This window comes from Zea mays, chromosome 4 (assembly GCF_902167145.1).
Source record: "Zea mays cultivar B73 chromosome 4, Zm-B73-REFERENCE-NAM-5.0, whole genome shotgun sequence".
Classification (NCBI taxonomy): Eukaryota; Viridiplantae; Streptophyta; class Magnoliopsida; order Poales; family Poaceae; genus Zea; species Zea mays.
This window is the reverse complement of record NC_050099.1, coordinates 244,260,733-244,323,783: the sequence shown is the minus strand read 5'-3', so window position 1 is coordinate 244,323,783 and position 63,051 is coordinate 244,260,733. Positions and strand designations below refer to the sequence as shown.

General features: G+C 48.0%; 2 protein-coding genes and 2 pseudogenes across 3 annotated transcripts; 2 read left to right on the top strand and 2 right to left on the bottom strand.

Annotated features, from left to right (window-relative positions):
* The first annotated feature begins 2,794 nt into the window (after nt 1-2,794).
* Nucleotides 2,795-7,537, top strand: LOC100272582 (cytochrome P450 97B2, chloroplastic). Its single transcript, XM_008681697.4, has 14 exons — nt 2,795-3,203; nt 3,472-3,670; nt 3,819-3,926; nt 4,165-4,249; nt 4,719-4,954; nt 5,138-5,311; nt 5,396-5,443; nt 5,571-5,630; nt 5,733-5,819; nt 5,897-5,985; nt 6,252-6,343; nt 6,650-6,711; nt 6,856-7,005; nt 7,111-7,537. The coding sequence occupies exons 1-14, from the start codon at nt 3,091-3,093 to the stop codon at nt 7,324-7,326; spliced, it is 1,719 nt and encodes a 572-aa protein (XP_008679919.1). The 5' UTR covers nt 2,795-3,090; the 3' UTR covers nt 7,327-7,537.
* A 13,135-nt stretch (nt 7,538-20,672) lies between these two features.
* LOC103656020 (haloacid dehalogenase-like hydrolase domain-containing protein 3) lies at nt 20,673-38,458 on the bottom strand (annotated as a pseudogene).
* A 4,082-nt stretch (nt 38,459-42,540) lies between these two features.
* Nucleotides 42,541-43,191, top strand: LOC100274639 (LOC111138522-like pseudogene; annotated as a pseudogene). Its single transcript, NR_155549.1, has one exon. The product of NR_155549.1 is annotated as a protein-like pseudogene (transcript).
* Nucleotides 43,192-44,739: 1,548 nt separating this feature from the next.
* LOC100284477 (uncharacterized) lies at nt 44,740-48,354 on the bottom strand. Its single transcript, NM_001157372.2, has 8 exons — nt 47,977-48,354; nt 46,886-46,944; nt 46,719-46,793; nt 46,528-46,641; nt 46,280-46,350; nt 45,860-46,160; nt 45,288-45,577; nt 44,740-45,157 (listed from the first exon to the last, which is right to left on the bottom strand). Exons 1-8 carry the CDS (start codon nt 48,059-48,061, stop codon nt 45,103-45,105), a joined length of 1,050 nt encoding a protein of 349 aa, NP_001150844.2. The 5' UTR covers nt 48,062-48,354; the 3' UTR covers nt 44,740-45,102.
* Between the last annotated feature and the right edge of the window lie 14,697 nt (nt 48,355-63,051).

Below are 63,051 nucleotides of genomic sequence, written 5' to 3'. Positions count from 1 at the left end.
GTTGGAAACTAACATACAGTTTGGACCCTAAATAAATTAATTGGTACCTAAATCAAAATATATGCCCCAATTATAAGGCTTATGGTTGGAGTTGCTCAAACAGGCTTGTCCCTTGCACAGTACAAGTAGATCGACGACATAGGGCCCCAAATTTTCTAGGCCCCCAAAACTCTGGTGTGCATAAAGATATGATCGTCTTTATAGCAGTTGACCCCGCCAAAACTCAGAAGAAAGTTAGCGTTGTAGAACGCGATGTGACTATGATTTAGCGACTTCGCGCGTATTAGCATAGGATGTGTCCGCCGTCGGCGATAGCTCTAGCTAATCCCTCTCGCGTTCGTCGCCACCGCAAAAGATGGATGCGCAGCTGCGTAGGCATCAGGCGAGGTCACATGTCACGAGAGAATTCATGTGCTCTTGACCGACCACCGGCGAATGTCACCAGGCCCGTCCCTTGCGTAGTGCAGGTGGATCAACGACATAGGGCCCCAAATTTTCTAGGGCCCCAAAATCATGGTGTGTAAAAGGATATGATCGTCTTCATAACAGATGACCCGGTCAAATCTCGGAAGAAAGTTAGCGTTGTAGGACGCGACGCGACTCTGATTTAGCGATTTCGCGCGTATCAGCGTAGGACAATGCCCACCGTCGGCGATAGCTCTAGCTAATCTCTCTCGCGTTCGTCGCCATCGTAAAAGATGGACAAGCTGAGCAGCTGTGTAGGCATCAGGTGTGGTCGCGTGTCAGGAGAGAATTCATGTGCTCCTGACCGACCACCGGATGTAGCAGGATTTGAAGGATTCCTAAGCAGACACTACATGAATCCTGAAGATTCCCGTCGGTCGGCTTAACTCACGTCGGCTACCTTCCAGTCGACGGGCCTTAATTTAACTTCCGTCGGCCCAGACACAGGCCGCCGGGAATAAGTTAACTCCCGTCGGTCCTGACAAAAGCCGATAGGGATTAGCCCTAGCCGACGTGAGTTAAGGCTTATCCCCGTCGGCCCACGTAGCCGACGGGAGTTAAGGCTTATCCCCGTCCGCCAAGTACTAGCCGACGAGGATTACTTATTCCCGTTAGCTGTCGACGGGAATAAGTTTATCCCCGACACCTGGCAGCCATCGGCTTGAGGTCGACGGGAGTTAGCCAGTTACCGACGGGAATTAGTTATTCTCGTCGGTTTATAGGTTATTCCCGTCGGTTTTTAGCCGACGGGAATTAACTTAATTCCTACAGTGAGAAATACAACATATACACTATATAGGAAATCATAGGACACATTAATATGTGTTGCACCAAAGCCACAATTTCAGAGACAGCCCTGAGCGGTGGCGGATACAAGCTTCGGTCCATCCTATCTAGGACTCAAGGCATGATCCATATATCTTTACATATATTCTTATTATTTTTAGACTAAGGTCATGTTTGGTTTCTTTAGTCTAGGGACTAAAGTTTAGTTAGGAGACTAAAGTTTAGTCCCTAATATGTTTATTTCTAGGGGCTAAAAATAGTAAGAATATACTAAATGACTCATAAGAAGATTAAAGTGACCTTTAACATTCTCCTGCTATTAGTACAATTGAACTAAATGAGGAGTAAATGTGGAATTAATATGATTTAGTCCCTTTTAGCACATATGTGAAGGACTAAAGACTAAATCATTTTAGTCCATATTTTAGTCGTAGTGTTTGGCAAAAAAAAGATTAAATGAGACTAAAAACTAGAGACTAATCTTTATGTCGCTGTAACCAAACACCCCCTAAGATATATACAAACCTTAGTAGATTATAAAAAATAATTGGGTCCGAAAAGTGATCCTATTTTCGGATCCACCCCTGCTAAGTAGGTAGGCCATAGGCTATGGCGTAGGCCACAGACAGAATTACACTTTTAAGAACGCCCTTTTTCTTCCTTTGTTTTGTAACTCCGGTTTGCATTCAAAATTTCAAACGCCTTAGATTTAACAAGAATTTTAAAATGTGAAGACTGTTTCATGAGCAAGACGAAAACGCATCAAAGAGGTCATATTGAGATGGTAAGAATGCGTCACAGCCTCGTTCCTATATAAAAATAAAATAAAATAAAATACTTCAATCATTTTAAATTATAAGTTATTTTAATGTTTTAAATACATAAATTTTATTATATACTAATATAAGCTATGTCAAGGTAGATAGTAAAATATTTTTTTAAGAAAAAAGTAACCTTTATTTTAGAACGGTGATAATGCAATCAAGTTTCTCCTGCAATCAAACAACCAAATGAAAAATCATAGTTGTACTTTATTATGTACTCTACCAAAATATCTGATTTTTAGTTCTAATTTATTCTATGTTAAGAGATATAAAAAAACAAAACTTTGTGTTAAAAATATATAAAAATAACAGGTACCTGCCGCCGCGTGCCGGCACCCAGATTTGAATTTTTTTAAATCACGATATACTTTTTAAATTTTATAAAATTTTAAATATAAAAACGAAAAAGTCTCCGTGCCGCCTACTGGAGTATTGCTGGCAATGCTGGGAATGTCCCGAATAGCGTTACAGTAATGGTGAGGCCTGGAGTCTTATATATGTTGGGCTACAGAAAGTGGTGCTAGTGGGCTAAGATATCAGGCCGACGGGCGTGCTGGCAGTTAGAGCGGGCCTAAACACAGCCCACTGGTTGGGCTCGGCCTGCACGGACTCGACGGCCTTCGTGCTAACCGTGCCCAGATCAGACCAAAATATGATCCCATAAGCCGGGCTGCCGGACCACGTGCCTTTTGGCCAACTATGGCACCGCTTCGGCTCGTGCGCTCCACGTATCGTTTCGCGCCGGCGCCGGTGGCCGGACCAGACCAGCGCACCGCGCCGTCCAGACCAGACCACGTTCCGTGGTCGGCGCGCAACCGGCCAGCCGAGTGCCGACTGCCGACCGCACCACTCTCCGTGGCCCGATGATATTCCCGATCACGCCTAATTCAATTCAATCAATTTCAGCGCGGCCACCTTATCATCTCTGTCCGTTCAGGTCCAGTGGCCAGTGACCACGCTCCACCCCATTGCTCTGGCTCTGTGCTGTGCAGCTGTGCTGCCGGGCTCCTGCGCCATGGCCGCGGCCACGCTGCTCCAGGGCCCAGCCGCCGCCTCGCCGCGTCTCGGCGCCGCGGCTTCAGCGCCGTCCGCGTCCCACGGGAGGCGTCGCCTCACCTTCAGCTTCAGGTACGCGCGCGTGCGCGCCCTCACCCACCTCCCGGCTCGTTCCCGGCAGCGGTCCACGCGTGGCCGACCGCCAGGTGCTCGATCTGTTGCCTGCACGGCTGCACTATGCCATCAAGGTCCCGGGAACAACGGGCTGTCGGCTCCAGCCTGCAGTTGGGGGGTGCCGCCTGCTGAATTCACACGAGTTACTGTTGGTGTCTGGTAGAATAATCACCGCTAGACCGAGTGGCTGATCGACTGGCCCGTGCCAATTCCCGCGTTGGTGCAGGTGCCAGTCGACCAGCGTCGACAAGCAGCAGGAGCGGCCGCCCAAGCCGAAGCAGCGGAACCTGCTCGACAACGCCAGCAACCTGCTGACCAACTTCCTCAGCGGTGGCAACCTCGGGGCCATGCCCGTCGCTGAGGGCGCGGTCACCGACCTCTTCGGCAAGCCCCTCTTCTTCTCGCTTTACGACTGGTTCCTCGAGGTGAATGCGCGTCCCCTTTCTGAACCCTGCAACACTGACATGTTATCATAGGTTCGATATCCTTTGTTCTCCACTTATGGCTATGTAGTAAAATTCGATTAGACACAGCCCCTGCAACACTGACGTGTTATGATGTCTTAATTCACAGCATGGCTCTGTCTACAAGCTTGCTTTTGGACCCAAATCGTTCGTTGTTGTCTCTGACCCTATCGTTGCTAGACACATCCTCCGGGAGAACGCTTTCTATTATGATAAGGTATGCTGTCTCGCATGTGTCGGATATGGATTGTTGAAAACTCGTTAGAGGAAAAGGATTGTTCGTTGAAAAAACTATGGAATATACAAGGAATTGGACCATGACCACCTTACACACATGATGGCCACATTTTGCATATATTATTACGTCAGTGGAGAGTTGACTTCCCTGATAAATAATAATTGGTGTAGTTTGGCGGGTTTCTTTCTTACATGGTATTTTTTTTACTTGAAATCAGGGAGTTCTCGCTGAAATTTTAAAACCCATAATGGGGAAGGGTCTTATACCCGCTGACCTTGATACCTGGAAGCAAAGGAGAAAAGGTTAGAAAGGTTGGATATCCAATCATATTTTCTGTGTTTTTTTTAGTTTGGACTGACCACAATACTGCAGATTGCTCTGTGTTAATCTATGTGCATAGCCCATACTGTTAGTCAAAATTAGCAGGCTCATCATTGGCCTGAGCTTCAATTCCAGTTCTTTCTACTTTTGTTTTTTCTATCTTGAAAGTTTTTCTAGCTCAACTGTGTGTTCTGGAAAAGACATCTCTAGGCATGCAAAATCATCCTAGGGATTCTTTCAATTCTGAATTTATTAGCATGCTTTTTGCCTTGAGGGATGAAACATATGCCATTTTTCTGTCTTTAAATGCGATATTTAACAGTTACTACTGTTTGATGAAGCAATCAATCAACATGGTCCAATTGTTTTGGAGATAATTTGAACTTCATTTATGCATTTCACATAATATTTTACTAATGGCACACCTTATCCTATCCTTGTGTTCTGCAGTTATAACACCTGGGTTCCATGCCTTATTCATAGAAGCTATGGTGAGGACATTTACGAGATGTTCAGAGAGAACAATATCAAAGCTTGAGGAGCTTACTGAAAGTGAAGGCCGTGAACAAAATTCGACTATTGTGGACCTTGAAGCTGAGTTCTCCAATTTGGCACTTGATATCATTGGATTGGGTGTGTTCAATTTTGATTTTGACTCGGTTACTAAGGAATCTCCTGTAATAAAGGTTGGTATATCTGTAGTTCTATCTTATGTTTATTTGTGCATAGGATGTATAATGTGTGCTCGTATAGAGAAAGTGACTGAAAGTAGAGAAGAATATTCATAATTTATGACTATCTTGGACAGTATTGGATTGCTGCTACTTTCCTCTTCTCTGCTTTTAGGAGCTTCTGTTTCCATTGTGCAGGCAGTGTATGGAACACTTTTCGAAGCTGAGCACCGTTCCACCTTCTACATCCCCTATTGGAATCTTCCTTTGACAAAATGGATAGTTCCAAGGCAGCGCAAGTTCCATAGTGACCTCAAAGTGATCAACAATTGCCTTGATAACCTTATAAAAAATGCAAAGGAGACGAGACAGGTTTGTGCAACTGAAACACAACTCTAACTTGGGGACACTTTAAGGAGCTTGCTGTAGTTCTGATGTTGTAGACTTTTTATATAGGAAGCTGATGTGGAAAAGCTCCAGCAAAGGGACTACTCTTCTCTGAAGGTTGGCTGCTGTTCATTCTTCCTTTGCTGTCTCATTTCAGTGTCAGTAGTACTCACCAGTTTATCTTTTCTGAACATCTAGGGATTTTGGTGAATAGTATCTCATATCTGTGCCATCATGCTTTTAGGATGCCAGCTTGCTGAGGTTCCTTGTTGACATGAGGGGAGCTGACGCTGATGATCGCCAGGTAAATTGTGGAAATCGGGCATAGAATTTTATGTTATGCTTTCTATTTCTTGCTATTTGCAGCAAATTAACTTGATACATTTCATGGTTTGTGTTGTGACAGCTTCGAGATGATCTTATGACAATGCTTATTGCTGGACATGAAACAACTGCTGCTGTTCTGACATGGTCTGTTTTTTTGCTAGCCCAGGTACCCAGATGTTATCACAGAATTAGTAATTAAACTTTTGCTTGAATATCATGTGGTCATACTGTGCTGTCATGCAGAGCCCTACCAGGATGAGAAAAGCCCAGGCAGAGGTTGATTCTGTTCTCAGCAATGGGGCAATTACTGTCGAATCTCTTAAGAAACTGGAGTATGTCACCTGTACCATTATTTTTTATTCATCTAGAATTGATTCTTTTATTTTCCATTTATTGAGGGATAGGTGTATGGTGCTTAACAATAAGGATTATTGTTTCATAAAAATATTATCAATAAGGATTATTGTTTCATAAAAAATATTATCAGATTATTAACAGTAGCATATCCATGGTATCCGACTTCTCTGAAATTACTAGCTATATCTATACATTTGAAATGAATTTGCATCTCTCATGAAACCTTTGTGTTGCCCTCTAGGTACATAAAACTGATTATTCTTGAAGCTCTTCGCTTGTATCCTCAGCCACCATTGTTAATCAGGCGTTCTCTCCGGCCAGACAAGTTGCCAGGTACCATCTTCTTCTCTGTAATGTCGTAAGTTCTTTCCTGAGCAATACAAATGGTGTGTAGTGGTCATTTGAGTGGCCATTTAGACTAGTTTGGTTGAAGTCGCTGTTCTTGTTACTGGTAATATGTTTATCGAGACCTTGGTGATGACAGCCTTTCTATACTTGTGGATGGATGTTGGCAAATTGTATCCTTCGATCAGCACACACAACTATTTTTCAATGAATTAGTTTAGTGACAAGCAGGGTGCGTTGCCTTCGCTGGTACATGCCTTCTAACTCTGCCGCCGTGATCGTCTATTTACCCAGGCGGGTGCAATGGAGCAAAAGAGGGATATGAAATACCAGCTGGGACCGATATATTTGTTTCGGTGAGTTTAAGCAACTGCAGTTTTGAAACGGCTTGGATAGCATTGTGCAACAGAGATGACTACGAGTTTGGCCTCATCATAAAAGTTCCAGTCCAAGTCCACTCCAAGCCATTGCTCGACTTACGGTAAATTCTGGCACTGCAGGTATACAACCTCCACAGATCCCCGTATTTCTGGGACCGGCCAAATGAGTTTGAACCCGAGAGGTTTTCCGTCCCGAAGAAGGACGAGAGCATAGAAGGCTGGTCTGGTTTTGACCCTGACCGGAGTCCTGGCGCAATGTACCCCAACGAGGTCAGGTTCAACTCTCTTTTTTTTCTCTCTCTCTTCGACCGCTGCACGAATTTATCCCCTGTATATATAAAGAAACCAAGAGCATATCAATTTGCCACTTACCAGATCATAGCGGACTTCGCTTTCCTCCCCTTCGGCGGAGGGCCTCGCAAGTGCGTGGGGGACCAGTTCGCGCTCCTGGAGTCGACGGTGGCTCTGGCCCTGCTGCTGCGGAAGTTCGACGTGGAGCTGAGAGGGTCGCCCGACGAAGTGGAGATGGTGACAGGCGCCACGATCCACACGAAGAACGGGCTGTGGTGCAGGCTGAGGAGAAGGACTTGACGGGCCAACATTAGCTTTGCAGTTTGCACTGAGTGAGAAGTAGCTCTCGTGCTTGACTCCTGTGATGTGCTTTAGGCGAGCTAAACTGCATCGCAGACAGACCAGTGGATGGGAACCGTGTACACTGAAAACATATCTTGTAGGCTTGTAGCGTAACAGGTGCAACCACAACAATATATTATTTATCTATCTATCTAATTGAGCTTGACATTCCGGTGCATGCACGCACACGCGCCTGAGAACACCTGTACGCACACGCTTCACGCAATCACGCCAACTAAACTGACGAGACGAGACGAGACAAGCAAAGACAGCGTGTGAGCCACTGTCCGTCCCGGCTGAGGCGCCTCGTTTCTTCTGGTCTCTGAATTAACCCAGGTAACCTGATCTTGTCCTGTTAAGCAGAGTTAGGTTCGAGTGATAGTGTTTGCTTGGCATGGCAGTTGGCACTTGGCAGGTAGCAGCACTGTCATCGTCAGTCCACCACCATGTGGGATACTGGGATTGCAGCAGCTGGGGCGTTGTTGTGCCGTGCCGCCACGGGACGGGATGCATGCCGGCATGCCGCGCAGGGAACACGAAGCCCGCAGGAATGAACAACACGGCCGGATCGATCTGACAGCAGCGCGGACAGCGACGGGTAAGCAGGCTACTCCCCCAGTCCTTTGACGGCGAAAATTCACTGCGGTTGAATTGGATTTTTTTTTTTTGGTTGTGTGTGTGTGTGGGTGGGTGGTCAGGCGGCTAGCTCGTGCCGCGCGTTCCTGAAACCTTTTTGCGTCAGCAAATGGTTCTTGAATGAGAAAAGGGAAGAAGAAAATGGCAGGCTCCTTGCCTACTACTACGACCATGCCCAGAGGTTGGTTTGACCATGGCGGGTCTACGCATGGCGTTTGCTAGTCGACTGCCTAATTTATGGGAGCCTGGAACTTTTTTCGAGGATAAACTTCTAAAGAGGAGAGGAGCAGACCAGACCCGCCTGAGGCCTGACCCTGACCCATCATGTGATGCGTATGTGCAGTATGTTATATGATGGTGGATGGAGTCGTTGAAGCTGGGGGCTAGTTGCCGCCCTAGAGCGGCTTGTTGAACTTTCAACGGCGTATGCTCTGCTCCCTCGAATTTCTCCCCGTTTTCTTGTTGGACTCGTGGGGTGTGGGACCTAGTGGACTGGCCCTAAACTTTAGGGCCAAGCAAGAAACAATGCCCTGCAAGGGTTTGTTCGGTTATTTTCAATCCATATAGATTGGAGGGGTTTGATACAGATTGGGAGAGATTTTTACTTAGGCTTTGTTTGGTTATAGTGGGATTGAAGTGGATTGAGGTGTATTGAAGGGGATTGAAAAAAAATTAGTTTATATTACACTCCAATACACCACATACCACCTCAATCCACTTCAATATCAGATTATCCAAACAAGCCCTTACTAGGGATTAAAACCCCCTCAATCCCCCTCAATCCATATGAATTGGGGGTAGAACCGAACAAGCCCCAAAAGGGCGCGGCAGAGACGGATCACATTCAGGAAACAAGGTGACATATGCATTTTTGTACTACTATACTATGTAGGCAAACAAACGACACCCAGGTCTGAGCTGAAGACCACCAGTTGGAGTTGGAGCTAGATGCGCGCGTACAGTACCGTACACGGTTGTCGCCAGTCAATTGTTAATCTAGTAGATAGTTCAATTTTGTACTATCCAGCGACAACTAAAACGAAACGGAGAGAGTACTAATAATCATGTAATGAGAACCCTCGCCAACCGAAGCTGCCCTGCGTCGATGTAACTAACCTTTGCAACCACCCTTTTCTCCTGGCAAAAGTTACCTCGGACTCGGGAGTAATGAGAACCCTCGCCAACCGAAGGCTGCACAGAAGTTGGGCAGCTAGGCTGGCATCATGCAGCATCAACAACCAGTCGACCGTTGAGAGGTCAACGTCCTGGTGGGGCCTGGTCGACGCCAAACCCTATCCTTTCTCCATCCTCTGCATCCTTTGTGTTGCTTTGTTATATAGTGACCGTGACAGGTAAGTTACACTCTGTTACCAAAAGACTTGCAGGGCCATTTTGTTTTAGCCTGAGTGAGGGTAAGATGAAATAACCCGGTCTTCTCTATGCATGCAAGTACAGTAGTATCTGAAGGCACAACCATCATCTGCTTGTTTTTTTTTTTTTTGGTACACCACGTGTGAAAAGAAGCCCCGGTAGTCCGGTACCTTTCGGGTCTTTCGTTATTGCCTTTCGAAGTTTTAAAAACGAAGCATGTGATGCAGCAGGTTGGGTCAAAGAGTATGATGCATATTGGGCCTTTTTTTATTATGGTTGTTTGTTGTCCCGGAAAATTTGCAACCGAATCTGCGCGCCTAGGATTTATGTATGGACCTGGAGCTGCAGGGAACTTTCTGTTCTTTTTTTTCTAGGGTCCAAACGAAACCAAACAAGTCCCATGGAATTATTGCTCAAGTCTGATATTTGTATGAACTAGTGTCGGACTGTCGGTGGATAATTCTGTTGTGCACTAAACTTTATTGGACTATTCTATGCAACTTGTGGGAAATGATTCTACTGTTTTTGTTTTTGCATGTGAACTGTGAGTGATCTGATGCCCTTGAAAATGAAGTCTAATATTGTAGTCGTGATTTATGGTGTCCTAAACTTTTGATATTGTGGTTTGTTGAGTGATGATATGATATTGCATATTCCGGCCATAGTTTTCGGTTAGCGTCCGTTTTCGTGTAATCGTATATCCCAAAATTGATCCCCATTACCGGCTATATCACCCCCGCTTAGGGATGGGAATTTGACCCGTGGATTCGGATATCCGATTCGACGAGTCGGGTATGGATACATTTTTTGACCCGTGGGTCAAACCTGTATTCGATCCAAAGTCGGGCGAGTATGATTTAGGATATTACCTCCCACCCACGACATCTGTTGGATATCTGAAACTGACCATAGTTTATTTTTTTGGTCGAGCTCATATTACACAGCAAAAAAGCAAATCGTAACTCCATTAACCCCACGTCTAACGCTTCCAATTCCCCATCGTTGGCCGTCCCTTCTAGCCTTGCTGGCTTCTGCGACGTGCCTCATACCCCTTCCAAGTCCCATAGGTCGTAGCACAATTGGCAGCTGGCTCGCACCCCTTCCAAGCTCTGGTGCCCTGGCTGCAATCCGTAGACCCATGACAATTTTTTATTAAGTTTTTAACTATGTATGATGGTGAACTTGAGAGAAATTTGTTAATTAATATTGAATTGTTAAAAATGATTGTGTCTGCCACATCCGACTGATATCTGAAACATGTCCGAAATCTAATGGACACAAGCATGGATATAAATTTGTACCAGCGTGTATGGTCACGAACGGATATTGGTTACAACCGCAGATATTTGCAATATTTGATCCGAATCTGATCTGTTGTCATCCTTACTCCCGCTTTTGTTTTTTGGTTTTTGGTTAAAAATGGTAATGGAAATGGTAGAGAGGTTTTCTGACCTTTTGAGTTTCATTCCATCTCTATTCAAGACCTTAGAAATGAATTGACATAATTTCATCCTGCGAAATTAGTTTTATCCCCATAAATTTTGTTTCTTTTGATGGTATGCCACATTATTTATTTTTAATGTGATTTACTATTAAATATTCATGAAATCATCATAAAACTACTATTAAGAGTAGTTTGGCTTCTAGCTTTGGCTTTTGTCCCTAAAAATCAAACCAAAAGGCTGGATTTATGAAATAGTTTTGTAAAAAAACCGATTTGTCGCAGTGCAAAACTGAAATCACTCGTGGACCTGGTTTTAACGGCTTTGAATGGAACTATAAAAATATATAGATGAGAACTTTTAATGACCTTTAGTGTTTTTACCAAATAATTTTAGATTTTTAACAGCTCACAACATTATTTTTTTTACAGAAGCGCAGGGAGACGAGGAAATGCCACGCGACTCCTGTCGCAGCATGCTCGTGCGCGCGCGCGGCCTGACCCGGGCCGACCCAGCCCAGCCAAATGGACCCTGAGTGCCGCTGTTTGCCGTTTCCGTCTGCGTTGCTGGTAATATACCGCGTGTGTAAGAAAAGAATCCCAGCGAGTAGGCCACGAGCCCACGACTCCACCCCCTGTGGCCCGTCCGATCCCCGGGACAGACGCTTCGTGGAAACCTCCACGAGCCAGCCACCTTCCAGAAGGCGACGTGGCGCGCCGTGCTCCGCCGCGCATGGCGCATCCAACGGCGCGGCGACCCTCCCAAGCGGTCCGTTTGACTCGTCGCCGGGGGGGCCGCTATAAGCAGCTGCCCTCTCCCCCCCGTCCGTCCCAGCAACTAGATACTCCTCTACCGGCCGGCGTACGCCGACGACGGGCACAACAAACAGCTAGACGCCTAGACATAGCGAGCTCTAGCTACCGAGCGAGCTCGACATATGGGTGACGACACTGGCGCGAACATGCCCCCCTGGGGCGGGCTCTACGGTGGCTGCGGCGCGCCGGCGGCGGCGGCGGGCGGGTCGGCGTCGAGCCCGACCCGCGCGCAGCCCGGCGGGCGCGTCGGGAAGCCGCCCGCGCGGCGGCGGTCCCGCGCGTCCCGCCGCGCGCCCGTCACGCTGCTCAACACGGACACCGCCAACTTCCGCGCCATGGTGCAGCAGTTGACCGGCGTCCCGCCGGGGCCCTGCGGCCCCGGCGGCGAGTACGGCGCGCCGCTGGTGGTGCGCCCGTCGCCGACGTCGGTCGTCGCGCCGTTCGGCCACCCGCACCGGCCCACGTCGCTGCAGAGCCAGCTCTTCATGCCGCAGCCGCAGCTGCAGCAGCAGTACTACGGCGGCGGCGGCTACGGCGGGGAGGACGGCATGGCGCCGTTCCTGCACGGCGGCTTCGAGTCCTCGGCGGAGGACGGGCTGCTGCTGCAGAGCATGATGCAGGGGGCGGAGACCACGGTGGTGCCCACCGCCCCGCCGGCCTCCGCTAACAGCGGCAATGGCGGCTACAGCTTGGGCTGATCGATCGGCCCCTCTGCCGCGGCCGCCGCACAACTAAGGTAGTTAATTAATAAGCGGGGAGCTAACTTGGTCAGAGACTAAGAAGCCATTGGTGTAATTGTGGGTCGTCGATCACGACCGGTGATGATGATGATTCGTGTTCTTGTAGCTGCTAGCTGTTTAAGCAGTTAAGAGTACTAAGTAACTACTAGTGCTAGTGTTAGCTCTTGCTGCTTTAGCTAGGAGTTTGAACTAATCAAGGTTTATTAGCTCGCTGCTTTAATTGGTAGTAGCTGTAATATTTTTGCATTGGCTAGTGTGTAGTATAGGCTAGTACTAGCAGTGCTAGTGCATGCAGCTCTGGAAGCGAGGAATCTTTCTAGACTGCCTTGCCCCTCGGAAGTAAAGCCCGAGAGGGCTTCTACCTCCTACTCTACCTGGACTACTAGTGATTAATCATGTTATTATTATTATTATTAAGTCCCGCCGCTAATTAATCGCACGTTGATCGGACTCCAAGTACAATCATATGGTGCTGGGCGTTCCCGTACAGTGGTGGTTTGGTGAAAACGCACCATGGTGAGCAGCATGCATGTGGTCGTGGACGTTCCTCTCTTTTTTTTAATCTCTAGTTGAGATGAGATGGGCCGTACGGTACGTGTGCAATGATGCATCATCGAAACAGATGCTGTCGTGCTGCTGACAACCAGATGACGCCTCAAATTATACTTATCGCTTTTAATGGAACACGTGAAAATACGATGACGACCAGCCAGCATTTTAGTTCTTCGCTATCTTTGGCTTTTTTTTTTGATAGGACAGGAGGAGCGAACCTCTACTGAAGATTTTATTAAAACTTTAAAACAACAGAGTTAGAAGCAAACAGAAAAGAAGATTACAAAGGATAAAACAACAAAACTACAAAAGGGAAAAGGAAAAGAGATGAGCTCTATTGCCAAAGCTGAAGCCATGCAGGAATTGTCGAATCAAAACGGCCTTTAGCTCTCAGCATGACTAGATGAAGTTCCCTTGCAAACTCATTTTTGCAATGCTGTACAGTCGGGGCTTTATTCTGAAAAAGCTATGCATTACGGGTTTTCCAAATGCTCCAGGTCATGAGAATGACAATTTCCATAAAGAATGGAACATTGAGTTGTTGCATTAGGTTTACTGCAGCGTCCTCAGGATTAGCAATTCTGGGGGACGTCAAACCAATAGAAGTCCAGCAAGCCTTTGCAAAATTACATTTGAGGAAAAGATGGTAGAGAGTTTCTTCCTTTTGCCAGATGCAGTTCTCACAAGTGTAGGACTCAAGGTTCATATTTTTCCTTTTCAGCATATCTCTTGTATTGAGTCTGTTTTTTAGCCAAAGCCAAAAAAAGATCTTATGTTTTGGTTGACACTTGTTTCTCCAAAGCGATCTGAAGATCTGGTGAACCTGGGCCTGACCCATCAAATGCTTATACGTTTTTTTGTAGAGAATATGTCTGCTCCCCAAATGAGTTTCCAAGTATCATTTGTGTTGTTTACCATGATTTGGCCCCAGGTTGCGTCTAAGTCTAAAAATTGTTCATGAGCTTGCACCGACAGAGGTAGCTGAAAAATTTCAATAAGTTGTTCTTTTTGGAGAGCTTCTTTGATGGTAAGTTTGCTATTGCAGGCGAAGGAAAATAACTCAGGGTATTGATTAGCTGGGATGCCCGAATTCCACATATCTTCCCAGAAAAGAATGGTTCTTCCATCCCCGATTTTTGGGGCAGCCAGTCCCTTGTAATCTTGGACAAACGTAAGCAAGCTTTTCCACCAAAAGGAGCCAATTTTTGAGCAACCAGGCATCCTGGCTGTCCTGTAATAATTGCTCCAAACCAAGTTAACCCAGGGAATATCATGATTGTTGAAGAACTTGTGTAAAAACTTCAGGAGCAAGGCTTTGTTGTGAGTCTCTAATCTTACCACTCCCAGGCCCCCATTTTTTTTAGTCTGAGTAATCATACTCCAGGCAGCTAGCGCAGGTTTCTTTGAATTGACGTCATTTCCCCTCCAGAGACAGTGTTTCCGATAAGAATCAATCTTCTTAACCGTGGTCACCGGGATTTTCAGAGTACACATCAAAAACATCGGGAGAGTTGAAAAAACCGAGTTAACAAGCTCAAGCCTGCCAGCCTGGGAGAGGAGGGCAGAAGTGCATGATAGTCTCTTTTGGATCCTCTGAATGAGTGGTAAAAAGTGACAGATTTTAGGCTTTGAAAGACCCAGCGGAACGCCCAGATAGGTAAAGGGCATTGAACCTATCTGACAGTTAAGAGTTCCTGCAAGGATCGCCATTTTAGCAGGACTGACGTTGATGGGGTACATACTTGATTTGTTGTAGTTCACCTTCAACCCCGTTGAAAAAGCAAAAGAGTTCAGGACAGCTCTTAGAAAGAATAGCTGTCAGGGCAAGCTTCCAAAATCAGCAGTGTGTCATCCGCATATTGGACTATCGGGAAATCTTGACCACAATTCTCTGGCAATGGTAACTTGAGTAGGTCTTGCCGCCACGCTTTATTTATGATGCTCTGAAGCAGATCTGCCGCGAGAACAAAAAGAAGAGGCGAGAGGGGATCTCCCTGCCTGACCCCACGCTTGCAGTGAAAGGTTTTCCCCGGGACACCATTAAGAAGAACTGAAGACGTGCCAGACCGAAGAATATCCCTAATCCAGCTCATCCATCTGGGCCCGAAGCCATTGTGCAGCAATACCTGAAGAATGAACTCATGCTCTAGAGAATCAAAAGCCTTTTCAAAGTCCAATTTGAGCACAATAATCTCTTTTTTTGAAATATGACAAAGATGAATATATTCGAATGCCCAGGCCAGACAGTCTTGAATGGTTCTTCCTTTGATGAAGCCATATTGATTTTTGTGGACAAGGGAAGTCATCACTGTCTGTAACCGGTTAGCCAGCAGCTTAGTAATGATTTTCATACTATTATTCAGAAGAGAGATTGGTCTGAAATCGCCCACTACTCTGGCATTATCCTTCTTCGGAATCAGGACAATATAAGAACCATTAATGCTTCGAAGGCAAACATCCCCGTGGTAGAATTGATCACATAAGTCATAGAAGTCTTGTGAAATAATCGGCCAGCATTTTTTGATAAAGTTGGTATTAAACCCATCAGGTCCCGGGGATTTATCAGAAGGAAGGGCGCCACAATACTATCAATTTCTTGCTTTGAAAAAGGCTCATCTAGCCAATGCAAGTCACTGCGGCAGAGCATCAAACTAGGAAGATCAAAGACATTGTCCACGAAATCGGAGGAACCCAAGCGACGTTTGAACGCATTCTAGAGCAGGTTGGCTTTGAGGTCATGCTCTGTAAAGGCTGAACCACTGTCATCTGAGAGCAGCGCAATTGTGTTGCGGCCATGCCTTACTGTTGCATGAGCATGAAAGAATCTGGAGCAGATATCTCCATCCGTAACCCATTTGATGGAGGCCCGTTGTTTCCAATAATTTTTTTGAAGCTGAAGCAACTCAGCAGCCTTGTGCTGCAATAGCTCGCGGAAATTCCATTCTTCAATCAAAAGATCACGATGCTCTTCGATAAGATCAATGAATTCAATAATCAACTTAATTTGGCTCACAGTTTTGTCGATTTTTGGCAGAGACCGCTGCCACTCTTTTAGAATCTTTCTGGTGAACTTGAACTTTGCTGTTAAATTCTTCGCTTTGTCCAAAAGGCTTGGCATACCCGTCCACGAATTTTGAAAATTGTCATGAACTCGTCAAACTGTAACCAGAAATTTTCAAATATAAAGATCTTGGGCTTAGGAATCTTTGACTTAAAAGAAATCAAGCAGGGCACATGATCTGAAATATCCCTGGGCAACGTTGTAGCGAGAGTATCAGGGTAGCAGACCGACCATTCTTGCGACGTGAAAAACCAATCGAGTCTCTGAAGAAGGGGTTCCCTTTGTTTATTCGACCAAGTAAAGGAGAGGCCATGGAGAGGGATTTCCACCAGGTCTAGCTGGCTGATTGCCTCGTTAAAGCTCAGCATCAGGTTAATGTCTCCCCCAGCAGTGTTTCTATTTTCAGGCCTACGCGTCAGGTTAAAGTCCCCAACAATCAACCAGCGCTTTTCGGAGGGCATGTTAATATTGGAAAACCAGTGGAGGAAATCAATCTTCCCAGTTGGGGAACAGGGCGCATAGACGTTGGTGATAATCCAAGATTCCTCCGACGAAATAGCAAAAAATTCAACCGAAAGAGCATACTCGTTTTGGAAAATATCATTGCCAACCAGCTTCGAACTATTCCAAACAGTAATGAAACCCCCCGAGTTTCCTATCGAATGAACAAAAGCGAACTCATCAAAAGAACTGGGGCAGAACCTTCTTAAGTCTGCCCTAACAAAAGATTCCTTCTTCGTCTCCTACAAGCAGATAATATCGCTATTGGACTCTCGAATCACACAATGAATTCCATTCCCCTTAGCCACGACATTAATACCTCGGACATTAAAACTTAAAACAGACCAGCCAGAGTAATTAATAGCGTTGTGACTATTCATCATAGAGATTAAGTTCGTCAACGGAAAGGAGCCCAAACCCAATAATTGGGAGGGCAAAAGTGTATCTGTTAAGACAGAACAGGGCACAGCCAGAAACCACCAAGTTCGTGAACACAGAAATCAGATATAAACGCCAGGGCCGAGACAGCCAAAAAGCCTGGCGAGGTTGAGACCTGCAAAAGACACCCACCCAAGGCAGAATTAACATATCAGTTGTCATCATCTGAAGAGTCTTGCTTCTTGTCCCCCTCATCTTTTTTGCCTGACTTGCTAGAGCCAACACAGCCAGGCGGATTCTTCTTTTTCTTCAGAGCTTTGTCAGCCAATTCCTCCTCTGACAGATTACAAAAGCGCTCTCCTAAGCGCCTGATAGCTTTAGCTGAAAGTGAGGGGGGCCCTCACACTTGTGCTGACACAACAAACAATTCTTCTTTTGGCAAGAGCCTTGCTTGAATCCAGCCCGGGCGTCACGAAGCCGCTTGCTTCTCCTCAGGTCTGATTCCACAATAGCAATATTAGGCTTGGAGGAGGTTGTGTCCAAAGGGACAGAGGTGTCATCAGCAGATTCCTCAGAAACAACCGAATCAAGGAACTTGTCCTCAGGACACTTCCTGGGGATGACAAAAGGGAGTGTCACAGACTCTGGCTCCAACAAAGCTGAAGGAATATCTGAAGACAGGAACTTTTTGGACCAGCTAAAGGAATCTTCGTGCATCAAGTTGGATAAGAAAAAGGGCGCCCATTTCTTGGGAACCTGCACCGAGGTCGCTGAGCAATCAGCCGGAGCAAAAAATCTCTCCCAGATCCTGTAAAACTGGACATTTCTTTTCCTTTCTAAGTGACTCAGCAAAACAGGATCTGAATGCCAGTCATGCGAAAACATAAAGTTCAACCCCATGTTATTGTGCCCATTAACAAAAGGCTCCACCGGCTGGTCATCAGGAATAACTATATCCCCAGGCACAGGAGGAACATCCTGCATAGGTGGGCCATCAACCTCTTGGGGCCCAATCATGGGATGGTCGGCAGGGGCATTAAAGTTTGGCACCGGCCCCACAGCCACCGGATCCTCAGGAATCTGCCCATTCTGCAGCAAGGCACCATGAATGTGACCAGAAGAACTATCAGAGGACAGGTCCGAAAGGGGGTTGCTGACTTGCTGCTCATCAGGTGGCTGGTCCAGAAGGGGCTGCTGAGGTGGTTGAACAGGAGGATCATTGACAATCCATTGGTCCCAGTCACCTTGAATGTTGCCTGCAGGTTGAGCTTGAACGTTGTCATCTGGTGGAAAATTAAGATCTCAGCCCGCCGCCGGCACAGGTTGACCCAGACCAAAAAACTCAAAAGGAAGTTGTTGCCCATCCGCCGGGGCCACTGGCACCGGGTCCTCATCTTGAGGCTGACCTCCCAACAAAGTTTGCTGGATGATCTCACACTGCACCGTCCATGAATCTCCAAGAAAGCCATCAGCGTCTGAAAAAACAATGAACTGTGGGACCTCCTCTAGGGATGTGACCCGTACCCTGAGCAAAGTCCTATAAATATTGCGTCTGTCTTCTTCCCATAGAATCAATCTGCCAAAGGAGCCAATAGCCACCTGCAAGTGCTCTGAAGAACGGTAGTCCAGAGGGAATCCCAACAACATAAGCCAACATTCCCGATTAAAATAAAGGGCCCTATGGTTCCAAGCATCATTGTGCCGCTGAACAGTGAAGGAAGCATCAAGATACTGCTGTGGACCGAGAAGAACAAGGTTGTCTCTTTCAAGAATGCTGCTGAACTGGACCAAAACCTGCCCCAGGTGTGACCGCTGGATATCACGCACCCCAAGCCGACGGTGCTCCACAAGGTATTCTCTAACCACATCCCTCACCGCCGGGAAAGTAATCTCATGGTCAGGTAAAGGTTGAATGCTGATAATAGCCCAGTCCTCATGCAAAGGCGGGAGACGCCGAGAAACTGACCTGGCCATAATTTCCCGGTGAAGGACCATCGAAGCGCTGAAGCCCGGAGGGAGGAAGGGTTCGGGATCAACGCGCCTAAACGCCATCTGAGCAGGAAGCGAGGATCGGCAACCAGCAGACGAAGACGGAGCAAGTTGGGGTTTTGTTGAAGTGACGCCCAGAGAAAGCGTCAGGGACTGAGGAGGTGCCGATTCAGATTTTTTTAATACTTCTCGGGCGAACTCCTCGAAGCAACTGAAAATGGGCGGTCCACCGGACAGAGACACATCCGGTGTGCGAAACCAGGAGCTGCGATCAGGAGAATTTTGGTTTCCCACCAAAAGGGCCCGACTCCCAAAGGCAGGGAACGAAGTCAGAGGAGAACCGAAGGAAGTAAACTTGCTGGGACAAAAAAAATCCACGTGTCCCCGGCCCTTACAGAAATGACAGCATAGAGTCACAGAGCCCGGTAGCCCAGCAGGCCCGCGAGCACGCACGGGACGCCATTGCAGGTTGCAGGGACGAGACCGGCCGGAGTTCAAATTTTGAAATTTAGAACGGTTAGAGGGTCTGCCACCAATAGCAACACCAGAACGAATAGGGTCCAAGAACCGAGGGAGACCAGTTCTTCCATTAGAAGCAGAAAGCCACGGTCCCGAAGCCTGCGGGTGAAGACGGTCGAACACGGAGACCCTCGGGCGAGGCCGAGGCAAAGCCTGCGGACGCCAGCCGTTAAGAGCCTGGGCACGATTAGTGGAAGGACGGCCCAAACGATTGAAAACTGAAGAACCAGCCCGAGCAGCATGCTGAGCACCACCAGGCGACCTGGCAAGGTTCCGAATCGGAACAGCATTTGCACCGGTGAGAGGGAGCTTAACCACGTCTACATATGACGAAGAATTCCTGACCTGGACCATCGACCAGGAGGCAGCTTCCTCATCCAAAAAAAGCCTGAATTCATGCTTCCAATTAGGTCCACCACGATTCCAGAGGTTGAAGAAGGCTTTGAACTCCTTACGCTCAATGGAGCCCAAGTTATAAATGTGAAAACCCACCGCCATCGAGGAAACTGAAAACCGAAAAACGCGGTCAGCCAGCTGGAGCACTTCAAAATCCTCGGCGAGCCCACCAAGAGCAGCCTGGAGAAGATGACCGACCGAGACCGAATTTAACTTGAAGATGCATCTGCCAAAGGAAACCACCAGCCAGAAGAGCGACCGCAAACAGGGGCGAGCAGGGCAAACCGAAGCTTCCAAGGCATCCCAGCGGGATTCCACGAAGGCCAAGCCTGGCCGAAAGTCCAGGAGGGAGAAATCCATAGCGGGAAAGCAAGAAGATCGGAGAGAAGGACACGAGAAGCAGGAGAACCTGAGCTAGGCCAACGCGGTCTTCATCGCGAAGGCGAGGGAGAAGGCTCCTCCATGCCGTTCCTCATTCGCTGATTTCCCCCTCAAGACGTTGCCTTCGTCTACGACACCCTGTTTCACTCATGCGTGAGCACTCTAGGGAAGAAAGGGGAGAGGGAGAAAGAAAGAAAAGAAAGTTGCGTTTGTCTTTTGGTTCGCTATCTTTGGCTTGGTTATACAGAAACAAAAATCTAACCATTTAGGTTTTCGAAACAATATGAAAAAAGAATCCTCCTGGTTTGAATATTCCATGTTTTAAGCCAATTTATTTATTTATTTATTTATTTACTTATTTATTTTCCAGCGAAGTCCTCTAGGAGAGTTTGTTTGGTCCAGCTGTTCTGAAAATCTGATTGATGAGGCATGCACGAGCACGATGACACCCCATGCTGCATTGCTCTTGCCCGCTCCAGAAACTCTGGATCTCTAGGAGATAGAGTTGTTTGGTTCATCTCGATTACACGACGACATCTATATCGGGCATTCTGTTATTCCGAGGAGAGCAGGAACGAACAATGGCGCTGATGCGTGTCTGTTGTTTCAGGCACTCGATCGAGCGAGCGAGCAAGACCGGACGTCCAGGTGCTAGCTGCCCTTCCTCCCTGTGACCGTGGCGTCCCCCGGCGAGCCACTCCTGCGCGGCGACGAGGTCCGGGAGCACGGGCGCGCCGCCGGACCGCCGCCAGCGCTCCGCCTCGGCGGTCCCGAACCGGTCCAGCAGCAGCGCGTGCATCCCGAGTGTTAGCTACAGCTAGAGAATGGAGAAGATGAGAGATATAGGGAAGAATGAGAAGAGCATGGAGCAGGTAGCAGCAGCGTGAGGAAGAAGAAAGGAGTAGTGAAGGTAAGATAAATTATTGTGTTTGTTCTGAATATTCCTCTCCTCTACTCATGCTTACATCAATATATAAATGTCTTCCTTTACATGGGCCTCCACAACACTAATTCACCCACGATGGCCCAAACACCTTTGCATTGTGCTTGCTCGTTCTGTCCGAGCTTCTCAGCATCCAAGCAGCATGCTGGCTGTTGCCTCTCCTGCACTTCCAACATTACCATAACCTTGGATCCTCACATTCTCCCCTCCTTAAAATCGACTTGCCCTCAAGTCGATGCAAGAGCTGCAAACCACCAGGGTCCCATAGCACTTGTGATTCTGTGGTGCAAGGCCCTAGCCTTTCTCCTAGTGCAATATTGACAATTCCATATTCCTCCACATTTTGATTGACAATAGGAGCATCTCCGATGAACTTGTACGAAACAAATATGCAATCCATGGGAACAGGGACAACAATCTCGTCCAATACCTTATCCCAGAGAACCAATTGGGTATCCTGACCAACTGACTCCAAGCGATACATGACATTTTCTTCAGTTTCATCTGAATTTGGCTGGGACCAATACGGATCAACAGAAACTACACTATCACCATTCTGTAACATGTATTTTTCCACTATTGCCATGTTCAAATCTATGTTGGATATATTGTCTTCATTAGTATTTAGTGGTATAAGAAGGTCTAAAACTGAATCACCATCCAACTGTGTGTCTATTCTCTTGATCAAGTTAATGCGATGGAACTTTCCAGATTCAAGCAAACATGCAGCTCTTAGAAGCATAATAAGAAAACCATTTGGTACTGAATTGTCCTCAGCAGGCAAGAGAAAAACAATGGCATCAATAGCTGCACGGTGTTTCGTGCAATCTACTCCATTGCTCACAGCATCTTCAAGGGAGCCAAGCAGCCGGCGGTATGCATAGGCCCTGAATACTTCTCCAATGACAACAGTTGGCATGCTTCCATTTGCCTTGATGGTCATGATCATACGCTTGAACAGATTCACTTTAAGCTCACAAAGGTCCTTAACCCACCCGCCACTAGGAGCCATAGGTGGCTTCCTGGCACCTATTTCATTGAGTGTTACAATCACGCCATAGCAGAACTTAGCACCTAATTCAAATGCTGAAGGTCCACCAGGGATGTCAGAGATATCCACTTCATTATTTTTCTCCTTATTGCTTGAAGCAACTAACCTTTGCAGGAGTGAACACTTTGGTAGAAGAGGGAACTTGCGAAGATAAAACTTGGAAACCCCAACAATTATAACCATGTCTGTTACCAGTTCTGTTGCAACAAACCTTTGCTGCATTTCATCGAACACTACCTTGGCACCAATCGAGGTAGGTGAAGGCTTGAGGTGTTGCAGTAGCATGTGCTCGATCTGGCCAGTGCAGATGGTGTCCACCGTCTTTTCCTCCAGGTTGCACACTAGGAGACACCATGATCCCTTTGACATTTCATCAAAGCTGTGATGGGCGCTTAGGCTGACAGTCACACATGATGCTGGGATCGAAGTGATGAGGCTCGCAGTGGGGGAACCAAGCGCTATAGATGCCAGTGATGATAATAGCATATCTTCTGCATTGTACGAAAATGCTAGCACACTAATTTCAGGACTCGCCCTTTTGTTGACCACTTGGTGTTCACTTGTGCTGTCATGCACAGGAATCACAAAGCTTGATATCTCATGGTTGCTGATGGTGAAGACGTGAGGTGAGGAGGTTGGATATTGTGTTGGCACAGTATCTGGCATGCTCAAGCTCATTGGAGTGCTGGCGGCGTGGACCAAACATTTTGCCGAACACCCGAGGGTCAAGCTGTTGTTTCTGTCCGCCTTCGGCTTGATGATGGTGAAGGAGCAGCCGAGCTTGTGGTCGTTGGGGGCAGAGAAGAAGGTGACGAGCTGGCGGTCGACAGAGAACTCGTATTCGTCCTCCACCACCTGCTGCGCTCTGCAAACGATGTCCAGGTCCTGCGCGCGACGGCAGTCCGTCGCGACGTCGGCGCCGAAGGTGCAGGACACGTATCGATCCTTGTTGTCCGCCCACTCTCTGTCCTCCATGGAAGAAGGGTCGGGCCAGAGCAGGTCACAGAGGAGACCCCGGTCGGCCACATCACAGGGCCTGGATAGGCGGCAGATTTGGTCCAGGTTGGCCTTGACGGGGATAGTTAGCTGGTGATGTAGTGGACGACGGCAAGGACCTCGGGCGGCGTCTCTCGAGCTGTGACGCGGCGGCGAGGACACGGACAACTCCTTGGCGATCTGCTGCAGGTCGAGGTCGTCATCCGAGCCCGTGGATACCACCCCCGCAACGTCGTCGTGGACGGGAGGCGGATGGCTTGCCTCGCGGTACGGCTCGTAGACGACGAGTAGCGGAGGCAGTGGGCTCACCGCGTCACGGTACGGCTCGTCCACCTCCTCAGCTTGCAGCTGCTGCAGCCTGGCAAAGCGTAGGTCGAGTTGAGCATCCATCTCGTCGTAGCCGGAGGGTTCGGCGGTCACAAACACAGAGTCATCCACGGCTCCAGAGTTGGCGCGGACCGGCGCGGTGTCGATGTTGGGCTCGTCGGTGGAGGCAACGGGGAGGACGAATCTCGTGGGGTTGTCTAACGGAGCGACGTCCTCGCCACAGAAGAATCCGCCCCAATTGTCGACGACGACGGATGGCCTAGTGCGGTACTGCTCGCCATCGTCGAAGCACCAGCCCCAATTGTCTGCGATGACCGCGACCGGGGTGAGCGGCGCACTGGCGGACGCGTCGGAGGAGTGGTTGATGCTGAGCGAGGTGGGCAGGAGGTCGATGTACGCGGCGGACGAGAAGCGCCGGTCCCAGCGAATCTCTAGCTCGTCGAACCGCCGGTTGAACTCATCGAGGATGAGCTTGAAATCGAGAGACATGGTGTTGACAAATTGAAACCGAGGATCGAACGAATCTGATACCAATTGTTAGCTACAGCTAGAGAATGGAGAAGATGAGAGATCTAGGGAAGAATGAGAAGAGCATGGAGCAGGTAGCAGCAGCGTGAGGAAGAAGAAAGGAGTAGTGAAGGTAAGATAAATTGTTGTGTTTGTTCTGAATATTCCTCTCCTCTACTCATGCTTACATCAATATATAAATGTCTTCCTTTACATGGGCCTGCGCAACACTAATTCACCCACGATGGCCCAAACACCTTTGCATTGTGCTTGCTCGTTCTGTCCGAGCTTCTCAGCATCCAAGCAGCATGCTGGCTGTTGCCTCTCCTGCACTTCCAACATTACCATAACCTTGGATCCTCACATTCTCCCCTCCTTAAAATCGACTTGCCCTCAAGTCGATGCAAGAGCTGCAAACCACCAGGGTCCCATAGCACTTGTGATTCTGTGGTGCAAGGCCCTAGCCTTTCTCCTAGTGCAATATTGACAATTCCATATTCCTCCACATTTTGATTGACAATAGGAGCATCTCCGATGAACTTGTACGAAACAAATATGCAATCCATGGGAACAGGGACAACAATCTCGGCCAATACCTTATCCCAGAGAACCAATTGGGTATCCTGACCAACTGACTCCAAGCGATACATGACATTTTCTTCAGTTTCATCTGAATTTGGCTGGGACCAATACGGATCAACAGAAACTACACTATCACCATTATGTAACATGTATTTTTCCACTATTGCCATGTTCAAATCTATGCTGGATATATTGTCTTCATTAGTATTTAGTGGTATAAGAAGGTCTAAAACTGAATCACCATCCAACTGTGTGTCTATTCTCTTGATCAAGTTAATGCGATGGAACTTTCCAGATTCAAGCAAACATGCAGCTCTTAGAAGCATAATAAGAAAACCACTTGGTACTGAATTGTCCTCAGCAGGCAAGAGAAAAACAATGGCATCAATAGCTGCACGGTGTTTCGTGCAATCTACTCCATTGCTCACAGCATCTTCAAGGGAGCCAAGCAGCCGGCGGTATGCATAGGCCCTGAATACTTCTCCAATGACAACAGTTGGCATGCTTTCATTTGCCTTGATGGTCATGATCATACGCTTGAACAGATTCACTTTAAGCTCACAAAGGTCCTTAACCCACCCGCCACTAGGAGCCATAGGTGGCTTCCTGGCACCTATTTCATTGAGTGTTACAATCACGCCATAGCAGAACTTAGCACCTAATTCAAATGCTGAAGGTCCACCAGGGATGTCAGAGATATCCACTTCATTATTTTCTCCTTATTGCTTGAAGCAACTAACCTTTGCAGGAGTGAACACTTTGGTAGAAGAGGGAACTTGTGAAGATAAAACTTGGCATCCCCAACAATTATAACCATGTCTGTTACCAGTTCTGTTGCAACAAACCTTTGCTGCATTTCATCGAACACTACCTTGGCACCAATCGAGGTAGGTGAAGGCTTGAGGTGTTGCAGTAGCATGTGCTCGATCTGGCCAGTGCAGATGGTGTCCACCGTCTTTTCCTCCAGGTTGCACACTGGGAGACACCATGATCCCTTTGACATTTCATCAAAGCTATGATGGGCGCTTAGGCTGACAGTCACACATGATGCTGGGATCGAAGTGATGAGGCTCGCAGTGGGGGAACCAAGCGCTATAGATGCCAGTGATGATAATAGCATAGCTTCTGCATTGTACGAAAATGCTAGCACACTAATTTCAGGACTCGCCCTTTTGTTGACCACTTGGTGTTCACTTGTGCTGTCATGCACAGGAATCACAAAGCTTGATATCTCATGGTTGCTGATGGTGAAGACGTGAGGCGAGGAGGTTGGATATTGTGTTGGCACAGCATCTGGCATGCTCAAGCTCATTGGAGTGCTGGCGGCGTGGACCAAACATTTTGTCGAACACCCGAGGGTCGAGCTGCTGTTTCTGTCCGCCTTCGGCTTGATGATGGTGAAGGAGCAGCCGAGCTTGCGGTAGTTGGGGGTAGAGAAGAAGGTGACGAGCTGGCGGTCGACAGAGAACTCGTATTCGTCCTCCACCACCTGCTGCGCTCTGCAAACGATGTCCAGGTCCTGCGTGCGGCGGCAGTCCGTCGCGACGTCGACGCCGAAGGTGCAGGACACGTATCGATCCTTGTTGTCCGCCCACTCTCTGTCCTCCATGGAAGAAGGGTCGGGCCAGAGCAGGTCACAGAGGAGACCCCGGTCGGCCACATCGCAGGGCCTGGATAGGCGGCAGATTTGGTCCAGGTTGGCCTTGACGGGGATAGTTAGCTGGTGATGTAGTGGACGACGGCAAGGACCTTGGACGGCGTCTCTCGAGCTGTGACGCGGCGGCGAGGACACAGACGGCTGCTTGGCGATCTGCTGCAGGTCGAGGTCGTCATCCGAGCCCGTGGATACCACCCCCGCAACGTCGTTGTGGACGGGAGGCGGATGGCTTGCCTCGCGGTACGGCTCGTAGACGACGAGTAGTGGAGGCAGTGGGCTCACCGCGTCACGGTACGGCTCGTCCACCTCCTCAGCTTGCAACTGTTGCAGCCTGGCAAAGCGCAGGTCGAGTTGAGCATCCATCTCGTCGTAGCCGAAGGGTTCGGCGGTCACAAACACAGAGTCATCCACGGCTCCAGAGTTGGCGCGGGCCGGCGCGGTGTCGATGTTGGGCTCGTTGGTGGAGGCAACAGGGAGGACGAATCTCGTGGGGTTGTCTAACGGAGCGACGTCGTCGCCACAGAAGAATCCGCCCCAATTGTCGACGACGACGGATGGCCTAGTGCGGTGCTGCTCGCCGTCGTCGAAGCACCCGCCCCAATTGTCTGCGATGACCGCGACCGGGGTGAGCGGCACACTGGCGGACGCGTCGGAGGAGTGGTTGATGCTGAGCGAGGTGGGCGGGAGGTCGATGTACGCGGCGGACGAGAAGCGCCGGTCCCAGCGAATCTCTAGCTCGTCGAACCGCCGGTTGAACTCATCGAGGATGAGCTTGAAATCGAGAGACATGGTGTTGACAAATTGAAACCGAGGATCGAACGAATCTGATACCAATTGTTAGCTATTGCTAGAGAATGGAGAAGATGAGAGATCTAGGGAAGAATGAGAAGAGCATGGAGCAGGTAGCAGCAGCGTGAGGAAGAAGAAAGGAGTAGTGAAGGTAAGATAAATTGTTGTGTTTGTTCTGAATATTCCTCTCCTCTACTCATGCTTACATCAATATATAAATGTCTTCCTTTACATGGGCCTGCGCAACACTAATTCACCCACGATGGCCCAAACACCTTTGCATTGTGCTTGCTCGTTCTGTCCGAGCTTCTCAGCATCCGAGCAGCATGCTGGCTATTGCCTCTCCTGCACTTCCAACATTACCATAACCTTGGATCCTCACACCGAGGCTCCGCGCGGGGGCGTGCGTAGTTCTTGCGCAGGCTGTCGCCGATGTGGAGCGCCTCCCCGGGCGCCACGCCCCCGCCCCCGCCCCCGCCGCCCGCCTGCCGCAGCGCGACCTCGTAGATCCTCGGGTCCGGCTTCTCCACGCCGACGACGCCGGCCCGAGAACACCCCGAAGTCCCACTCCGACCCCTGCTTTATTTGGGTTTATTTATTGTTTGGAAACACGTTCCGTACGTACGCGGTCGGTCATTGTCATTGTCACTTGTCAGTGCAAGCATGCGTGGTCAGGGCGTGGCTGACCTGGTTGAGCCCCAGCGCCGGCAGGACGACGTCCCTGTACCGGTGCTCGGTGTTGCCGACGATGCCGACGACGAGGCCCCCCTCCTCCCGTAGCTACCGGAGGAAGCGCCGCGCGCACGTCCGGGAACACCACGTACGGCGCGGCGGAGCCGAACGTAGAGTAGATCCGTTTAAATGGGGCATATTTTCCAACTCCTAAAGCCGTTTAATGCAAATAAGTACTTGTTGGAAAGCTTACTTCGTCTAATTGCTGATTACACCCGAGGCGTCTAGGAACTGCTAAGAGAACTTCATGACTCCACCAGCCTGAGGGGATTTCGTAACTGTATCAAGTAAAAGTTTAAATGGGGCATATCTTCCAACTCCCAAGGTCGTTTAATGCAAATAAGTACTTGTTGAAAAGCTCCCTTCGTCTAACTGCTGGTGGATTAAGAATTAATGGGAGATTACACCTGAGGCGTCTAGGAACTGCCGAGAGAACTTCATGACTCCACCAGCCTGAAGGGATTTCGTAGGCATATCTTCCAACTCACAAGGTCGTTTAATACAAATAAGTACTTGTTGGAAAGCTCCCTTCGTCTAATTGCTGGTGGATTAAGAATTAATGGGAGATTACACCGGAGGCGTCCAAGAACTGCCGAGAGAACTTCATGACTCCACCAGAATTCCTTCTTTCTATTTCTTTATTTAAGCAACTAGCATCCACCAAAGAACTCAGGTTTTGTTTGATGTAAGTTTAGCCTTTGCTACTTTCTTGTAAACGTGTGTGTCGGCTAGACCACCTGAATACTTGAAACAGGACCCCAACTTTATCAGATTTGTGTGTGTCTGCTCGTTATCTTGCTCTTTGAAAGTCGCCTAGAAGGGGGGTGAATAAGGCGAAACTGAAATTTACAAAGTTAATCACAACTACAAGCCGGGTTAGCGTTAGAAATATAATTGAGTCTGCGAGAGAGGGTGCAAAACAAATCACAAGCAAATAAAGAGTGTGACACGTGGATTTATTTTACCGAGGTTCGGTTCTTGCAAACCTACTCCCCGTTGAGGTGGTCACAAAGACCGGGTCTCTTTCAACCCTTTCTCTCTCTCAAACGGTCCCTTGGACCAAGTGAGCTTCTTCTTCTCAATCAAACGGGAATAAACTTCCCCGCAAGGACCACCACACAATTGGTGTCTCTTGCCTTGGTTACAATTGAGTTGATCGCAAGAAAGATTGAAAGAAAGCACGATTGCAAAAACCAAGCAACAAGAGCGACAAATAACACACGGATCACTTTCTCTCTCAAGTCACTAATCACTAATGATCTCTTTTCTCAATTTGTGAAACTTGGAGAGATGGAGGCTTTGAATGTGTCTTGGAATGGATTGCTAGCTCTTGTATTGAATGTTGAAGGTTGGAATGCTTGGGGTGAAGTGAATGGAGGTGGTTGGGGTTGTATTTATAGCCACCAACCACTTCCTAGTCGTTGCTCCATTCCGCCGACCGCGGACGGTCCGCCCTCCTGGTCCGGACGGTCCGCGCCTGTAGATCAACGGTTGAAAACGCAACGGTCAGCTGTAACGGCTATATCAACGGCTATATTGCATTTAATGCGTCGTTAGATGTCAGATAAAGTCAGTCGCGGACGGTCCGGTCGTGCACCCCGGACGGTCCGCGAGGACGCTATAATTCATTTTTTTGAACCCGTCACCTTCGGGTTTTTCGGTTCCTCACCTACCGGACGGTCCGCGCCTGAGGCCGGACGGTCCGCGCGAGGTCTCGGACGGTCCTTGCTTTTCCTCCGGACGGTCCGTAGTGTAGACTTGGATTTTTGTATTGGTTCTGTCCGAGGGTCATCCTGGTGTTGCGGACGGTCCGCCGCAAGGGCCCGGACGGTCCGCGCTTGGCCTGTTTTTCCAAAAAGCTTCTCCTGTCCGGAATAATCTACGGTATTCCGGACAGTCGATTTAGTATAGTTGTAGATGAACCTTTGGCACCTGTAGAACATATAATCTAGAGCAAACTAGTTAGTCCAATTATTTGTGTTGGGCAAATCAACCACCAAAATCAATTAGGAACTAGGTGTAAGCCTAATTCCCTTTCAATCTCCCCCTTTTTGGTGATTGATGCCAACACAAACCAAAGCAAATGTAGAAGTGCATAATTGAGCTAGTTTGCGTAATGTAAGTGCAAAGGTTACTTGGAATTGAGCCAATATAAATACTTATAAGATATGCATGGATTGTTTCTTTTATTTTTAACATTTTGGACCACGCTTGCACCATATGTTTTGTTTTTGCAAATTCTTTTGTAAATCCTTTTCAAAGTCCTTTTGCAAATAGTCAAAGGTAAATGAATAAGATTTCGAGAAGCATTTTCAAGATTTGAAATTCTCCCCCTGTTTCAAATGCTTTTCCTTTGACTTAAACAATACTCCCCCTAAATGAAATCCTCCTCTTAGTGTTCAAGAGGGTTTTGAGATATCAATTTTGAAATACTAATTTCTCCCCCTTTTGAACCCAATAGGGTACCAATTTGAAATTTCCAATTGAAAACATTTTAAAATTAGGTGGTGGTGCGGTCCTTTTGCTTTGAGGCTCATGCTCTCTCCCCCTTTGGCATAAATCGCCAAAAACGGAATCATTAGAGCCCTAAGAATTACTCTCTCCCCCTTTGGTCATAAATAAATGAGTGAAGATTATACCAAAGACAGAGTCATTTTCTCCCCCAAAGATGGAGAGTTACTCGGAGTGACGGCGAAGGATGAGTTATGGAGTGGAGTGGAAGCCTTTGTCTTCGCCGAAGACTCTAATTTCCTTTCAATACACCTATGACTTGGTTTGAAATAGACTTGAAAACACATTAGTCATAGCATATGAAAGAGACATGATCAAAGGTATATAAATGAGCTATGTGTGCAATTTAACAAAAGAAGTTCCTAGAATCAAGAATATTTAGCTCATGCCTAAGTTTGTTAAAAGTTTGTTCATCAAGTGGCTTGGTAAAGATATCGGCTAATTGATCTTTAGTATTAATGTATGAAATCTCGATATCTCCCTTTCGTTGGTGATCCCTTAGAAAATGATACCGAATGGCTATGTGTTTAGTGCGGCTGTGCTCCACGGGATTATCCGCCATGCGGATTGCACTCTCGTTATCACATAGAAGAGGAACTTTGGTTAATTTGTAACCATAGTCCCTAAGGGTTTGCCTCATCCAAAGTAGTTGCGCGCAACAATGGCCTGCGGCAATGTACTCGGCTTCGGCGGTAGAAAGAGCTACGGAATTTTGCTTCTTTGAAGCCCAAGACACCAAGGATCTTCCCAAGAACTGGCAAGTCCCCGATGTGCTCTTTCTATTGATTTTACACCCCGCCCAATCAGCATCCGAATAACCAATCAAATCAAAAGTGGATCCCCTAGGATACCAAAGCCCAAACTTAGGAGTATAAACTAAATATCTCAAGATTCGTTTTACGGCCGTAAGGTGAGCTTCCTTAGGGTCGGCTTGGAATCTTGCACACATGCATACGGAAAGCATAATATCCGGTCGAGATGCACATAAATATAGCAAAGAGCCTATCATCAATCGGTATACCTTTTGATCTACGGATTTACCTCCCTCGTCGAGGTCGAGATGCCCATTGGTTCCCATGGGTGTCTTGATGGGTTTGGCATCCTTCATTCCAAACTTGCTTAGAATATCTTGAGTATACTTCGTTTGGCTTAGGAAGGTGCCCTCTTGGAGTTGCTTCACTTGAAATCCTAAGAAATACTTCAACTCCCCCATCATCGACATCTCGAACTTTTGTGTCATGATCCTACTAAATTCTTCACATGTAGACTCGTTAGTAGACCCAAATATAATATCATCAACATAAATTTGGCATACAAACAAGTCATTTTCAAGAGTTTTAGTGAATAAAGTAGGATCGGCCTTTCCGACTTTGAATCCATTAGTGATAAGGAAATCTCTAAGGCATTCATACCATGCTCTTGGGGCTTGCTTGAGCCCATAAAGCGCCTTAGAGAGCTTATAGACATGGTTAGGATACTCATTGTCTTCAAAGCCAGGAGGTTGCTCAACATAGACCTCTTCCTTGATTGGTCCATTGAGGAAGGCACTCTTCACGTCCATTTGATAAAGCTTGAAGCCATGGTAAGTAGCATAGGCCAATAATATACGAATTGACTCAAGCCTAGCTACGGGTGCATAGGTTTCACCAAAATCCAAACCTTCGACTTCGGAGTATCCCTTGGCCACAAGTCGAGCTTTGTTCCTTGTCACCACACCATGCTCATCTTGCTTGTTGCGGAACACCCATTTGGTTCCTACAACATTTTGCTTAGGACGTGGAACTAAATGCCATACCTCATTCCTAGTGAAGTTGTTGAGCTCCTCTTGCATCGCCACCACCCAATCCGAATCTTGAAGTGCTTCCTCTATCCTGTGTGGCTCAATAGAGGAAACAAAAGAGTAATGCTCACAAAAATGTGCAACACGAGATCTAGTGGTTACCCCCTTATGAATGTCGCCGAGGATGGTGTCGACGGGGTGATCTCGTTGGATTGCTTGGTGGACTCTTGGGTGTGGCGGTCTTTGTTCTTCATCCTCCTTGTCTTGATTATTTGCATCTCCCCCTTGATCATTGCCATCATCTTGAGGTGGCTCATTTGCTTGATCTTCTACTTCATCAACTTGAGCCTCATCCTCATTTTGAGTTGGTGGAGATGCTTGCATGGAGGAGGATGGTTGATCTTGTGTATTTGGAGACTCCTCGGATTCCTTAGGACACACATCCCCAATGGACATGTTCCTTAGCGCGATGCACGGAGCCTCTTCAATACCTATCTCATCAAGATCAACTTGCTCTACTTGAGAGCCGTTAGTCTCATCAAACACAACGTCACAAGAAACTTCAACTTGTCCGGAGGACTTGTTAAAGACTCTATATGCCCTTGTGTTTGAATCATATCCTAGTAAAAAGCCTTCTACAGTCTTAGGAGCAAATTTAGATTTTCTACCTCTTTTAACAAGAATAAAGCATTTGCTACCAAAGACTCTAAAATATGAAATGTTGGGCTTTTTATCGGTTAGGAATTCATAGGATGTCTTCTTGAGGATTCAGTGTAGATATAACCGGTTGATGGCGTAGCAAGCGGTGTTGACCGCCTCGGCCCAAAACCGATCCGAAGTCTTGTACTCATCAAGCATGGTTCTTGCCATGTCCAATAGAGTTCTATTCTTTCTCTCTACTACACCATTTTGTTGTGGCGTGTAGGGAGAGGAGAACTCATGCTTGATGCCCTCCTCCTCAAGAAAGCCTTCAATTTGAGAGTTCTTGAACTCCATCCCGTTGTCGCTTCTCATTTTCTTGATCCTTAAGCCGAACTCATTTTGAGCCCGTCTCAAGAATCCCTTTAAGGTCTCTTGGGTTTGAGATTTTTCTTGCAAAAAGAATACCCAAGTGAAGCGAGAATAATCATCCACAATTACTAGACAGTACTTACTCCCGCCGATGCTTATGTAAGCAATCGGGCCGAATAGATCCATGTGTAGGAGCTCCAGCGGCCTGTCGGTCGTCATGATGTTCTTGTGTGGATGATGGGCACCAACTTGCTTTCCTGCTTGGCATGCGCTACAAACCCTGTCTTTCTCAAAATGAACATTTGTTAGTCCTAAAATGTGTTCTCCCTTTAGAAGCTTGTGAAGATTCTTCATCCCAACATGGGCTAGTCGGCGGTGCCAGAGCCAACCCATGTTAGTCTTAGCAATTAAGCAAGTGTCGAGTTCAGCTCTATCAAAGTCTACCAAGTATAGCTGACCCTCTAACACTCCCTTAAATGCTATTGAATCATCACTTCTTCTAAAGACAGTGACACCTACATCAGTAAAGAGACAGTTGTAGCCCATTTTGCATAATTGAGATACAGAAAGCAAATTGTAATCTAATGAATCTACAAGAAAAACATTGGAAATGGAATGGTCAGATGATATAGCAATTTTACCCAATCCTTTGACCAAACCTTGGTTTCCGTCCCCGAATGTGATAGCTCGTTGGGGATTTTGGTTTTTCTCGTAGGAGGAGAACATCTTCTTCTCCCCTGTCATGTGGTTTGTGCATACGCTGTCGATGATCCAGCTTGAGCCCCCGGATGCATAAACCTACAAAACAAATTTAGTTCTTGACTTTAGGTACCCAAACGGTTTTGGGTCCTTTGGCATTAGAAACAAGAACTTTGGGTACCCAAACACAAGTCTTGGAGCCCTTGTGTTTGCCCCCTACAAACTTGGCAACTATCTTGCCGGATTTGTTAGTTAAAACATATGATGCATCAAAAGTTTTGAATGAAATGTCATGATCATTTGATGCATTAGGAGTTCTCTTCTTAGGCAACTTAGCACGGGTTGGTTGCCTAGAACTAGATGTCTCACCCTTATACATAAAAGCATGATTTGGGCCAGAGTGAGACTTCCTAGAGTGAATTCTCCTAATCTTGCTCTCGGGATAACCGGCAGGGTACAAAATGTAACCCTCGTTATCCTGAGGCATGGGAGCCTTGCCCTTTACAAAATTAGACAATCTTTTAGGAGGGACATTAAGTTTGACATTGTCTCTCCTTTGGAAGCCAATGCCATCCTTGATCCCAGGGCGTCTCCCATTATAAACCATACTACGAGCAAATTTAAATTTTTCATTCTCTAAGTTATGCTCGGCAATTTTAGCATCTAATTTTGCTATATGATCATTTTGTTGTTTAATTAAAGACATGTGATTATGAATAACATTAATATCAACATCTCTACATCTAGTACAAATAGATACATGCTCAACGATAGATGTAGAGGGTTTGCAAGATTTTAATTCTACAACCTTAGCATGTAATATATCGTTTTCACTTCTAAGGTTAGAAATAGTAACATTGCAAACATCAAAATCTTTAGCCTTAGCATGCAATTTCTCATTTTCAATCCTAAGGCTAGCAAGAGAAACATTCAACTCATCAATCCTAGCAACTAAATCAACATTATCATCTCTAGGATTGGAAGTTGAAACATTACAAACATGAGAATCAACCTTAGCACTTAATTTCGCATTTTCATTTCAAAGGTTGGCAACATTGTCATGGCATGTGCTTAGCTCACTAGATAATTTCTTACATTTTTCTACCTCTAGAGCATAAGCATTTTTAACCTTAACATGCTTTTTATTTTCCTTGATTAGGAAGTCCTCTTGGGAGTCCAAGAGATCATCCTTTTCATGGATGGCACTAATTAGCTCATTTAGTTTTTCCTTTTGTTCCATGTTAAGGTTGGTAAAAAGGGTACGCAACTTATCTTCCTCATCACTAGCATTATCATCACTAGAAGATTCATATTTAGTGGAAGATTTTGATTTAACCTTCTTCCTTTTGCTGTCCTTTGCCATGAGGCACTTGTGGCCGACGTTGGGGAAGAGAAGGCCCTTGGTGACGGCGATGTTGGCGGCGTCCTCGTCGGAGGAGGAGTCGGTGGAGCTCTCGTCGGAGTCCCACTCCCGGCAAACATGGGCATCACCGCCCTTCTTCTTGTAGTACCTCTTCTTTTCTCTCCTCTTGCCCTTCTTGTCGTCGCCCCTGTCACTATCACTAGATATTGGACATTTTGTAATAAAATGACCGGGCTTACCACATTTGTAGCACACTTTCTTGGAGCGGGGTTTGTAGTCCTTCCCCCTCCTTTGCTTGAGGATTTGACGGAAGCTCTTGATGATGAGCGCCATCTCCTCGTTGTCGAGCTTGGAAGCGTCGATGGGTTGTCTACTTGATGTAGACTCTTCCTTCTTCTCCTCTGTCGCCTTGAATGCGACCGGTTGTGCTTCGGGTGTGGAGGAGGTGCCTTGCTCGATGATTTTCTTTGAGCCTTTAATCATTAGCTCAAAGCTCACAAATTTTCCTATGACTTCCTCGGGAGACATTAGCTTATATCTAGGATCACCTCGAATTAATTGAACTTGTGTAGGGTTAAGAAATACGAGGGATCTAAGAATAACCTTGACCATCTCATGGTCATCCCATTTTTCGCTCCTGAGGTTGCGCATTTGGTTCACCAAGGTCTTCAAGCGGTTGTACATGGCTTGTGGATCTTCCCCTTGGTGAAGCATGAAGCGACCGAGCTCCCCCTCGATCGTTTCTTGCTTGGTGATCTTTGTCACCTCGTCTCCTTCGTGCGCGGTCTTGAGTACGTCCCAAATTTCCTTCGCACTTTTTAACCCTTGCACCTTATTATACTCCTCTCGACTTAGAGAGGCGAGGAGTATAGTAGTGGCTTGGGAGTTAAAGTGGTGAATTTGGGCCACCTCGTCCGAGTCATAGTCTTCATCCCCTACGGATGGCACTTGTACACCAAACTCAACAACATTCCATATGCTTGTGTGGAGTGAGGTTAGATGATGCCTCATTTTGTCACTCCACATATTATAATCTTCACCGTCAAAAACCGGTGGTTTGCCTAATGGAACGGAGAGCAAAGGAGTATGTTTTGAAGTATGGGGATAGCGTAGAGGAATCTTACTATACTTCTTGCGCTCTTGGCGCTTAGAAGTAACGGAAGGTGCCTCGGAGTCGGAGGTCGATGGTGATGAAGAGTCGGTCTCGTAGAAGACCACTTTCCTCATCCTCTTGTGTTTGTCGCCTCTCCGATCCGACTTGTGGGAAGAGAGTTTCTTCTCCTTCCCCTTCCCTTTGTTGGAGGAGTTTTTCTTCTCCTTCCTCTTGTTGCGGGACTCTTCCGATGAAGTCGACCCGTGGCTTGTAGCGGGCTTGTCGCCGGTCTCCATCTCCCTCTTGGCGAGTTCTCCCGACATCACTTCGAGCGGTTAGGCTCTAATGAAGCACCGGGCTCCGATACCAATTGAAAGTCGCCTAGAGGGGGGGTGAATAGGGCGAAACTGAAATTTACAAAGTTAATCACAACTACAAGCCGGGTTAGCGTTAGAAATATAATTGAGTCCGCGAGAGAGGGTGCAAAACAAATCACAAGCAAATAAAGAGTATGACACGTGGATTTGTTTTACCGAGGTTCGGTTCTTGCAAACCTACTCCCCGTTGAGGTGGTCACAAAGACCGGGTCTCTTTCAACCCTTTCCCTCTCTCAAACGGTCCCTTGGACCGAGTGAGCTTCTTCATCTCAATCAAACGGGAATAAACTTCCCCGCAAGGACCAACCCTTTCCCTCTCTCAAACGGTCCCTTGGACCGAGTGAGCTTCTTCTTCTCAATCAAACGGGAATAAACTTCCCCGCAAGGACCACCACACAATTGGTGTCTCTTGCCTTGGTTACAATTGAGTTGATCGCAAGAAAGATTGAAAGAAAGCACGATTGCAAAAACCAAGCAACAAGAGTGACAAATAACACACGGATCACTTTCTCTCTCAAGTCACTAATCACTAATGATCTCTTTTCTCAATTTGTGAAACTTGGAGAGATGGAGGCTTTGAATGTGTCTTAGAATGGATTGCTAGCTCTTGTATTGAATGTTGAAGGTTGGAATGCTTGGGGTGAAGTGAATGGAGGTGGTTGGGGTTGTATTTATAGCCACCAACCACTTCCTAGCCGTTGCTCCATTCTGCCGACCGCGGACGGTCCGCCCTCCTGGTCCGGACGGTCCGCGCCTGTAGATCAACGGCTAAAAACGCAACGGTGAGCAGTAATGGCTATATCAACGGCTATATTGCATTTAATGCGTCGTCAGATGTCAGATAAAGCCAGTCGTGGACGGTCCGGTCGTGCACCCTGGACGGTCCGCGAGGATGCTATAATTCATTTTTCTGAACCCGTCACCTTCGGGTTTTTCGGTTCCTCACCTACCGGACGGTCCGCGCCTGAGGCCGGACGGTCCGCGCGAGGTCTCAGACGGTCCTTGCTTTTCCTCCGGACGGTCCGTAGTGTAGACTTGGATTTTTGTATTGGTTCTGTCCGAGGGTCATCCTGGTGTTGCGGACGGTCCGCCGCAAGGGCCCGGACAGTCCGCGCTTGGCCTGTTTTTCCAAAAAGCTTCTCCTGTCCGGAATAATCTACGGTATTCCGGACAGTCGATTTAGTATAGTTGTAGATGAACCTTTGGCACCTGTAGAACATATAATCTAGAGCAAACTAGTTAGTCTAATTATTTGTGTTGGGCAAATCAACCATCAAAATCAATTAGGAACTAGGTGTAAGCCTAATTCCCTTTCACTCTTATTTGTTCTCGATTGCTTGTAGGTTCAAGGCTGTTATTGGCACGGCAAGAGCAGCAACAACAGAAGCCGGTGTAACTATCGCTAAGGCGCAGCACCCTTGTGGTTGTTGTAGTCGGATAGCACAACGTTGACCTCCACCCCAAATCGTAGTTATCAGAAGACGATGTACCTGTCGCTCAAGGCGCCACACCATCTTGATTGTGGTAGTCGTGCAGCCAACGTCGTTCTCCAACAAGTTTTCCACCTCCATCATCTCTCATCGAAAGATCGAGCATCATTCTACCCGTTGGGTTTATCAAGTACCCACCCTGACGAAGGAGTCCCTGACGCACATCCTCCACCACGCGGCGGCGGGCATGGCGGCGGCGTGGCCGAAGCACACCTACCCATGTCGGCATAGGCGAGCTTGAAGCCCTCGTGCACGCGGCCGTAGTCCGGGCACGGCATCCCGGCGTGCTTCGCCGCCATGCAGTAGTAGTCGCCCAGCTGGCCCCTATACGTGATCAGGGTGCCCGTCACGTCCACCGTCACCAGCCGCAGCCTCGACAGGAGCGGCGACGACATGCCTGGCGACCGACACTGGCTTCCCTTCCTCTTCCTCTTCCTCTCTCTCTCTGCTACATACCACACGGTATCTTCTGCTTCAGCGGCCTGCAGCTTGGACCTGCTTGCTCGTCGTCGTCAAGGAATCAATCACAATTATAGATGTACAGAAGGCCCACGACACGAAAGCACGAACGGAAGCACGCTTCGTTGGCCCGACACGAGGCCCGGCCCGGCCCGTTTTAAGCGGGTCCGTGCCAGCCCGGCCCGGATAGGCGTGCCAGGCTCGTACACACTATTCAGCCCGTTGGGCTAGCACGGCACGACACGGATTTTAGCCCAGGCCCGGTTAGAGCCCGTATTTGCTAGCAGGTCGTGCAGCGCACGCAGCCCACAGGCCACAGCCCACTCGCGCGTGACTCGCGTCCGGCCGTCCGCTCCACGCCCATGCGTTTGCTTAAACGCGTTGCGTCGTTGCCCCAGCCGCCCCCAGCCGACTCATAGTCACATTTCTCTTCCCCGAAACCGAAAGGTAGAAACCCTAACCCTAATCGCCTCCGCTCCGCCGCTCGTCCGCTCCTCGGAAATCTCCAGTCTCCAGCGCGCCTCTCGACGGATCTATCTCCGTCATCGGCTGACCGTGGCACCGCGCCTCTCCGTGGATCCGTCTCCGCCGCACGTCCGCGGCTCCGCACCTTTCCACGGATCCTTCTCCGTCGTCGGCCAACCATGGTGCCGCGCCTCTACGTGGATCCGTCTCCGCCGCACGCCCGCGCCTCTCCATGGTCACGGTATCTATCTCTCTGTCTCCTCTAGTCCTCTGCAAGGATCTGTCTCCTCTCCATCTTCTTCCGCGCCTCTCCGTGGATCCTTCTCCGTCACCGGACTGTCCACGCCTCTCCGTGGATCCGTCTCCGCCGCACGCCCGCGCCTCTCCACGGTATATTTCTCTTTATATCCTCTAGTCCTCTGCAAGGATCTCTCTCCATCTCTGTCTTCTTCCACGTCTCTTTTGTGGGCCATCGTCGACGGAATCGGTGCTCCGGCAGACCGGCTTCATTCCTAAGCTGCGTAGGTAACACCTCCTCCTCACAACCTCACTAGAGTTGGATCTGTGGTAGCTAACACCTCCATCTTCTTCCGCGTCACTTTTGTTTGTAGGCCGTGAGGAACCGACGCGTCGGCGATGGGGGACGATGGTGGTGACATTAGTCACTCCATCAACCACGATTTGAGGCTACTCGGAGAACCTAGAGTCCCTGAGAGTCGTGCTACTGCCACTACCGACCATGCTAGTGGCAGTGGTAGCAGTGTTGCAGCTCCTATCGACCTCGTCGTCGGGGAATCTGACGCTGGCCAAGGCGCAGAAGCTCCTGCGGAGGTTGGTCAGGGCTCCAGCGACCACAAGAGGTGTAACACCTCAAAGGTATGGGATGATTTTGAGCCTGTGTACACGATTAAGAACGGCAAGAGGGTAAGGATTGGTGGGAAGTGTCAGTGGTGCAAAGTAACTTTGTCTGCTGTGTCTTCTAGTGGTACTGGCCATTTGCTTAGGCATCAACGTGATTGCAAAGTAAAAAATGCTAGGATGGGCAAGCAGTCCATGATTAAGTTCAACCCTGATGGTTCTGTTCCTAATTTTGATTATTGTCCCCATCGTGCTAGAACTGAGATGTGTAGATTGATTGCTAGGCTTGATCTTCCTCTAAATTTTGCTGAGTCCTCTACTTTTGAGGAGTACATCAAATTATCCCATAATCCTGGCTTCAAATCTGTGACCAGACAGACTACATCTAGGGATATGGTTAAGTACTATACTGATCGTCGTAAGGTTATAGCTGATTGCTTGTTGTCTGCTTTGTCCATTGCGATTACTTCTGATATTTGGTCAGGAAATGCTAAAGAGGACTACCTTAGTGTAGTTGCTCATTACATTAATAAGGATTGGATGTTAGAAAAGAGAATCATTGGCCTTAGGCTCATAGAGTCTGCTCACACTGGTGTCAACATTGCTGGCCATATCTATAATGTTATTGATGATTTTGGATGCACTAGCAAAGTGATCTCTATCACTTTGGATAATGCATCTTCTAACTCTAGAGCTATGGAGAAGCTTAAACCTCTACTGTCTGGTTATGTTGGTAGTCTTTTGTTGCATCAACGTTGTGCATGCCACATTATCAATCTTATTGTGAAGTCTGGCTTGAAACGACTTAAGCCTTACATTGAAGCATTTAGAACTACTATTTCATTCCTAAACTCCTCTAATCAGCGCATTGCTGCTTATAAGAGTCCACGCCGCAGCAAGCTCTGGTGCATGCATAAGTTTTGTAGACTCAGAACTGTCCTCCTACCTTGACAGTGACATTCTTCAGAAGTTTGAGGATGATTTCAACCTCTTAAACTGGTGGCATGAGCATAAACTAACCTTTCCTGTTCTCTCAATATTAGCTAGAGATGTTATTTCAGTTCATGTTTCAACAGTATCTTCCGAGTCTGCTTTTAGTCTTTGTGGCAGGATCATCGAGGAACGACGACGACGATTAGCCCCAGAGATGGTTGAGATGCTCCTTTGCATCAAGGACTGGGAACTAGGTGATGCAAGAGCTCAACACTCTGCCCAGGACAAAGAATTAGAGGATGCATTTGAAGGACTGTATCTTGATGAGGTGGAGCAACCTAAGACTTAGGGTATTAGGACTGTATCTGTAATTCTGTATCTTCATGTTTCATCCATGTAATATGTAGTCATCATTCATCAACAGCGAACATTATATATGAGCTGGGACTGTACTCTTTTCCTTTCTAGGGTTTTCTCACGAGGTGTGAGTTTTTACCTAGAAAGGTTTTTAACGAGGCAGTCATTGCACAAACAGCTCTTTTAAGTACAATTTATATTTAATTCTATATTTCTATGTGTGCCTGCGCTGTTTGTTTTCACAGTCTTTTATATATGCTGGTTGTTGCCTTTTATATGCCTGTAGTGCTATTCTATAAAACGGGCCCGGCCTGGCCCGACACTGTTTTTAGGACGGGTTATCCGGGCTAGCCTAGCACGTTTAGAGTTTAGACCCAAGCAGTGCCGGGCTCGTTCAGGTTTTTAGGCCCGCTGGTCAGTAAGGCCCGGCCCGGTTTGTCCGGCGTTCCTGACGGGCCGTGCCCTAAATGGGCCGGGCGGTCCGTTTGGCCATCTATTCACAATGCCGTTTGTCGCATGATAAATAATAAAATAAGATAAATCAGATTAAAGAGGCATTCTAAATGAATGACTTACCAGAAGCAACATTTATCTGGTGGGGAATACAGAGCAAAATCATGTGTATCAGTTTATATATATATATATATATACTCCTGTTTGTAGCTCTTGGCTCAAGCTGTCCTGAGCCACAGGGCAAAGAGAGAGAAAAGGAGGAGCAAGAAAGAAGCTACCGCTACCTCTATGAAAGAATTCCGAGAATGATCTGTCTGTAGAAGGAAGAGCAAACTTGTTCAAGTAGTCCAAGCAAGGTCATTTAATTACACAAGGGTAGTACAAAGAGAGGGGGGGGGGCAAGTCCAGCGTCCATCAACTCTTGCTGAACAAGGAAAAAAATAAGAAGATGCCAGCAACCCAGCGTGCCCCTTCCCGGGCTGAGAGTCCAAGGCATCGGCGTGTCCCACTCCCATGAGGCCATGACCATGGAAGGTGCCGAAGAATCCAAAGACGGTTTTGTTTGTTCAACACAATTACACAAGCATCATTCCAAAACATTCTTCGCGTTGGAAACGCCAGGTGCTCTGTTGAGACACTGGATGCAATCGCAACACATGTGTGTCAGGGGAAGGAAAGCAGACGACGTCAGGAGAAGAGCAATATATATATATATATATATATATATATATATATATATATATATATATATATATATATATATATATATATATATATATATATATAGTTATAGTATTAGAAGCCCTAGGCTTCTTATAACTAGAGGGAGCCCTAGTCATACTGTGGCTGACCTGTGCGTGGCAGAGGTCCGAACCTCTGGAGGCCCAGCTAGAACAGCCCGAGTGCTGGAGGCCCAGATAGAACATTAAATTGCCAACCACCCTGATTTCCTCGTGCCAATCCAAACCCTAGCCGTCGCTAGCCTACCGCTCCCTCCCGGCGCTCGCCCAGTAGCGCGCCGACGCAGTGCCCTCGCCCCTAGCCGTTGCCCCCGCCGTCGCGCCGCGGCAGCTGTGCCGCGCACCTCGCCCTTGCAGTCAAAGAAGGCTTCTCCTCCTCCTGCTGACGTTGGTCGCCGGAGAAGGTCGTACTGTCCGGCGCCGGCACGGCCACAGACGACGGGGCCAATGCCACCGACGCGAGCCCACCGGCCGGCGCGCCGCTCAACGTGCGGGCAAGGAAGTGGTGGCGGTTCCCGGCTACGGAAGGCCTCGTCACGGGCAGCGAGCGGAGTGTGCCCAACTCGTCGGACCCACTCCACAACCGCTGAAGCGCCTGTGTCAGCCGCCTGCCATTCATGCTGCTTCGACCTCTACTGTTAGTTATATCGTACCTCTGGTCGCATGCTTTTTGGCTGCACAATGTGGCTTGGTATTCAGACTTCAGAGAATTGAATTGCGTATACGAGTAAATGTAGCTGATTTTGGTCTAGCTGGTTTGCCGTTTCGAGCGTTTGTAAACACAAATTCGTTGGCAGTTTACACCATGCCGTGTGTATATAAATTCCCTGAAATCTGTGTCTTCGCTCAGTTCACAACAGTTTCAAGATTCTATGATGGTAGTATACTGTATGTCTGTATGTGAATCCCTGTTTTTTTTCAGTTTCTCTTGTAATCTAAATATTTTACAGCTGGTGCACTGTGACGACTGAAGGCAACATAAAACCTGTGGTTGCATGCAGGGAGTAGGGAAGCCACTTTTGATCTCTTCTTGAAGTCAGCTGAGTATTTGGACTGTGCAGTTCATCATGTACTCATACATGTACCACCTCAAAGACGTCTTATTAATTCTATTTTTTATTGCATTAATTTGGAGATCTGAACATAGGAGTTCACCATAGAAGTTCAGTGGTAACACTGATGATGATTTATGCAATTTTTGTTCAAGTTTTACGCTGAAATCTACCAGAGTCAGAACCCGTGATCTACGACGCGCGAGATTTTCACGCCATAATTTCTGGGCCCCATTCACCGTTTCGAAATAGGTATACGATTTACGCTAAAATTCGTAATCATTTACGTTGTTTTGGTTCATGTTTTACGCTAAAATCTGTCAGAGTCAGAACCCGATCACGATGGGTCGCGCGAGATTTTTACGCCGTAATTTTCGGTCCGCATTCGACGTTTCGAAACAGATCTACGATTTACGCTAAAATTCGTAATCATTTACGTTGTTTTGGTTCATGTTTTACACTAAAATATGTCTGAGTCAGAACCTGATCACGATGGGACGCGCGAGATTTTTACGCCGTAATTTTCGGTCCGCATTTGCCGTTTCGAAACAGATCTACGATTTACGATAAAATTTGTAATCATTTACGCTGTTTTGGTTCATGTTTTACGCTAAAATATGTCCGAGCAGAACCCGCGAACTGCGGCTGTAAATTAAAATTTATTTCCTTCTACTAATGCTCTTAAACCGTAATTGTCCCTTTATTCACGGGATTATGCAGCACGTCTTTCCTTATATCAAACCGGTCAAGATTTATATAATGCATGGTTTATGCTATCATGTTACACATCGTTATGCAGTCGTAAACGATTTATTTTATGCATCGTTATGCAGTCGTTAACCGCCGCCAATATCACAGATACGAACGTGGACGAGCAGCTGTAAATGAGAATTTGTTTCCTCCCGTAACTGTGCCTTTATTTACGCGAACGTGGGGCACGTCTTTCCTTAACTCAAACCGGTGGATATTTAAATGTTGCATGGTTTACGCTATCATATTACACAACGTTATGCAGTCGTAAACGGTGTACACATGGTAATATTCGTTCCCGTGATTCGTGGCCCAAAAGATTCCTTCTATGCATGATTTATGCACATTTATACATATATTTATGCATGCGTATATCGTCTGTCACGTCTCATCCAGGATTAGTGGCTATCATATGCATGGCTGACGCATGCATGCTCGCGTACAGTGGGCCGACCGCGACCTGGTTGGCGTCCTGGCTGGGGCTTCCCCCACTAACGGAAGCCCAGGGCTTCCATTACCTCTTCCCTATATATATATATATATATATATATATATATATTGAGTCATATTTCTTTGAAGTCTGTGTTACGAATGGCAAAAACACGAAACGCACTGTTTGGAATCCAAAAGTCCAAATTTCTGCAAATGCCTAGCCTTCGAGAACTGATCACTTACGAAGAGCTCATGTTCATCTCATAGCTCAGTCATGCAGGTTAGGTTTAGCTGTTTTATTAAGGGGAACAAAAAAACAAAGCATGGAACTACTGGCGTCCACTTCTGAGACTTTTGAGTATACAATTTTGTAGAAAACAAAAGCTATGTGTTTCGATGTAATGTACAATATGTGCAAGGGTGCCGTATATATTCTACACCGACGAGCACGGATAAAATTTCTCTGTGGTACAAGATACATTCCGACCATAATCTGAATTTGTTTGGTGCTGCCTGTGTATCGCGTTTAACTTCCAAAGCACATCATCAGCGACCTGAAGGGGGTCTGTTCCATGACAGGTAGCTGTTATCTCCCATTTTCCTGTGGGTGGCCCAGAAGAAAAAATAATCATGAGTACCTTCACCGCAGCAAGAAGTGATGTAACCACATTATCATACAGCGTGTTCACCTTGACGTAGTTGCAACCTGCGAGAAGTAGAAAATCACTAACCTTGGCTTTATCAAGTATAGCAAGGTGAACGCGAATGCCAGGAAGAAGCAGAGTCCGCCGACGGTGAGGTACGCAAGGCCCAGAAAATCGTTCTTTCCCCCGAGCCAGGTTGCGGTCGAAAGCACCAGCTTCTTCTTGCCACCAAAGCTATAGGTGTTGTAGTTGTTGTCCAACTGGACTGTGATTGTGTCGTTTTCCTTGAGATCAACATATATCCTTCCATACAGCTTTCTGAATGTCGGAAGTGCTGCAGTCCGCATCCAAACAATGAGGTCCTCTTGCTTACTCAACTGCTCAGAAGGAAAACAAGTTAGTGACTTCGGGGGCACAAGGTATCCTAAATGACCAAGAGCTTATCTTAATCAATCTACGAGAAAATTCATTGGGAGTCATTTGTCTTTAGCCTACTCCGGACTAAAAGCCTTTGTTATTATTGTTGTTTTTGTTGATGATGATGAGTCATTTGGTCTTTAAACTTTATAGCTACCATATGCTAAAAGCATAATTTCCCTATGAGGTGCCACCAATTATGCATAGAATTGGATAATGCAAAGCAAGATCCATGAACATACCGGAATACTTGGATCAAGTGTTTTTCCACCTTTAAGAGGTCCTTTCTGAAAGTTCGTTGGGAAGACATCACTCCCGAATTTGTGGTCTCTGTCACTCTTCCAAGAGATGTCCTTCTTCTCCACTCTCAAGGTTACATTGTTGTGAATGAGTTTATATGTATCATTGAACAGGCTCCATGCAATAAGACCACAAGGCACAATTGGTTTTCCGTCTACCGTTTTGGCCTCAGGATCACAATTGGTAAAGTCACTCGCCTTACTTTTATCTCTTAGCTGTGCATCATTACGGCTCTTGACATACCTGTATGTGATGAATGTTTCAATTAAGTATGGATAAATACACCCTAAATAGCAAGAAGGCTTCTCACTGACAAAAGTGTAAAACAATAAAAGTTTGAGAGAGAGGACATTGGGTAATACCTCCTATGATTCTGGTAAAAGTCATCCAGCTGATAATACACAAAAATCGGCTGCTTCATATCCTTTGTAATCTGAAGACCATGAAATCGAATGTTTCAGCTAATTACTCATTTGATTTTTTTTAATAGCAAGATGCATATCTGTAAAATAGCTGACATGTCACACACTAGTCAATGTTGTTTGCATGATATAGTTTTTCCATTCCCAAAATTTCAGGTTAGAACAATACATCCAGATAATTCCATTACCGTCAGATTCCTTGTGCAGCTTTTTGGTATACTATCATTCCGGATGTAAGCAAGCTTGTCAGTCACACCAGCAGGGACACATGCATCATCATACCGATCAACGATCTCGACAACCTGCAGTAGAGAAAATAACCAACATAAACAAAATAACGGAGCTCATTGAAATCAAGGAGAGAGAATATTGGGCATACCTGTCGTGAAGCTCGCAGCGAAACAATACCAATCGAGACAAAAATCACGCCAACAAGAACGAATACTGAAATAACCTGTGTAACATAAGAAGTTAAGCACAACCATTTGTGGGGTTTGATGTAGGGAAGCTGATGACACCAAAGGAAATCTGTACAATTGAGCTCACCCATTTTGGAGTAAGAATCGGCTTGCAAGCTGGAAGCTCCTGCTGAGTAAACTTGGAATCTGTTTGCACAGAAGGACAGCGGTTAGAAATCTCTTAATTCCAGCAAAGCTAATGGTTTTTCTTTTGAAGGATATATGTTCTTTTTATAAAAAATGAATATATGTATGTTTAGAGTCCTAAAATTTGAAATAGAACCATATTTAGAATGTTTAGAGCATCTCCAACAACAAACCCTAAAATGAATATATGTATGTATTTTATAAAAAGAACATATATCCTTCAAAAGAAAGGATACTCAAAAGAAAAACCATATTTAGAGCATCTCCAACAACAAACCCTAAAATAGAGTCCTAAAATTTGAAATAGAACCATATTTAGAATGTTTAGAGTCTCAAAAGAAATGTTTACTCCAATAGTCAGGCCTTAAATAATGCTATTTAGGAAATAAATCATGATATTAGGAAATAAATGGTTGGAGATTAAGTGGAAATGAGGATAGGGCTCTAGTATATGTGTACTATATTTAGGACCCGAGAGACTGAGCCCTATAACCATTTGATGAAATTTTATAAAATAGGGCCGCTGTTGGAAGGATGTTTTATGGTTTTGAGCCCTATATTTAAAATAGGACCATGTTTAGAGCCTCTCTTGGAGATGCTCTAAAGCAGGATCGCCAGTTAAACAAATTGCAGTATTTTTGTTGATTTCGTGAAACTCTCAGCTCCCAAGTCTCCCACCCATAGTATTAACAAAGGGGAAAAACATGGAGTCAAAGTTTATCTACCATATATTATCCTACTCCCTCCGTTCTTTTTTATTTGTCACGGTTTAGTTAAAAAATAAACTAGCGGACCACAAATGTTCAAGAACGAACAGGACATCGTATTTCAGCATTTATTTGAAACCAAACCTCGCAAGGTTATTAAATTTTTGTTCAAGCACAAAACTAGCAACTAGCCAGCCTAAAGATACCCAGAAGAAAAGGTTCTAAACCCCCAGGAAAACGGAAGGAAAGTAGAGATACTATCCTTGATCAAAGCCTGCAGATAGGTATAATATCAGCAAGATCATATTCAGGAAGAAGATCTCACACGTGGGTTTCCTGGAGCTCCTCCTGGGCTGCGCGCCGCCATCCCCGGACCCGCCGGAGCTCGACCCGGCGGCGTGGCTATCCATCCCACCAGCCGCCAAGAAAATAGCCTCTACCTGCCGCCCAAACAGACCTCGGGAAAATCACCGGCCACCGGCAGCAAGAGGCAAAGGAAGCACAACGGAAAGAACGGCGTCCCCGGACTCCGCTGCCTCGAGATCTGGTGACGGGGGGAAGGAAGGCGAGGCGGGGAAAGAAGCAGAAGAACACGGAAAGCTGGGACCTTTCTGCTCCTCTTGCCCAAGGTTACAAGAAGGAGGAGAGGGCCGGTTTGACTATACAAGAGGAGGGTGGCCGTGGTGGTGACTGGTGATCGTGTTGTGACTCGTGAGTCGTGACAAACCCCCCTCGAGCCGGCGGAGATGACCAAGGCGAGGGAGGAGTTGAATTAGTCAATGGGATTGTCCTGTTTTTTTAAAAAAAAAAAATAAACGCAGCTGGGCAATTAGCTGTCCTGCAACCGCGTGGTAGCAAATTATTGCCGTAATCTTTGATGAGGTTGCATTTTTTCCCCCTCATCTAGAATGGTGCTCGCACCTTTCCTTACCAAAGACTTGTTTTTTTTTCTCAATGCTCATATATTTTCTCATATACGTCGATGAAAATTATTTATAAGGGCTAATTTAGAAACTTAAAGATATGTTTGATTGTAATGACAGAACGGGAAGTGTAAAGCTCAAAGTTGGTAGAAAAAAAATAGTAAAATAATAAAACAAAGAAATAAGAATATCTATGATAGAGATTTTAGAATTTTTTTAAGCCTTTGGAATTTAATGGGCAATCCCTGTTCATAATCAAATAAAAATATTAAAATAATCATATGAAAGGGTGGACATCCCATACTTATGAATTTGTGGTAATACATTTTATTACCATAAAGAATCCTAATTTAAACTTGACCTCAAATTGTAAATGAAAATATAAAGTAGAAAATGATAAAGAAAACAATTTATGGAGCTATTTATTCCTTCTCCAAATAAATAACATGAAAAGTAATAAATAATAATATTTAAAGAAATTAAATAAGGCACCTCCATAAATATGCATCATATTGTAGTTTTTGATTGGTTGAGCATTTGATAATCAAATAATGAAAATGAAAATATAATAATTGAGATTAGAATTTGAAGTTAACCCAAAAGTACAATTTAGGAAATTGGTATTTAGCCCTACATTTAAATTTGGATTTGAAAGAGAGAAATACTCTGAAATACAAAACAAAGATTTATAAAAATTCAAACTATGTTCAAACTGAACATTTAAGGTGAAGAAATGTGCCACAAAAACTTGAATTGGAATTAAATCCTTGGATTTGGAATTTAAAACTGAAAAGAAAAAGAAAAAGAAATAGAAAAAAAGAATAAAAATGCGCATGGGTCGTTTCTTTCCTCGCTGTCGGCCCAAATCCCACTTCACCACGCGCGCGAGCTTGTTGCTGCCACTGTGATACGGGCCCCGCTTGTCACCCAACACTCCCACACGCGCGCCATATGACTAGTGGGCCCTTGCCATCAGCTCCTTTCCCCCACCTTCGTAACGAACCAGGCGGCGCGACAGCAGGTGCGGACTCCGGGTGGGGTCTCCTCACCCCACGACGACCCCATCAGAGCCGGCGCGCGCAACGGAACCTCCCCGGACCCGCCTCCTATAAAACCTATGCCTTGCCTCGGTACCCAAGCCATAGTCGAGTGCGCTTCGCCACGCACCAAGGAGGAAGAGAGTGCCGCCGACGTAGAACCACGGGTGCTCCATCGACAAGGCCTCGGCTAGGGGTTGGGGCCTTTGTTGAGGCATTCTGGTGTTTGTGGTGCCCTCGGCGTGCGCGATTGGGGGCCACGGGGAAGGAATTTTTGTCGAAGTCACGCTGTCGCCGCGGAACCATACATCGTCGTGGTCTGTGTCACCTATGCGGCAATCGGTGGTGAGAAACCATCCATCCTGTTCGTTTTGCTTAGCGCTTCGCGTAGCACCGATAGAGTCGAGGTTTGGTGCGTCATGCCGGAGATCTGCGCAGTCCGGCCATGGCGCCACCGCGTCGGTATTCCGCACCGCCCGGTTGGGTCGGTCGGGTGTGGCTTGGGCATCGTCCACCGTCCGATCTCGGGCGGGAGGCCTAGATTAGCCAGCTCATCGCCTTAGGACCAGGGACGTTTGATCGCATCGGATGGCCATCGCACGGTTGTGCTCGTGCGATCAAGGTACTGTTTCAGATTTAGATCTGCGTCGTTAATGCGTGATCGGTCGGTCGGATGCCCGGGTGGGTTATTTTAAATCCTAGTCGTCGAAACTAGATCCTATGGTCCCCGTTGCATACCGGTTCGGTTAAAGATCGATTTAATCCCCTTGACTTTAGATACAACGGCGCTGTATCCCCGATACCCCTTCGGCCTTGGCTTTCTTTCTAAAGAGCCCCTGGAATATTAGAGAATCAACTCGCCGTCCATCCGGCTTGGTTCTGAGTCTTATGACTTTTATGCGTTAGACCCCTGTCTTCTCTGATAATTGTGACGCAGTCCAGAGAAATAGAAAATCAGAGAAAATAAAATAGAAATGGTTTATTAGGTTAAAACAATTCCAAAAAATTGTATGATTCATAGAAAATTCATTTTTAATCTTTTTAGTCCATTCCAATTCCTATAATTTTGTAATATTATTGTTTATCACGTAGTACCTCTGTTTTGACATGAATATCACCATAAAATTTATTTCCTAATTACTCTTATATCAAATACATAAAACCTTAGGAAATTCATAACTTGCCCATTTTAATTTTAATTTGATCCATTCAAGTTGTGTTAGCCTCGTACGAATATTTACTATGCAATAACAACATTTATTATACCATGTATCATTCTTTTCTAATTAGATCTCTATTTAACCTATGTTTGTTAGTCTTGTTAATCTACTCACCATTATAATCTACTAAAATATGATCTAAGGTCAATTTATAATGTGGATTAAAGTGTAGATAGTTATTTAGAGAAAAACCTCTCATATGATTTATATTAACCAATTTATGATATAGTTTAATATGGTAATTACATAAATCCTATATAAATCATAACTTCGATCTTAGTGGTTCTCGTTCCCACGATTTCGTAGCAACGCGTAGATCATCATTATTCAGTTTGTTCTTATGTTTGGTGTGATGTTAACTTTGTCTATACCATGTTTGTTTGTATTGCTACGATTAGCGCGAGGCTTCAAGGATCTGAAGAACCACCCTGGTAACTGGAATCTCAAGTGTCAGGCAAGTTGTGCCCTTGATCCACTTTTGTTACCCAATAATATTCTTTATTATCACTATTCAATGCATAGGTTTAATTTTGATGGGACCCAATAGGTCACCCTAGAATGTTTATCTTTTACCTTGTGTATCTCTGAATCAATTGGGTAGCTATGCTATTGCTTTATATGGTTTTGGGATAATATTTCATTACATCCATGTTCCAATTATTATGTTATGTTATTTATGTTCATGATAAGATCATTATGTTAATTGGAACATGGAGCGACCACCCGGGAAAACAGTGCTACCACAAGGGTTTAATGGGACGCCCTTGGCTGATTAATTAGGAAAGCTAATGGATGACTACCTTACCCGAAAGGGGCAAGGGCAGTAGGGGAGTGGTCAGTGTAGGGAGGTCCTTAGGTTGATTTTGCTGCGATTGCGGTCAGGCTAGGGATCCCTGCATTGGAGCTTCTTATAAACTGTAGCGGGTTTTCTGAAACTAGTGGAACTTTGTAAAGGCCTCGTAGTGTTACCCTACCTCGCTTCCTTGGTAGAGGTGTATGAGATTCATTACCCCTTGGCAGATGGGTAACCTGACTTGTGGATAAAGATGTGCAACCTCTGCAGAGTGTAAAACTGGTATACTAGACGTGCTCACGGTCATGAGCAGCTCGGACCCTCACATGATTAAATTATGGAATTTAAACACAATTTGTCATTTCATTGCATTGGGATTATTTTATTATTACTTTTACTTATTATTATTAAGGTTTGGTATTTACTTATACTTAGTAATTGCTAATAAAATTTTGACCAACTTATAAAAGCAATGCTCAGCTTCAACCTTTATTTTGTTGATCAGCCTTACACTTCATGAGCTCCCACCTTTGGTGAGTTCATGCCACATTATTCCCCACAACTTGTTGAGCGATGAACAAGTGTGAGCTCACCCTTGCTGTCTCACACCCCCCCACACAGGAGAAGTACAAGTGGTTCAAGAGGAGCCACATCGAGGAGTCTGATTCGATCTAGGTGGCGTCTCCCAGTTGACTTTCTGGTGCCAAGGATGGATTTTAGTTCATGTTATATTTATCTTTTATTTTTGTAAGACTTCATCTATGTAATAAATACTCTGATTATTGTGACATTTATCTCTATACACTCTGTTATTATATATGTTGTCTTCTTTGGCGCATGTATGAGATGCACCCGGCTTTGTCCCTTAAAACCGGGTGTTACAGGAAGGGATAGCACGACCCCTTAAATAAAGTTGTTTGGTTCAAGGTCAAGGGTTGAAACAATACTATTCTAGTATTGTCCTTAGCTGTCCCTCAAAATTAGAGGGACGAGATAGGACGTTAGGGGACGTCCCTATCTTGCTTGTCCCGGGCTGTCCCGCAACCAAACACATCCTAAATCTCATATGAGATTCTCGAGAATTGAGTGGTGTTGGTGTTTTTACCCGAGGATCCCACCAACTAGTGAATGAATAATGTGTGTCCTGGCCCAGATAAGTAATGCAAGGAGACACAATGCAAGTCTTTATCCCGGTTCGGGCAAGAGAAGACCCTACTTCTAGCAGAGGGGAGATGAGACTTATATTTCTTGTACCTAAGTGCTCGTGGTAGGGAGTACAAGCAAGTTGGGAGAGGGAAGGACCTCAAGTCCCTAGCTTGATTGAGGTAAGTGCCAATATCACCATGGAGGTGAAAACCGTGAAGTGTTCCCTGCCCTGCCTTGTCACACCCAGTTTTAGAAGGTAAACCGAATGCGAACCATGTACGTGCCAGGATCAGTAATTCACGTACATAGTGATTACATAAATGACTCATCATAGCACAATGCTTCGAATTACAATAAAGAGTAAGTAATAATATTACAGACTAGAGCCATTTACATAATATAAATCAAAGTACACAGAATCGAAATGTAGCCAACGTAAACAACCCACCACAGGCAGCTGACTGGGGGAGGTCGCTAGCTTAATCCTCGAACTCGTCGAAGCCCTGGAACTTCTGGAGATCCGCCTCGACACCTTCTTCTTTACCTGAGCATAGATTGCACCAAAGGCAACCTGGTGTTTTGTGAAAGCAAGGGTGAGTACACATCAACGTACTCAGCAAATGTCCCGTTTGGCTATAGTGGACTAGCTTTATGTGGGGTTAAGGTAAAGCAATTGCTTTTAGTTGGTCAGGTAATTATTACTAGTAGAGAGCCAGGTTTTAGCATTAACCCAAGTTGTTAACCCAAAAGTACCCTTTCCAAACGGAAAGAATACCACTTACCATTACCATAGTCATAAACATCATCCTTGTCACCACCTATAAACCATACATCTCTGATCAAGTATCTCTAATCAATGGAGCTCCCTTGGCCGCTCATAACCGCAAGCACGGCTGATATATCAGTTTCATAACACTCTGCAGAGGTTGCACACTTTACCCACAAGCCGTGATTCCCTCTCTAGCCCGAGCTTGCAAGACCCTTATTCACTCCCGAGGTGAACGGCCAGGGATTCACTACGAAGCCTTTACAAAGATTTCCTAAGGCTGTAGCCGCCCATTAGGTTTCCTAAATGTACCGCACTCCTCCCCAAGGGGCGAACCAACCTTGGTAGAGCGAGTCGTATACACCGAGCCCCATTAACGGCACGACGACGAAGCGGACTACACCCCAGTTCCTCTAATTATTCAGCTAAGGGCGTCCCATTCCACCCTCATGGTTGCACTGTTTTCCCGGACGGTCATCCAACGAACCAGTCCTTACGGAGAGGCACTCGAGAAGCAGCTCAAGTCCCCTTAAAGTATCACCAGTCCAACATCATAATCATAATGACAACATCGTATCATAAGCGTTCACATCATGTTCATTGATTAAAGTAAGCAATAGCGTGAATCTAACCATAGTAACCCAAAATGTAATCAAGGACAAGGTAAATAGAAAGCTAGTCAATCCTTAGGTTGTTTGTAGTATGCAGGACAGTGAATTATAAAGTAAATGAGACATAATAGGTCAGAGGACACTTGCCTTCACCAAACAGATGCTCAGGGTCTTCAATCTCGTAGAACTCGGAGAATCAGATCACTGGGTCACCAACGGTTGATCCTCGATCCCTCGAAGCTCGGAAACGGATCGCAGTCTATTCGCGACGCAAAGCGAAGACAAACAAGCACAGGCAAACACACACACACACACACACATATATATATATATATATATATATATATATATGCATAAGAACATTACACCATTCAAAGAAAAGCATAACAATAATAAAACATGCAATACGAAAAAGAGCGCAATGCTATGGTCACACGAGGAAAAGAAACGTTGAACCCGAAGCTACGGTCAAGAAGTTAACGGGTTTACGCTAAGCAAATATTAATTGGAATATTTAATCCAATATTTCTATATTAATTGATATTAATTAAATGTAAAATAACACTACTACTTAGTTCTTGTCTAACTTACTATTTTAATAGTTGATGATTAAATAAGTAACTAATTAATTCACATGAGTAATTATAAACGATTGGTTTACTCTCGCGCGCGGACAACGCGCGATACGCGCGAACGGCGCGCGGCAAGGCGCGCGACACACGTGAAACAACACACGACATGCGTGAGCGACGCGCGGCAATGCACACTACACGCGAAAACGACACGGGCGAAACAACGTAAACGACGAGCGCGAACGACACACAGATCAGCACGTAACCACATGCAAAACCGCGTGTGCGATACGCGAGATAAACTAAATAAACGTCGCATTTATATTAAACGAACATTAGGGCAAAACGTTTGAGTTAATATTAATCACGTTGACGTGTATTTATAAAGCGCAAGTTAATAACTATAAATTAGTTTAATTGAAAAGTCTAATTAATTAACGTTAGTTAAACAAAACATAATTAATTATTTCAAACGTGAGATATGGCGAAACAATGTTACTAATGTGTAGACAATGCTCACCCCGCGATGACGGCGGACTGCCGGATTAGCTCGTGGCAAAGTACGAGGACGTGTTGCGCGCGCTGCCGCTATGCCGCGCAGATTACACCGGGGCTGGTGCAGGCACGAACGACGATGGCAACGACGACACGCCGGGGTCACGCAGGATGCACGCGAGGTTGCGCCTGAGACACACGAGCGAGTCGCTGGCATGCCGGCCACGCGCAGGCCGCGCCGAGGGCACACATGTGGGCCACGCCGAACGCGAGCGCGAGGCCGCGCCGGGGACACACGCATGGGCCACGCCGGAGCACGGCCTGGCCACGCCATCCACGAGCAGCGGGTCATGCCGACGCGCACAAGGGCCGCGCCGGGCGCACCAGGCGAGTCGCGCACTGCTGCGCTGGGACCTAGCTGCGGGCAGGCCACACTGGCGGGCCACAAGCCGACACGCCGGGCCACCGCGACGCCGACTCGTCGCGTTGGCTGGCCGCGCCAGGCCACCGCGACGCTGTCGGGGGGTAGCAGGGACGGGGCCCGCGCCGGAGCCGTGCCCGCGCCGTGGCCGCGCGGTGAAGCAGGGGGAGTGCGTCGAGGGGGAGAGAGGATGGGGGAGAGGAGAGAGGGGAGAGGTTGCATCGTCGGCAAGATTAGCGCCAGGGCGATTTGGGGGAAGAGGAACAGGGGCTAGGCGCCCCTAACAGGCGGGCCCAGCGGCTAGGGGGCGGCTGGGCATGGCGGCTAGGGTTTGGGGGGCACCATCGCTAGGTGGGCTGGGTGGGACGCACCGGCAAGCTGGGCCGCGGGCAGGCCAAGGGAAGGGAGGGATGGTTTCCCTATTATTTATTCATTTCTGTCGGAGAGGGAATTCTCCGGCCGGGTGGCGGAGTGCACCAGCCCTAAATCCTAAGATGAGGAAGGGGATTAAGCATTTTGCCTATCTTGCTAAGCGGACATGAAACACATGAACACGCGAGAGTTTTAGAGTGGTTTGGGCCGCCGGAGCGTAATACTCTACTCCACTGTGTGTTGGATTGCTGTGGAAGCTTGAGAGTCTGAATGAACTTGTGTTGTAAGGTCGCATGCCTCCCCTTTTATAGCTGAAAGGGGGGCATGCACAAAGGTACTGAGCCCCGACATGTGGGCCCAGGGACATAATAGATATAGCATTTGGAGCTACAAATGTTCGCCGCTAGAGCAATCTTCTCGTGCCCTGACATCCGAGATCTGTGTATCCTCGGCGTGCAGGGGAAGCTTCTTGTATAAGGGATGGTGAGCACAGTGTGCCGCATGGCACGGGCGCACTGTTTGACAACAGATTGGCCAGGCGCGTCGTCTGCAGGATGACCCTTGACGCCGTCTGCCAGCGGAGTGGACAGAACGCATTAAATGCTGAGAGGGCACATCGTCTGTCAGCCTGGTGGCAGGCGGCGCGTCCTTTCCGCAATAAATGCAGAGACCGTGTGGCTTTAGAGGCCTCACGTCATGTCCCGCCTGTTGGCTTATGTCACGGGCCACAAGCCACGCGACAGCAGCGGGTCTCCGCCTGAGCGGGGAGCATAGGGCAAGGCCTGGACACGTGCCAGCACTGGACCCTTACTCATGCCGGGGTTCCCTCCGTCCCATACCTTGTTGTGGTCCGGACCTTACTCAGAGGGACCTAGGGCCCATCTGAGGGACCCGACATGCCTTCTTGGGAGTTCCGGACTGTATTCGTGGGTTCGGGCTGTGCGTACAGGGGTCCGGTGTTCCTCTGTGGAGGCCCGGACCCAATGATGCATCCTGAGGTGTATTATCTTTCCTTGCCACGTGGTGCCCCTAGACCTGCCCATGTGGTGGGGTCGGGTGCCGTTCTCCGTGTGGCCAGGAGACGTCATACATCTACAGCGTCTTTATACTGTAGTAGAGGGTACCCCTGATTCACGGTACCGATAGTGGCCCCCGGGCTTGCCTCAGGGGAGGATGCGAGCCTGCAGGTGGGGCCAGAGTCTGGTTGGCGATTGCTCTGCTGCTCCTGCGCGCCTGTTGATGCAATTACTGTCGGCCCGCCTATGGTCACGCCGACTGCCACGCCTGTTCCCACGGTTGACTGGCCCGTGACTTTCGTACTTAATGTCACTGTCGGGCCATGCGCGAGGTGCCTCGAGTTGCTGCACTGGTTCTGAAAACTTATCTTTTCAGTCTTCTACGACGGCCCCGAGGGGACGTGGTATTGGCGCAAGCGACGGTGCGATTTTTCCGCACATAGTAACCGGCGCGCCGGTTGCATGACATGTGGGCCTGGGCCCCCATGTTGGACCGCCGGTTGCAGCGAAGCTGAGGGGCGCACCACCGCGGAGCGGTTGTACGCTTCCTGCGCGGCGGTTCGCCTTTTCGACCGCTGGCTTCGGCAAAGATGAAGGGGCGCATAACCGCGGGGCGGTTGCACGCTCCTTGCGCGGTGGTTTTCCTTCTTCGTGCTTCAGGTCAACCCGTATGACATGTGGGGTCTGGCCCCCGTGTCATAGGATGGGAGCCCCAGTGCGCATCGGAGGAGACTTTGCCCGTGACGCTTCGGGGCGTGAGTGGGGAAATCCGCCTTTAAAAAGGGGTCCATCCCTCGGGCAGTAGCCATGCCTCGCTCCTCTTGCATTCATCGCGCCCTTCCGCCTTCCGGGCCTCTGGATGGGGCGCGCCGGTGTTTACTGGAAGGATCCGCGTCAGGGCCACCCCTCCGGTGGTCTCACCACCGGGGAGTACGCGCTCTTCGCTTTCTGCGTGGCGGTGTTGCCGATCTTGTCTTCTTCTTGCTGCTGTTAGCGGAGCGCGACCTCGTGGGGGTTGGCGCTCTTCTGCCATCGCTCGGCTTCAAGGATTTTCATCATGCAGCCCAGCTGCAATCTCTTGCCAGTGGTCATCTAGAAGGATGACCATCAGCCTTGTGGTGGAGAGAAGCGAGCTGGACTGCGGCCTCCCCCCTGCCCTCAGCTTCAAGGACGTTCATCATCCTCGCTGGGGTGGAAGGCGAGCCGAGTTGGGGTCCTGCCTTCCGCATGGGCTGGCGACCCGCTTCTTCCTCCAGCATTCGGGGGAGAAGGGCGTTCACCAACCTTGCGGAGGAGGCGAACTTCGGCTACGCGGGGCCGGCCGGCCGCAGGCGCCGTCAGCTGCCACGTGTTTGGCTCCTTGGCCTAGATGGCTTTGGTGCCGCCTCTAGCGCTGCCTCCTGCTGCTTGGTCGGGGTGTGGTTGTCCGTCCACCCCGCGGGCGATGGTCGCGCTGTGCGCAGGTCCGCCACATCCACGACTTCTCCCGCGCCGCCGACCGCACTGCTCCGACGCCGCCCGGGGGGTTGTACAAGACGTCGTACGCCGTGGGGGTGGCGGTCGCGTTCTTGGATGGTCTTGTCCTCACTCCCGTAGGAGGACAGGAGCAAGGACCTCTTTGCACGTGCTGAGGCGACCGTCATTGCCGGTAAGCCACCGGTGCAGAGGTGGTCGCCGCCACCGGTGCAGAGGTGACCGCTGTCGTCGGTGCAGAGGTGGTTGCCTCTGCTGGCGAGACCACAGGCGCCACCTGCCGCCGAGCCTCCGACTCTTTATCTTTAATGGCCTCGTTGCCGCCCCCGTAGGAAGACGGGGGCGAGGACCTCTTCGCAATGGCGCACGTGCTGAGGTGGTCGCCGCTGCTGGCGAGTCGTTGGTGCAGAGGTGGTCGCCTCCGCTAGCGAGCCGCTCGGAGCTAGCTACCACGCAGCCCTACTGGTGTGGAGGTAGTTCATACCTGTAGAGTAGAGATGGAGCTAGGGCTCCGCTTGAAAGTGTATGTAATACTTTTGCTTTTTGTAAGGTACTTTTGAGTACTATTTATCAAGCAGTATTAGCACTTATCTGTGTACCACTTGTCCCTGTTGCGTGTGGTGTAACTAATTCTTCCTTGGTACACCCACAGGTGTAACTAATGCCCCTTGGGATGTGGGCTCAATTTGTCGAGGCTGCAGACCAGCATACCTAAGAAAGAGTTTGGTGGTGGCCCCCAGAAGGTAGCCTCGACTGGGACCTGGTCCTGCACACAGCTTCAGTTAGGGAGCATTAGCAGTACACCCACAGGACCCGTCATCTGACACTAGCCATCCTTTGATACATGCTCGGGACCTGCAGGGTCTCGTCTGGGAGGCCAAGCTGTGCGTCTGAACCCCCTGGATGGTGGTTCTAGGTTCTAGGACACTTGTCACAGAGTGGTGGAGTGTGCAGACCCACGGTACGGAACCAGGCTGAGCGGCTACACGGGCTCCGGACCACCCTAGGAGACAAATGCACATTCTCTAGTTCCGGACCCCGGGTTGTCGGACCCACAGGACTTATAGCTCCAAATACTAGGTACCCATCACAGAGTGGTGGAGTGTGCAGGCTTTCGGGTATGGAACCAGGCTAAGCGGCCACACAGGCTCCGGACCACCCCATAGAACGGGGTCCCGTTCTCCAGAGCCGGCTCCCAGGCTATCGGGGCCTCCTGCTTTCGCAGAGAGGTCCTAAACTGCAATCTTGGCTGTTCAATTCGGAAGTCATTATGTCTGATGGAAAGGGAACTGCTCGGGTGGGTTAGATAAAATAATATCTGAAAAACCGGAAGGTAAGACCATGGAGCAGTAAGATGAAACTATCATAGGGGCACATGTGAGGGGGTAATTCTTTTCTTTATAACTTATCATGCATGTGTGCAGACCAACAGGCCGGGTTTATGGGGACGGACCTCACCGGGTTGGCGTACACGTATGCGTTACCTAGTTACAAAAGGGAAACAAATTCGACCCCTCAGACTTTCTCCTATGGATAGAACTTACAGAGATGCTCCAGCACCAGGGGAGGCACTCCTCCAGTCATAGCTAGACGGTCGTACTCGGGTCGACGTATTCCCGTTACCTTGAAGGGTCCTTCCCAGCTGGGGGAGAGTTGTGGAGCCCTTCATGGTTTGGTACTTGCCATAGGACTAGGTCCCGTCCCTGGGTTCCCGTCTGCGTTTGACGAGGGAGCCCTCGTCTTCGGCTGTGGCCATTTCTGCATCAACCTGTTGGAAATCTGGACCCGTGGGGACTCCAGAAGGGTTTCCGGGGGAAGGCATGTTTCGGCCCCGTAGACCGGGGAGCACAGGGTCCCCCTGGGGGCCCATCTAGCTATCTCCACCGGAGTAGGAGCCTCCGGCGAAGACATCCTTCAGGTCCCCCTCGGGTGACTGATACCCGAGGTCCCGTTCAGCCGCGGCCACCTCACCGTCGTTGACCTTTCCTTTGCTAGGTCGGTGATGAGGTGGAGAGCCATCCTTGGAAGACTGCTCGCGCCGCTCGCTGACGCGTTTTGCGAGGTCAATGATCTCGTGACACTCCTCGGCTCTGTGGCGACCGTTGGGGTGCACAGGGCATGAACCGCTGTTACCCCTCTGCGGCCGTGGGCGTTTGTTGCGGTCGCCCCGGACCCCGGTCGCGGCTGCAATGACTAGAGCGGTGGACCGTGGCTTCTGCTAGTCACAGTCCTTCTTCTTTTTCTTCTTACCGTCCCGGGGGACGGCACCCGAGCCACCCAACTGGGCAGCCCGGTTTGTGGGGCCGAGTGCCATGCTCGGCCCTCGGCGGCTCTGGTACATTTGTCGGCCAGAGCGAAGAGCGTGGGGACAGTCTCCACGTCATGCGTGGCCAACTTTTCCAACATTTTCTCATCACGTACTCCCTGACGGAAGGCCGTGATGATAGAAGCATCAGAAATGCGAGGTATAGTACCTCGCACCTTGGTGAAGCGGGAGATGAACGTCCGAATGGTCTCCCTGGGCTCCTGCCTCACTGCATGGAGGTGGGCCTCTACACCGTGATGCTGGTAAGCACTGGCAAAGTTCGCTACGAACCGCGCGCAGAGCTCTTCCCAGGAGTAGATTGACCCTGGGGCAAGGTTCATGAGCCAAGTCCGGGCAGGACCAGACAAGGCGACATGAAAATATGTTGCCATCACAGCGGTGTTCCCACCGGCTGCTGTGATAGCGGTGACATACACCTGCAGGAACTCCGACGGATTTGACGTTCCGTCATACTTTTCTGGTAGGTGTGGCCGGAACTTGGGTGGTCATGATGCCGCGTGGAGATGATTCGCGAGAGCGGCGCAGTCCACGCCGGCCAAGGGGACACCCGCTTGGGACTAGGTGCCCATTGGGGCATGCGGTGCTACCGCAGCGAAGTCTCGATCGAGGTTGCGGCCCTCGATGTTTTGGCGGCGCTCACACGCCCTTTCCAAAGAGATCCAGGCGTCCTCTCCCGCGCGCCTGCGGTTGAGTTTGGCTCGGAGGTCGTTGGTCTGTGTGCCCCTTACTGAGGGTGAGCGCACAGATGCCGACGCCTCATGTTGGCACTAGGATGACCGTGACCTCAACCTGGTCGAGGTAGAATGCGCCATGCTGAGCAGTCGGTCGACTTCGTCCTGCCACTGCTTCATGGCCCCTGGTGAGGCCATGGAGCTTGGAGGGTGACGCAGCAACTCCCTTGCTGCTGACAATGCTCCCGGGGCCGTTCTTGACGGAGTCCAGAATGTCTGTGCTGCTGTATGCTGCCGTGCAGCGTGCACAACAGAAATGCCCGGCACTGGGCGGTCGGAGACCTGTGGCATGGAAGAGACAACTTCTTCCTCCACCAGGAAGTCCGTCGATGTCTCGGCTTAGTGCTCAACGATTTGCACAATCATGCTGAGCGAGGATGCAAGCAAAAACCTAATGCCTAGCCCCTACCTGGCGCGCCAAATGTCGGAGAGGGAATTCTCTGACCGGGTGGCGGAGTGCACCCGCCCTAAATCCTAAGATGAGGAAGGGGCTTAAGCATTTTGCCTATCCTGCTATGCAGACATGAAACACATGAACACGCGAGAGTTTTAGAGTGGTTCGGGCCGACGGAGCGTAATACCCTACTCCACTGTGTGTTGGATTGCTGTGGAAGCTTGAGAGTCTGAATGAACTTGTGTTGTAACGTTGCATGCCTCCCCTTTTATAGCTGAAAGGGGGGCATGCACAAAGGTACTGAGCCCCGACATGTGGGCCCAGAGACATAATGGATATATCATTTGGATCTACAAATGTTCGCCGCTGGAGCAATCTTCTCGTGCCCTAACATTTGAGATCTGCGTATCCTCGGCATGTAGGGGAAGCTTCTTGTATAAGGGATGGTGAGCACAGTGCGCCGCATGGCACGGGCGCACTATTTGACAACAGACTGGACAGGCGCGCCGTCTGCAGGATGACCCCTGACGTCGTCTGCCAGCGGAGTGGACAAGACGCATTAAATGCTGAGAGGGCACATTGTCTGTCAGCCTGGTGGCAGGCGGCGCGTCCTTTCCGCAATAAATGCAGAGACCGTGCGGCTTTAGAGGCCTCACGTCATGTCTCGTCCGTTGGCTTATGTCATGGGCCACAAGCCACGCGGCAGCAACGGGTCTCCGCCTGAGCGGGGAGCGTAGAGCAAGGCCTGGACACGTGCCAGCACCGGACCCTTACTCATGCCGGGGTTCCCTCCGTCCCATACCTTGTTGTGGTCCGGACCTTACTCGAAGGGACCTGGGGCCCATCCGAGGGACCCAACATGCCTTCTTGGGAGATCCATACTGTATTTGTGGGTCCGGGCTGTGCGTACAGGGGTCCGTTGTTCCTCTGTGGAAGCCCAGACCCAATGATGCATCCTGGGGTGTATTATCTTTCCTTGCCACGTGGTGCCCCTAGACCTGCCCATGTGGTGGGGTCGGGTGCCGTTCTCCGTGTGGCTAGGAGACGTCATACATGTACAACGCCTTTATACTGTAGTAGAGGGTACCCCTGATTCGGGGTACC

Bases quoted from the DNA above. Each gene is read 5' to 3' on its own strand.
- LOC100272582 (XM_008681697.4), top strand. From the start codon at position 3,091: ATGGCCGCGGCCACGCTGCTCCAGGGCCCAGCCGCCGCCTCGCCGCGT. The intron at 5,444-5,570 runs GTTGGCTGCTGT...TCATGCTTTTAG, and splicing joins GGGACTACTCTTCTCTGAAG to GATGCCAGCTTGCTGAGGTT. The intron at 5,986-6,251 runs GTATGTCACCTG...GTTGCCCTCTAG, and splicing joins GAATCTCTTAAGAAACTGGA to GTACATAAAACTGATTATTC.
- LOC100284477 (NM_001157372.2), bottom strand. From the start codon at position 48,061: ATGGATAGCCACGCCGCCGGGTCGAGCTCCGGCGGGTCCGGGGATGGC. The intron at 46,794-46,885 runs GTGAGCTCAATT...TATGTTACACAG, and splicing joins CGATTCTTACTCCAAAATGG to GTTATTTCAGTATTCGTTCT. The intron at 45,578-45,859 runs GTATGTTCATGG...CCTTCTGAGCAG, and splicing joins CACTTGATCCAAGTATTCCG to TTGAGTAAGCAAGAGGACCT.